The 72,089-nt window shown below is 41.5% G+C and overlaps 5 protein-coding genes across 5 annotated transcripts; 1 reads left to right on the top strand and 4 right to left on the bottom strand.

The window, feature by feature from the left end:
- Window positions 1-10,112: 10,112 nt before the first annotated feature.
- LOC6593738 (mitochondrial import inner membrane translocase subunit TIM50-A) lies at window positions 10,113-11,343 on the bottom strand. The gene has a single exon (XM_002018960.2). It carries the CDS (start codon window positions 11,326-11,328, stop codon window positions 10,279-10,281), a length of 1,050 nt encoding a protein of 349 aa, XP_002018996.1. The 5' UTR covers window positions 11,329-11,343; the 3' UTR covers window positions 10,113-10,278.
- A 25,749-nt stretch (window positions 11,344-37,092) lies between these two features.
- LOC6593739 lies at window positions 37,093-38,102 on the bottom strand. Its single transcript, XM_002018961.2, has one exon. The coding sequence runs from the start codon at window positions 38,019-38,021 to the stop codon at window positions 37,161-37,163; it is 861 nt and encodes a 286-aa protein (XP_002018997.1). The 5' UTR covers window positions 38,022-38,102; the 3' UTR covers window positions 37,093-37,160.
- Window positions 38,103-45,601: 7,499 nt separating this feature from the next.
- On the bottom strand, window positions 45,602-47,497 carry LOC6593741. Its single transcript, XM_002018963.2, has one exon. The coding sequence runs from the start codon at window positions 47,456-47,458 to the stop codon at window positions 45,644-45,646; it is 1,815 nt and encodes a 604-aa protein (XP_002018999.2). The 5' UTR covers window positions 47,459-47,497; the 3' UTR covers window positions 45,602-45,643.
- Window positions 47,498-50,485: 2,988 nt separating this feature from the next.
- On the bottom strand, window positions 50,486-51,331 carry LOC6593742. Its single transcript, XM_002018964.2, has one exon. The coding sequence runs from the start codon at window positions 51,329-51,331 to the stop codon at window positions 50,582-50,584; it is 750 nt and encodes a 249-aa protein (XP_002019000.1). The 3' UTR covers window positions 50,486-50,581.
- Window positions 51,332-53,773: 2,442 nt separating this feature from the next.
- On the top strand, window positions 53,774-56,498 carry LOC6593743. The gene has a single exon (XM_026987868.1). It carries the CDS (start codon window positions 53,787-53,789, stop codon window positions 56,409-56,411), a length of 2,625 nt encoding a protein of 874 aa, XP_026843669.1. The 5' UTR covers window positions 53,774-53,786; the 3' UTR covers window positions 56,412-56,498.
- The last annotated feature ends 15,591 nt before the right edge of the window (window positions 56,499-72,089 follow it).

Here is a 72,089-nt window from a genome sequence, read left to right as displayed (position 1 = left end):
TACTGCTAAGCCACACTGGATAAAAAGGGAGAAAAACATTGCCCATTACTGCTAAGCCACACAGAGAGAGAGAGAGAGAGAGGGAACGAAACACACCCTCTACTGCTAAGCCACACTGGAAGAAAAGGAACGAAATACACCCTCTACTGCTAAGCCACACAGGAAGAGAGAGGTTCCCAACTATTTGCTCTCAACTTTTCGAAATAGTCCACAAAAAATGTATTAAAAGTAAATTTTCCTGTAATTTGTGGACATTTTCTTCAAGATTTTCCAGCTATTGATGGATGATGGCCTGCTGTCATTTTTGACAGATCTCTATGCCCCTTCTGTGCAAGCCCCGCCCCCCCTGGGACCCGCAGCTGTAAAATCAACATTTCAATTAACTGCAAATTTTAGTAAACTTTTTCTTGCAACTAGACGGAAATTTCCATGGAAAAGCGGACGAAGTTCGTCAAAACCGAAAACTCAAAAGTGACGAACTCTGCGGCGACCCCTTCATCTGAGCAACGCCTTGCAAAAAAAGGACAAGAAAAAACGCAAAAAGCAGAGAGAGAAAAAGTCCACAGAAAGCCGAAGGAGGAGGAGGGAGCAGAAGGCCAAGAGCTGGAAGGCAGAAGGCGGGAGTGAGCAGGCCAAGAGCTGGAAGGCACAAGGCGGGAGGAGAAGGCCAAGAGCTGGAAGGCAGAAGGCGGGAGGGAATAGGCCAAGAGCTGGACCGAGTGGAAGGATATGCTGACGAAGTACAGGCACAAGATGGACAAATGGAAAGCATAAGGAAAAAGGGCAATATTGGACAAGTCCTACCCGCCGCACACATGCAACGGCAAAGGCTAACGAGTGGAGGCACAGGAGGACGGTCCTGCTGGCAGGAAGAAGGACTAGACATCCTCTCTGACGAGATGTGACGCGACAGAAGGCAGCAGCAGCAGCCGTTGGTTTGACTTGAGATTGAGTTGATGACGAGAAAGATGACAAGTTGAAAATATTTCTAATGAAGGACCTTTTCCCAAACACAAAGGACATTCAGCCAGCCTCTCTCTACAAACACACACACACACACACACACACACACACACAAGCACAAGGGTTTCGAATGTATATCTGAACAGTTGTATATAGTAGTTCTCTGATGAGCAGCAGGAGGGTCAGAGGACTAGTGCCAGGAATCACAAGAAATAACAATAATAAGAGTTGATGAAACAACGAATGGGAAATGCTCTCTAGACTTCAGGAGGATGGTACGGAAAGATGAACCGATGAACGCTGCTGCATGACCCGCGATTCATGCTTTAAAACAAAATACAGAGTCCGCGTATTCAGACTCGGACTTTCGAAGACACCTTAAAAATATGACAAAATACCAGAAAATACTAAAAATACCAGAAAATACTAAAAAATACCAGAATTACTAGAAAACTATTATTGCATACTTTGTAAAACACTCTAAAAATACGAAAAATACTAAAAAATACTAAAAATAATACCAGAAAATACTTCAAAATACCAGAAATACTAGAACACTATTATGGCCTAGTTGAAAAACTAGAAACGACGTGAAGCAAAGGAATAATAACAGAAAAATGTATTTACTTTCTTCTTTAAAAATTTCGGAATAAAGGGCAGTAAAAATTACCAGAAAATACTTTAAAAAATACTTGCGAAATATGCATAGAACTGATACCAGAAGGCCATCATTTTGCATAACTATACGGCCATACCCTCCTTTAAAATAAGGGCAACAGAAAACTAGAAGCAGGAAAAGTAAAGTAAAAGAAAGCAAAGAAAGGCTGACGGCCGAGCGACTGAGCGACCAGTCTTTCGTCTCTCGACTTGAGGGGAGACCTCACTCTGAGGCATGAGAAATTACAAAGTTACTCGCTCGCTCGCCTCCAGTTGTCAATCCGTTGAAGGATCTTTGTTATCTACTCCACTGCACATGCGGGTGGGGCACGGGGGCACGGGAGGCACGGGGGGCATGCCCACGCCCACGCCCACCCTAAGACCCAAGGCAGGGCGACATTTGGTTTGACGAAGTCGCAAGAGATGTGCAAGATGATGTCGCCGAGTGGATAGATAAAGGATTTTGTGATAAATGAAAAGCAAGTGGCGTATGAAAGCAAAAACGTAAAGAAAAGATGTATATGTGTGTGCCTCGGAGACCTTCTTGCCATCCTGCCATCCTTCGTGTAGTGTCCTTCTGGCCCCGACATCTCGTGCTGACAGCTTCGTCAGCGACAGAGCTCTGGCGCTCACTTAACTTTGATGTGTCTTTCTCTCGCTCTCGGAGAGTATCTTTTGTCCAGGTTGCTCTAGTTCTTGCGGTATATTCCTGCCCTGGAGAGGGGTACGGCGGATTGACCATCTCACATTGGAGCCTGCATATTGATTGTGTTGGTTTAATTAGAGTGCTCGGGAATTAGTCGAGCAATTTGTGGGATGCATCTCAATGGATTTCGTTGACAGTTTAAAGGTTCCATACTCGGTGTTCTATAGATAGGTATAACTGTTGTGCGGCATTTGAATTCGATACCTATCGATTGTCACTCTTCGATAAATTTAGTGACTTATATTTTCATCGATACCTATCGATTAAAGTAGCTTTTTCTGTTATAACCTTTAATTGCGATGGCTATCGGTTGACTTTTATCGATAAATAATAGATTATTCATTCGATTTCGATACTTATCTATTGAAATGAATCGATAAATATGTTTTCTAGCACTTTCTGTCGATTCATTTGCCATTTATTTGGTTTTTATGTTATTTAAGGTTGGAAATGGGTTGAAATTTTCACATTTTCACCTACCTACCCCCAAAACAATTGTTCAATAAATTGAAATAAAAGCTTCTTAACCGCAAAACGAACGACATTTACAGATAAAAATCCCGGGCATCTTCAATTATTATTTTCATTGGTTTTCCCTAGAATTTTTCCATCACGACGGAAGTCTGAAGAGTGTTGTCGAAGCCTTCAAATGTGTCTGCGACACGCGATGAAATGTTCCGGTTGCATCCTCATCCTTCCACCAAAATTTGTCCCATACTTTTCTTTTCCCTCTCTATTGTCTAATGCCATTTTCTTTTGCATTTTGCCTATAGCTTGGAGCATTTTTCACGCCTTCGTTCGAGACATTTTTCGTTGTCGTTGTTTTCATTGTCGTAGTCGTCGTTGTCGTCGTCGGCGGCGGCGGCAGTTTTCTTAATTTCTGATTGAACTTTTCTGTTGACGGAATTGAGACACCATTTACCTCCACTTCCTACCGCATTTTCCTGCCTTCCTTCTGTTCTGTCTGTCTGGCTGGGGGAGCAATTGTTTGAATGAGAATTTGTGGAAAACAGATGTGTTATTCCTCTACTGTTCCCCTCACTGCCAGAACATGGCAATTGTCTGAAAAAACCGAATAAAAAGACAATATGGTCTGACTCTCATTCTTCTGTACTTTGTGTGGAAAAAATTAAAGCTTGTAGAGACTCAATTTTGTCTACAATTTGGCCATTTTATGCAAATAAGTTCAATCACCTTTCGCTCAATCAGACAGAATTCAGATGCGGCTCTTAGATCCGGGGATACGGACTCGGACTGGACCTTATTCCGATATAAGTAAAACAAACAGCAGGACAAAAGTTTGGCGAACTCTCGAAGGTTTTGATACCCTTAAACAGAGTTTTAAAATAATACCATACTATAAAATACTACAAAAATACCAGATAAAATACCTGAAACAACAAAAAAAGTAGTTATGAAATCGAAGTTTTTAAAATCCATGACCAAAGTTTTAGAAGAATACAAAAGCTCCTGAAAATACTAGATAAAATACCAGATAAAAACCTACAAGTAAAATAATAAAAATGCATTCGAAAAAATACTAAAAAATAGAAGAAAATTCTGCTAAAAATATTTAAAAAATACCAGAAAACTATGATTTAAGATTTAAGTATAAATTTTCTGTGAACAGAGCAGAAAATACCATAGACCATAAAAAGACTAGAAAAATTGTGAAAATGCATATCAGAAAATACAACAAAAATACTAAAAATACTAGAAAATACTATAAAAATACTGAAAATATTAGAAAAATACTAAATATACTGGATAAATACTGAAAATACTAGAAAAATACAGAAAATGGCAGAAAATGCTTGGAAAAACATGAGGGAAAAATGCATAATGAACTAGTCAAAAATTCTGTGAAAATAATCCCTTCCATTTATATTCAAGAAACCCCTTTTGCCCAACCGAAAAGTGGGGGACAGCCGCATGTCTCTGCTCTCCATATATTGTATGTATCTGATCAAAACCATTATACCCTCCCGCTAAAGGGTACAAACAACAGAAGGCAGTGTGGCATCTCTCGTCAATTTTTGTTCTCCGCAGCACTTTCAATTTATTTTGCTGCCAACCCAGCAGTCCACCCAACAAGGAACCCAACCAAACAACCAACAACCATTCTCGCATCCTCCCTTCCTCGCAGCCAACCACCTACTTCTCTTATTTACCCTTTTGCCGCTGTCACAATCTGCAAACATCCATCTGGCTGATGGTCAGAGTCGTCCCGTCCGAGTGGGTCGCTGGTCAGTGCTCTGGCAGAGTGCGGAGCGTAACGAGAGTTCGTCTCCGGTTTTTGCCCAGGGACCCTCCTGAAGGATTTTCAATCGAATCTGTCAAATATCAGAGAACCTTCAATCAAAATGAAAAGCTTGGCGTCTCATTTTTCTTTTGATGCTACTCCCCGATGATGATGCTGATGATGATGGGGAAGATACTGTTGTTGGGTTGGCAGATGATGAAATCACCTTTTACCTCCCATCTCTTCGTTCCCCGCGTTGACTCTCCCATCGGATGCGACAGTGGACGTGGCTGACAAGAAGCGTACAAATCGTCACAGACACAGAGGACCCTCCACATACTCTGAGACTCGTGGAAACGCAAGGATAAATCATTGATGGCTAGAGAGAGAAAGTGTTCCAGACCACGATGTCAACCTTCGATATATCATATTTTCAATTTATTTTTGCAATTTATTCTAACTCGGCGGCGGCAAAAAAAGAACAATTTATCGCTGAAAAAACTGGTCAAGGATTGGAGGATGGGTTTCAGAGATATTTTAGTATTCGTATTTAGTATTTTTCTATATCTGAGATTAAGTATTTCTTGGATCTGCTTTTGGAAATAATATATTTATATTTTTCTGTAGAAGAAATTAATAAGAAAATGTTGGAAAAAACTAAAAATATCCATTTTTGGTATGCTTTTATATTTTCTAGTATTTTTCTGGATTTCTTACTAGTATTTTTGGTTTAGCATTTTTGCCATTTCTGGGATATTTTCTTAAATATTTTCTGGTATTTCAATGGTATTTTCAAGTATTCGCAGGTATTTTATAGTATTTTCTCGTATTTGCCACTAAATTCCGTATTTTTCTAGTATTATAGGACCATATCAATTCATTGAAAATTCCTTGTCTTGTTGGTATTTTCTGGTATTTCTTCGAGTTTTTCCTAGTATAAATAAAAATATTTTCTGGTATTTCAAGTACTTTCTGGTATTTCTTGTAGTATTTTCCTGGTATAAATAACATATTTTCTCGTATATCCAAGTAGTTTCTGGATTTTCTATTCTATTCTATTTTCTAGTATTTTTCCTAGTATTTTCGTAGTATGAATAAAGATATTTCTGAACTTAAATTCTTGGTTATTCGTATGTTCTGGAAGTTCCTTCAGTTTCTACAATGTACACTCGAAAAACCTTTCCATTTTCTCATACGATCTCTTTTCTGGCATATTCTCTTAGAACTCAGAAATTTTCGCTGATTTCAAATGAAACTCTCACATCTGCTCCCCATTCTTAGCTGTTTGTCATGGATTTCTGATTGAAAAACAGTCAAGATACAAAATATATCTGAGATAAACCATAAATATCTGGCCACAAATTCAATTTACGATCAACAATCAATTTGTTTCTTTCTGTGGTTTTGCTTCGACGATCGAAACGAAACGAAACGAAACGAAAAGATCGTTCAGGTTGACTTCAGTGGCCCCCATTCGTTAGGATCGATCGGTGGAACTCCTCCAACTCCTCCTCCACTGGCATATTTTTCAATTTGTTTATTTGCCGCAATGCCAGTCCGAAACGAAACCTCAACTTCTTGACATTGCCGGAGGTGAGTTTTGATTTCCAGTTCCCAGAGAGACGTGGATGGGGGTTTTGGTTTTGTTTTTGGTTTTTCTGTCTGCGGAAATTGAAATTTGCTTACAAAGTGAAGGCGGATCGATTGCAGGCAACAGACACACCGACACACACGCGAGAGAGGGCCAGAAGACGCTTGCTTATCTTGGCACACTTGACAGGCACCGATCGTACTCGTACCACCTCTTGCCTCTCAACAGATACGTACCTCTTGCCACACACACAGACGCACACACACTGGTGGTACTGCCTCCTTTGGGCTGCCTTCGATTGGGTGCAATTTTTATTGTTGGCATTATTATCGTCACATGTCGCTCACTAATTGATTTTTCTTGTCGCCTGCCTGCCTGCCTCGTCGTCGCAGTCGTCGCAGTCGTCGATCGTCGCCGCTGGATCGCTGAATGATTGCTGGGGTTGCAACTCGTTGGCTTTTTGCAAATTTTGTGCTCACACATGACACTAACCCACCGACGACAGGCAAACAACATCAGCGGGCACTGCCACAATGTGTCAAGCTGTGGTTGCATTTATAAATTTCATTTCGATCACTCGCGAGGGGGCAACACTCTATCGGCTCCCCCGATCCACCTCTCTCCTGTTTCGCGTTTGTTGCTTGTTTGTATTTGACATTTTGTCACTTAATTTGTTGTTGGAGCTGCCGATGCTGTCGCTGTAGCGTTGCTGCCACAGGTTGTGGCGGCTTAGAGCGAGCGACTGGGGGACCTGAGGACTGTGGACTACGGACTGGGCCTGTTGTGGCCCGATCGTAGATAGGGACCCAGCTTTAATTGGACTTAACGGAAACTGGAGACCCCAACTGGAGTCCCCAAGAGTCCAAGAGGCATGCAACAGCCTTCCAGCTGCTGCTGCTGCTGCTCTTGCTGCTATGGGGAATGTCTCTTTTTCTGTCCGACTGTCCCGCCTGTCTGTTCGGTTTGTGGTGTGTCTCTCTTTGTAGGAATCACAGCGGTAGTGATTGTAGCTTGATTGTAGACCAACTCTGATCCTGAGAACTGATCAGTCTTTGACATGGACATCTCCACAGAAGAACAGATCGTGAGAAAGAAAACTTTTGTGTATGCCAGTGACAGAAATATATTTCAAGTTGTTCTGCAGGTTGTATTTTCGGTCTGAACGCTTATAGGAAAACCTGGAAACCCCTGGGGTCCAGTATTAATCCTTTAATTTCATATTTCTAGTATTTTTCTAGTATTTTAATTGGAAGTTTCCAGTATATCTTTCTGTTTTTATTTTTTGTATTTTGTCTTGTGTATGTCTGACGGCTTTAAATAAAGAGTATTTGTGATATTTTTCTGGTCATATTTTTTAGTAGATTTGGTATATTCTTTCGTAATTGTCTGACATAATTTTGTACATATTTGTTGGTATTTTCTTGGTTTTTTATAATAAATTCAGGTATTTTATAGTATTTTCTGTTGTTTAAAGAATTTTTCTGATATTTTAATAGTATTTATAAGATACAGAATTGTTTTACTTTTCTAGTTAATTACATTTTCTTTTTAATTTTTGTGATATTTTTGGTAGTTTTAACATTGTTCTAGTATATTTGGTATATTCTCTCGTAATTGTTTGAACGAATTTATTATATCTGTATTGCTATTTTACTGTCTTTTATAGTATTTTTTTTATTTATAGTATTTTTCTCAAGTTTTCATGCTAAAAGGACTGCGGTAAATTTTCTAGTAATTGGCTCGTATAGTTTTTTTGTTGTACTATATTTTGTATTTTGTTCTAGTATTTGTTGTATTTCTTTCTATATTTGCTAGTATTTTCCTTTCTTTTATAGTATATTCTGGTATTTTTATAGAACCAAGAGTACCATATAATTTTTTCACACTTTTTTTCTTCCTCTTTTCCAATTTTCCATACTCTCTATCCCACCTCCGCATAGAAGAGGGTTCAAGCACTGTTTTCAAAAGTCAGTGTCCCATCAGTGCAATCCCTTGCCATGATTGATTCTCCGCTTGAAACACTGTAATTCTAAACTCTTTCGTTGCAACATCGTCTTGAGCGAAACACCTGCGTCATTATTTTACGGTATTGTCGCATATAGTCGCGCATATATTTCATTGATAGCCGATGCCCCCCGATGTTGCGCTGTCGCCAGCGACATCGATTCCACTCATATGCCCCCGACATGGCACACACACACACACACACACAAGACAGAGTGCCACGTTGTCGTTCGTTCGTCGCTCGTAGTTGCACATTTCTCAGACGTCACGAAAACTCCTGGCCCAAAGCCCCCCGTCCCCAACCCAAATACTAAACCAAAACTAAAGCAATGCATGGCGATGGCGATGGCCGTTGGCCTGGGCGTCCCATCCGAGATGGGAGACGATGGACCGATGCCTGGGATCCGGGTACGACAGGTCTTTGGTGACTTATGTTTGGCTGCCGCTGCAGCCGGCACATCCATCATCTATCAAAGATGAATTCATCTGCGTCAAGGCGGCCAGGGAGCAGGGCTGGGCATGCCCTGAATGTGCGGCAAACAATATTTATGAATAAATTGCATATACGAACGGGTCGAACACCTTCGATGGCTCTTCCAAATATAGAGTTGTCTAGCTGTTGAAAGGAAAATCCGTGAAATATTCTATAAATCCATAAACTATTGGTATATATAGAGATTGTTGATGGTTTGATTGTGAAATATAGAACAAATTGTGCAGAATTGATCTTTGTATCTATCGAAAATCATCGACAAATGATCGATAGTTCAAGTTATCAATACGTTAGCACTGCTGGCAACCCTGTTTCCCCACTGCCTCCTCCATTGATTTCATGCCCAAGCAACTTGTCAAACCATCACCTGGTCGCGCACTTTGGGAGGAGCAGGATGGAGGCTGATGGAGGAGCACATTCTGCCAGACGGACAGGCCAACGATGGGGAAGATCATTTGCTGCCGGCTGCAGGAAATTTCAGATTTATTATGGCACTTGCCATTATTTATGATTTGTGCAAAATGTAGTCGTATATCAAAGTCAACGACTGTGTGACATTACCCCGAATCGAAGCCTCTAATATCGACAATAATTATAGCAAACCAAAACCAAATATAATACCCATCGTAATGGCATCTTTCGATACGAAAACTTGGCCAAAAATAATTGAAATGCGGCTACCATAATGGGGGGCGACATTCAAGTCGGAGAAAAGACATCAAAGTGCCTTCAATTGCATTGCCATCGAAACGATTCCGAAGCGAGCAAACAATTTACTATTGCATTATACTCTGCACCCAAATCGCACAAACATTCAGCTATACTTATGCTAGATATATACTGTATATGCCCGCTGTAGAGGCAAGTTCTCTCACATAATCATAAAATGACTTGGAATGGAAAGGGGGGCCAAAGGCAGCCCAACAGCAAAACGAGACCCAGAGAAGAAGTTCCAGCGACAGATTTATGCACTTGAGAAAAGCTTTTGGTTCGTTGCATTTGCCTCCTGCCTCCATTTGTGAGGGTGTGTGCGGGGTCCTTCGTGGGGTCCTGTGCCTCGTTCTTGGGGGCCATTCCATTGCTGAAAATGTGACGGCGGCGCAATCGCCTGGATTTAGTTGCAATTATTTTTAATGTTGTTTACTTACTCTCCAATTGATGATGCCAATAACTGTTTCAAAAACTTTTCGTCCCAAATCGAAGCAAGGGAAAAATCTTCTGTATGGGTTACCAGAAATATTGCTGCAAAAATTGGCTAAAAAGCGAAGTATCTCCAGAGAAACGTTTATGGAATGAATACATTATAAAAAGGTCTTTAAATTCCATCTCCTAAAGCTATAATTTTTAATCGATAACATCAATTATCGATAATTTTTTGGCAAAAGCAGTGCGTAGAGAATTTCCACGGTTCTATTTTATAATTAACTACAATTATTGATTTATATCGTTATCGATCGATAATTATCAGTTTTACAATTAGCAAATCAGTCATATATTTATCGATAAGTTCTAGAGAATAGAATCGAAGAATCAGTGTCATCAGGTTTGGAAACATTAATCGTCTAACTTCACATATCGATAACGAACGAAAAAGAAAAACATCCATGAATTTTGAATCGTTTCTAGTTGTCGGTACCTCTATATCGTCCCAGAAGGCGGGTCGTCCAGTGTCGTTGGGTTTGAACCGTCTTGACTGTGGTCTTGTCCTCGCGTTCCAGAAGCCTCCGCTGGTTCTCCCTGAACTGCGCAATGGGATCCTCGAATTTGTTGTAATACTGGAGGATCTCCCGCACATCGTTGATATTTCTGCTGGCCAGGAGCTCCAGGAACGCCGTCAGATCGAAGAGCTGCACATCGTCGTCGTTGCCCAGCCAGCGGGTCATGACAAAGGTGTTGTTCGGATGCTGGGGCGTGGCATTACGATCCCAGTCCACGACCACCACGCGACTCAGATTCCTGTTGAGATTCTGGAGTTTCTTCACGTGCTGCCCCTCCACCAGCTCGGTGTCGCCGCGCACCAGGCGATAGCTGATGTAGCCATAGGGATCGAGGGCGTCCATCAGGGGAAATGCGATCATGCCCTGCTCCGAGGTGTAGACCACGATCTCAAAGTACTTGCTGCACTTGCGCAGAAAGAAGTCGACGCCGGGACGCTTCTTGAAGCGCCAGCCCGTCTGATAGGTCCAGTCCAGATGCACCAGAATGTCGTTGATCTCCAGGACCAGGGTGTACGGTGGCTGGATGTAGGGCGGCGGGAGTGTGTCCGGCAGCAGCTTCACGGGCAGTGGCTCTTCCAGCATTTTCTGATAGTACTGCAGGGAGTGCCACATCCTCTCCAAGAACTCCCGCACCCAAGGCAAGCCACTAAACTGATCTTCGATGGGGACACCATGCTGATCCATTTCTGGCTTTCCCAGTTCGTAGACGGCCCAAAGCACGGCACCGACGAGGCTGCCGACCACCAAACTGTAGACGGAGATTCTCCTAATCCGCCTGAAGGTATATGGATCTTCGTTGGCATTTGAGCTGCTTGTGGACTGGAGTTTCCGGTGGGGTTTTTCCTCTACAGGTGTCTTGGGTACGGGGGTTTTCCCGCTGCAGCCGCGGTATATGTGGGATGTTCTCATCCATAAACGTAAACCTCGCAAACAAAGGCCTCCATAGCCAGCCATGTTTGGAATTTTCAGTTCTAAATGTAATTTTGTACAAAATTTAGGTGTTTATAAATGGCAGATATTTCGAAATGAAAATATCGATCATGCGAGGTGGTTTTGCTGGGGAATCGCACTAGCGATTGTCTAGCGGAATGTCCAATAAGAGATTGCATGTCTTGTGCATGATTTTTCTGAGAGATTGATCGAGAATGGGCTCCAAGCATGGGTCTAGGTCTCTGGCATCAATTTGGTGGCTCATGCAAAGGCAAAGTGCTTCGTTTTTGCATTCCTGGGACCGACTTCTGCGCGTGTATTTTGTTGCTGGATTTTGCGGACGGAAGATTAAGTATTTAGATATTATAGGCATTCTTAAGGACAGAAGAATGTGACTTCTAGTTAGTCTTTTCGACGCCTTGCCAAACACTGTGTATATTGTTGTTGGATTCTGGGGACCGACTCAGCTTCCCAAGAGCATTGAAGGACAGACGAAGCTCTGAAGGTCTGTAGCGAAGGATAGTCCAACCAATGCTCTCAACCTCCTACATGATTTCTTCTACTTTGTAGAACAACAACTCTCCCCATTCTCTTCGTTAGATTTCAAAATTCTTGAAATAGTTTGAAAACCAAGAAATCTTTATGCAAAAATGCCAGAGGAAAGGCTATAAGAATCATTGCTATTCGCATCTATAAAGTACACTATCTTGCCTCATTTATTCCCAAGTTCATTTTCACTTTGGGAACTCCATCGTTTTTCGGGTTTAGCTTGGCCTTCGTTTTGCCTTTGATTCGAAGGCGGATTCCCAAGTCTTCAGGGGACCCACAGCCAGTGCCTCATACCGAGGTCCTTCAGAGAAGCCACTATATATGTGCGGTACGTGTGAATTGCCTGGCCAAATGTTGTCGGTGGCAGCAGCATCCCCATCTCCATTGCCTTTCCCATTCCCATCCGTGTGTGTGCCTCTCAAGATGTGATTCCGATGGCTGGCTGGCTGGCTGGCTGGCTGCATCAGCCGTCAGTTTTCTCCTCCGCTGGCACTTGCCTCTTGTTATGCTCGACGCGCTTCCATCACACGGGGATGCCTCCGCCATTCGTTCGTGTTGCAACATCACGCACACCAATATACAATAATATCCATGCCATGTCTGACTCCACTCGGGCTCTTACGCCTCCTGACGTGTCAGGCATCGCAGGCGTCAAATGAATGTTTCATACCCCAGGAACGTGGACTCGAGGACTCATCTGCCCAGTGACATTTGATTACTTCCATCTATCCTGAAGTCTCTCTTGTCCTTCTGCCCAAATTGGTAATTGACAATCCAAAGAATTGTGATGCGTGCGGGATTATTTATGAAACATCACCCACCCCATTCCATGGCCATTTCTAGCTCTTTAGGAATTAGTGCCCTGAATCCTGGGAACAGAGATCTATCCCTGGTTCCCCGTCATGGATGTGTCACATCCCCAGAACATAAACAAGGCAAAGTTATGCCACAAACGAGTCCTGCTTCGCCACCGAACAGGAGACAAAGTTTGCAGCATTCGGGGAAATGATTTGTGCAGTTCGTGCGCCTGGCATTGCACCTAAATGGCGCAAGTAGACGGAGACCTCTCTCTGATAAACGTTTCGTCCTTTGGCCCCACAGTTGGTCCTAGTTGTTTCGCACCTGTCTGCTCTCCCCCGCCGCCCCCCCCCCCCCCCCCCCCCCCCCCCCCCCGCTCCCAATCTGCCGCATAAATAGCGGCAAAGTCAAGAGCGAGACCGACCCCAACGGGCGGCATCATGGCCGATGAAAAATATGGCAAAGCGTTGGGCGGTAATTTGTGCAAATTATGTGTGTTGCTGCCGCCCCGCCAGAGTTTTCATCGTTCTCTACAGTGTGTGCACGTGCTAATGGCCAGTGGGGGCCATCATCATCCGCCTCGTTGGACGAGTCCTTCAAATCAACTCGAAAATGAAATCTCAGCGGCGCCAGCGGCCGCGCGGAGCCATTAGCATTTTCGGCTTTGGAATATTTACGCCCTGAGTGCGTGATCAGATCGTTTTACGGGGATTTTCGAAGGATATTGACATGATTTCGTCATCATCAAGTGGCAGGGCAGGGCACAGAAGGAGCGGGCATACCGAAGGACCTCGTCTTTGGGGCCAAAATTACTTTTAGCCAAATTTGAATATGATTTCTGAAGGGATTTTGCTTAAGAACTTCAGAACTTTATTAAACGTGCTAATTTATATTTCTTCTAACATTTCAGAGAGGATTTTTAATCTCGTTCCGGTGAGTACTATATTTTTCCGAAGAGATGAATCTTAAAGATGAAAAACTTATTTAAATTTGTGGTAATTTCCAAGTAAAAAAAGCCATATTTTTATTATATATAATATAAAGAAAACTTGTCCTTCTTTTTATAGAAATATTACTCGGTCCCCAGATTTTCTATCGCGTTCCATCTCTTTTCTAAGAGATGAATCTTAAAGATTTAAATTTGTGGTAATTTCCAAGTAAAAAAAAACCATATTTTTAATATATATAATATAAAGAACACTCTCCCTTCCTTTTATATAAATATTAAGCGACCCCCAGATATTTTTTGTGCCCCAAAAAAACGCGTCGCAATTGGTGTCTGATAGGGTGATGGCCCGATGGCGACGCATCGATTGTCGAAATGTCAGATGTAAAATTTTATTACTTCAATAACTTTACCGTTATGAGGACTTAATTTATGAGTCGCAGCAGCAGCAACAATGACATGAGACAGAACAACGATTGTGAGGGGTGAAGGGGAAACAGCAACTGCTGCAATTTTTGCCACCATGTCCAGGACCTCTGTCAGTGTCTCTACTCCGAGTGCCTCAGTGTTTTTGTGTCTGTGCTGTGATAATGTCCTGTTTAAATGCAATAATTTCCACTGCAATTTTCCGCGGGCCACAACAGGACACCCTGCAGGACCTTGCCAGTTTACTACCACGTTTTGCCCCCCAAAAGCCCCCCACCAACCATTCGTCCGCCTGCTGTCTGCTGGTAGCCCGTGTGACGACCAAATGACTGCCAGCTTGCATTTATTTATTGCTGACTGACGTGGCCCCCTGGTGCACGTGTACGGCTCATTGGCAGTGCTGTGGAGGTTTTTGGCCTTTTTTTGAAGGAGGATTTGGCGGGAAAAGTGCCGCGGGAATGCAGAAACTTGTAAAAAAAAGGTGGAAAGGCTAGATCTATCTGTGGATAGGAATTTTCATTGTTTTCCTGCAAACATCGGGGTCACCAAATTTCATTTAAGTTCTTTTTACTCGAAATATCTCTACTATTCTCAAAATATACAGTCCCCGTTAAAATCTAGCTTGATTTCCCTCCCATCCAGTGGCACCTCTAACCGGGTGGCCTCACGATTCACGACTGTGGCACACGCAGGTGGCAACCCCACCGCCGCGACCTGCGACTGGGAGTGGACTCTGCCTGCCGCGTCACTCTGTCTAGTTTGGAGTCATAAAAACGAAAGTTATGACAACGCTCGTTGGATTTATGGGCATTTTGCAAAATTATTGTTATTTATTTTATTGATGTCTCGGCTTTATGCAATTGCAAAAATATTTTGCTGCATACATTTCAACGCCAAAGTGGAGGAATACTTCAAAAAGGGGGAGGGACAAGGAATGGGGGGGGCACTGAAGGACTCCGCGCATCGTCAACTGTGAAATGCACAAATGTCTGGTGGCTTTTCCACATTTTTCGCCCGTCAGCGCAATTTATGTCCCTGACAGCGATAGGCATTTCCTTTGAAGTCTCAAGTGCTCCAACGGTTACGGACCTCACACTCTACGGCGGAGGATTTTCACGAGTGATTGCACCAAAGTGTCAATGTTGTGAGGCGACGCGAGACTCGCAAATTGTGAGTATTTTGACGGAAACGTGTCATAAATATCACTGCATGGGGTCCTAAATCGTAATGTAGCCCCTAAAAAGGGGGGACTCTTGGGTTAGTGACTGGTTTTGGGTTGGAAACAAGACTGGACCTCGTTTCCCTTCAACTTTTTAAATGTAATCTATTTCCATGCAATCGGGGACACAAAAACCCTTATTGATGGATAACAAATTGCTCGAATGGAGAGATAGAGAGAGAGAGAGGGATATTTCTAATTCTGAAACAAGAAGCAATGACACATTTCGACTGTTTGTCGCGTGGTATGCAAAAATCTCAACGAGTTGGCTGGCCAATAACTTTGCCCAGCTAACGCCTGATAAATGATGTGCCTCGGGATGTGTAGAATTTCCTCTCTATTTCGGTCAATCGCAGCTCTGACAGAGGACATGGGCTTGGAGAGGGGGAGGGTGAAATGAATGTGCGGGAAATTCCATCGGTTGACAGTATTGTGTCCTCGGCGACAAGCAAAATATGTGGCCAAGATGTCACAGCAAGCAAACGGACAAAAAAGAAACACAGCTACAGAATCAAGAAAGAAATCCAAGGCAAAGTCCGAGTCGAAGACGAAACGATATGTGGCCCAACCCTTGATTCGTGGGGGACCCCCCATCGCGTTTGCCTCGCTTGATTTTTGCATGTTTTCTGTGGCACTTCTCTCTCTGTGTCGCTTTGACAGCGCGGACTGTCGGTCCGTCCTCACTTTTTGTCTCTTATATTGTTTGGCGTTTTCTTCTCTGCGTTGTTTTTTTCTTTTTCTATCGCTTTTTTCCCATCCATTTGGCTTGCTTTGACAATTCGTGAGGGCATGGGGCAGTCCGCGCCACACATTTGAATTTTATTGGCCTGGCTGTCAAGCGATGAGAGAGAAGGAGTTGAAATTAAGGAGACAAAGATACTGAAAGATTGTTGAGGAATAGCAAAAGCTGTGTCTATAGTCCCTATATATTATAGGAACTTTAACAATCATATCTATAAAATATCGAAAAACTATCATTAAAGTCGATAACATGTCGATAGAATATTAAAGCTTTCATTCATGGTGAAATATTCCTAAATTATTTCTAATAATTGAGAGTAAAAAAATCATTTAAATATCGATAATACTTCAAAAATATTTCGATATATTCAAAGAACTTGCATTCTCGGCCAAACAGAAAGATTCTCTTTCTTTTCTCAAATAGACATATATTTTTTACTGTTTTTTGTCTTAAAACATTTATCGGGGTCACCAAGAGCTGCTCTATTCTCCCTAATTCTATAGTTTTTGGCCAATCAAGTCGGAAAGTCTTATACCTCTACTATTATCCATAAATATATACGATTTGCGGTCCCAAAAATGAATGAAAGCACCCGATCAATTGTGTCGGGGTCACCAATTCGTATTTATCATCACTTTGAGTCGTTCAATCGTTATATTGAAGTTGCTAATTGACTTTTCGATTTACAATTCATTGATCGATCTCTCATAGAGTGTTCCTTTTTTTCTCCTCAAAAAAACTCTCCCACGCTCTGGGGAGTGGAACAGCAGTCACACTCCAGTGGGATATCGCATTGAGAGATCTTCTCGCTTCTCGTCTCCCATTGAGAGGCAAGAGGATTGTTCCAGTGTGCCACCGCCTGGCCTGTCACAATGCCCCCTCCTTTTGCACCTACCACAAGGTTTTCGGCTTTGGTTCCTCCAGCACTTTTTACAAACAAAACTTTTGTCACCCGCATTCGTATTTTGTTTTTTTGTTTTGTTCCGCTGTTCGTTCGGGTGAACATGTTGCAATGTAGGCGTTGCAAAGCCACCGGTTCCTGCCACTGTTACAAGCGGCAGCAAATTCGTAGCTTGTTCCTTTTGTCTGTTGTTTTTGTTAACAAATTTGGTGGCTGTCATGTTTCGGTAAGCGAAAAGACAAGCACCGGAGTGTGTGGGTGATATATCATTTTATTAGAAGTCCAACTGGAGGCAGAAATCAAGGAGAAAAGAATGTAAGTTCTGTTTTCCAAATGATTTTCTAATAAACATCGAACATACCCCCGTTTCGATCCGAAAGAACAACTTTTTAATCAACTTTCACACTGTTCGGCTGTGTTTGTTTGCTGTGTGTGAGTCAATTAACTCGAATGATTGGAATCGTTTTTGGGGCTGGAGAAAATACCACTTAAAAAGCTTCTAATAAGCGGAGCAGCAGACCAGCAGTCCTCGAGGGCAGGACAACCACAGCAGCAGAGACAACAGTAGAGAATGGGGAGGATAACAGAAGCAACCCTAGGGCCAAAGGAAGGACCATGGAAGCATTTTGCATCATAGTCCCATTGTCATTGGTGCCGGGGGGAGACTTCTGGCCGTGAGTTTGGCATGGGCCGTGGCCGTGGCTGTGGCTGTCGCACCCATCAAAGTGTTGTCACTGTCAGTGCGAATGTCACAGACACATCAGGGATTAACGCGATGCGAAGGAGGCGAAGGAGCAGCCCGGAAGCCGGATTTAAGGGTTTATGCGCGGTTGACAAATACTCCGCATCGCATTGCAAGGGAAAGGAACCGAGGAACAGAGGAACAGGAGCTTGGAACGCTTGGACAGTAGTCGTTGGAGACGAGAAGCACCTGCCTACCGCCCACAATATTATAAGCGTTTGCACTGAGAGAAACAACTAGAAGAAATTTGTGCCTTAGAATTTTAGTACTTTTTATTTTTCAGAAAATGATATATGGTCTAGAAACGAGGTGCTTATTATTTATATTTTCGCGTACTAGCATAATTAATGTACTATTCGTACACTGATTACACTGCGATTAAACACACAACAAAATGTATTTTAGGAGACTAAAAATACTTTGTATCAATAAAATACCTTTTTGTCGAGGCACATATCCAAAAAAAAATGGTTTTTCCCAGATTACCAGGAAAAAAACTAAAAAAATCAATAAAAAACGTTTTTGTCGAGGCACATATACAACAAAAAATGGTATTTCCCGAATTAAAAACTAAAAAAATCAATAAAAAAAAACGTTTTTTTCGATGCACGTATCGAAAAAATACTATTTCCTAGATTACCAGGATAAATACAAAAAAAAAATCAGTAAAAACCCGTTTTTGTCGAGGCACATGTTCCCAGAAACCAAATTTTACACAAATTCCCTTAATTTTTGGTGTAATAATCGCTTGCCGCAACAGTCGCAACGTTTTTTTCTATTCACACGCGTTTTATCGCATCTTTTGAGCCGTAATTTCTCTCAGTGCTCTCTTCGGCATGTCCTGTAGGCAAACAAAACGATGTCAACCGCAACAACAACAACAATAATGAGGGCAAACATCAACAACAGACAACTCCGGCGACGTCAAAGGATTGTGAGGAGAGATGGGAGGGCATGGGCTTGGGCTTGGGCATACGATGGGTAGCACGTCTAGTGCCCATTTCGTCATTACTTCAACCACATTTACATGTGTCAGGGCAGGCAGCCGAGGCAGCGAACCTTTGAAGCATCAACCGGGGCCAGGCACCAAACGATGTCAACGCTGGGCCAACGCCAACGCCAACCCCTGTCTGACCAGAGGAGAGAGTGGGAGAGAGGGAGAGAGGGCGAGTCCTTTCCATGTGCCACCACCCATCTTGTCTATCAAAGTCGCTTCGCGTGGAAAGTGCTTTCAACTTACGGGGCAAATGCCGAGAGCCGGGAAGGCATCTTCTCTTTTGATGCCACGCATCATAGTTGCGCCCATAGGGTTATTGCCTCCTGCCACCACTGCCACTGCCGACTGCCGACTGCCTGCCTCCTCATTACGAATGTCCTGTGGCATTGTCAACATGTCCTACGCATTATAAACGAATTACTGTCGTCTCCGTGGCTGGGCCTCCTTTGCTCATGTGGAACTTGGATTTGGATGTGGCAGAGCGGCGGGGCGAGTGGCAGTGTGATGTGGGGTCGTCTGTTTTGAGCCAAGTTTGGTTAATCGCCGGTAAATTTAATTAGACATTGGTGTGGGGCTAAATGACGGTAAATAAATGTCTGACAATATGCAGAAACCGTAACGGAATGAAGGGATGGAGGGATGGAGGGTCACCCCCTATAAGGATGATGGGAACGATGGGTCCCTTCCACTTTTAAGCCATTCCGAAAGGTAAATATGAGGTAATGAGTAGTCATGGGACATTTATGAATACTTTAAGGCAGCGTCTTTAATCAAATATTCAATGCCTGATAAAACACCAAAGAAAACGATTGGTTAATCATTAAAACCCTGTCATGGAATGTTCGGGCAATGTTCAGGCGCTAACCAAGAAAATTAAAAGGAAAACCATTTGTGGAGTTACCTGAGCGATAAATAAATACATTTCAGATAAATAGCCAAACATGAATGCAGTCACAGAGTTGTGCGTTCTACAAGATTGAAGACACCCCGACGCACCCGAAGCCCAAGCCTAACCGAAGAAAACCCGATATCATGTTGCGAATTATGAGTTTTCCCCTCCCCCGCGCCTTCACACATGCGCCTCTCGCATCGCATCGCATCGCTTTTTTATCGCCCATTCGCGCACTTAATAATTGAAAAGGAAGCAGCGATCCGGTTCATGCCGCACCGCATCTACTCCTCCTCCATGAGGCAGGGGGGGCACCTCCAAACGTCGCACAGCACCAACCAAATGTTTGTCGATAAATTTGCGGATGTGCGAGTGTCTTGTGCGTCGCGCTCTTGGCGGATGCCATCACTCGCCCGATTGCCAGGCGCCGTGCCAGTACAGTGGGGCAAAAGCTGGAATTAGGGGAGTATTTATTGAATGCTGGGGTAAATAAATTTCAAACAAATTTGGATTTCAAATATTTCAAGCACTTGTGCCTCCAAAAATGAACGTTCAGGGAGTTCTTTGCGAATTTCTAGAAGGAAAATTAACTAAATTTATTCCCATTAAAGATATATTTCCCATAATATACATATTACTCCACTGTTCATGGTGGCTCCCCTCTACCGGCCGCTTTTGGGGCATCGACATCGTCATCAGAGCTCTCTGTTGCATTCTGCAGCATGCGGTTGCTGCTCGTTTGGGAAATTTGAATTTGATTTTGTAATGGGAGGAGGCGGCAGAACAGAACAGAGCAGAGCAGAGCAGAACAGAGACCAGAAAGGAAGAAAAGAGTAGACTAGATGAGAGAGGGGGAGTCGACAGGGAGGACGAGAGGGGCCGACGAGGAGAGGACGTTGGGCAATCTGCGCGGCGGCGTAAAAGTTATTGACAATGGGATGTATCTGTCGGGTTGGTGTCATTAATGGCGAATGCTTTATGATCGCATTGCCAATGCAATTTTCAACACATTTTCGCGCGAGTTTTTCCGCTGCCCCCCCTGTCCCGCCACACCCGTCTGGCTGCCTGCTGATGATTTTCATGTTTATTGAAGTGTAGATATTTTTATCTATTTTAGAGGCGCAAGTGTTTATTTCGACTGATTACATGGCACCCCTGCATCTGCCTTCGGCCTCGGTCTTTTTTTCACTCAAAGAATGTTTCACTGATACAATTATGGGTCCACAAAATGCATCTCAAGGCGTCAGAGATGTGCGGCGGTTCCTTTGTCCATACCATAAATTCTTCTTTGTAATGGAACATTAGCTAAATTTAAGATGAAAACAGATTTCATTTGATTCGTTTCTGCTTGGATTTCGCCGAGTTCTATTCAAGGTTAAGCGTGGGTGAATGATTCACAAGAATTAGAGGTGGGAATTATATGGGATTATGCGAAGGGGAGATTGTAGAAGTATAATTGGGACTGATTTGATTACCTGCAAAGAATACCAGCAAAAAATATTTAATCAAAAATAAAATATATAAAAAAATGTTCACACATATTTATAAAAAATGCAAATTACAAAAATTAAATAGTATAAAAATACATAAACATTTAAAAAATTATATATTTATAAAAAATAAAAAATTAAAAATAATAATAATAAAAATAAGAAAAAATATGATACTAAAAACTACTAATAAAGAAGAAATAATTATAAAAAATAAAAAAAAAAAATAACAAAACTTAAATTATTATCAGTAACTAAAATACCACTTAAATACCAGAAAAATACTATAAATACACAACCTTTCCTTGGAATTTCTAACCCTATTAACTCTATCCCTCCATTAACTCCAAAAAAACGCATCTTAAAGAAAGGGAAGCTACCAGCGCAAGGTGTTTTACGCTTGAGGCCATGTGCCATATAGCAGGGAAACTTTTAAAGAACTCACATTATGGATAGTAGATACCTCGAACCCAAAAACATTCGCTGATGCTGATGCTTCAGCTTCGGCTCCTGCTGCTCTCTGCTTCCCAGTGTCCACATGACTTTGTTTGAAGTAAGTTTTCCAGGGGCCAGGGCATCAAGTAAACAATTTACGACAACGCTGATGATGACGTTGCCAGAGGGAATGATGCTCCTGCTGCTGTTGCTAGAGCTCCTGCTCCTGCTCCTGCCTCACTCTGATGATGAAGACAACTCCAGCGGACGGACAGAAGGACAGAGAAGCAGCTGTTGTGCGTCCGGAGAGTGTCCATCGCACTTAGCACCCAAAACACTTTCCACGCGCGCTGCACTCTTTCTCTCTCTCTCTCTCTCTCGCTCAACTGCTGGTGGAAACTATGTAGTATTTGGAGAAAATCCTGCGGCGCTTTGTGTAAAAAGTCGGATTCGTTTCAACGCCTCTCTCACTGGATGGCTATCCCGTATCTTCCACTGAAACGTCCCTTGGGGGTCCGGTCCTATCCGTCTCTCTCTCTCTCGCAAAAAGCATAAAAGTCAAATGCACTTGCCGCCTGAGCCGCATGCCTCCGCCAATGATGCAGAGTTGTTGCTGTTTCTGCTTTAGCGGTTGCTGAGGGAATCATTTTTCAACACTTCATGCATTCGCCGACATAATGAAGTGGCCGCCGCCATCCGAGATCTACCAAAACTCCATTCCTCTGGCCATTCCATTCCATTCTCATCTCCATCGCATCGCATCGCATCGCAGCCCAGCATCGCCATGCCATCATCATTGTCATCAAGTGCATTTAGCCACAATATCCCTTTACGCGGATTGGAATAGCCTCGAAGTAAAGGGGTATTATGATTTTGAGTGCGGCTAAGCGACACTGGGAGAGAGCAGAGAAGAGTCAAGCCTGCTTATGAATAACTTTTGAGAAGTGCACAGAAAGGCAATACATAATGAAATAAAAGTTACCAGAAAAAGAGGTATACTAAAAAAATACCGAAAAAAAGTAAAGACACTTAATACCGAATAAAAATACCGTACTATTCTAAAACAGAATAAAATTAAATTAAATAGAAAGTACTACAAAAATAATAATTACTAAATAATATCGAACAAAAATAAAAACACTAAGAAATACCGAATAAAAATACTAAAAAATACCATAATATTCTACAACAAAATATACCAAAAAAAATAAAATACTAAATATACAAAAATACATAAGATTTACACCTTCTGGAAGAATAATAAAATAGAAAATACTAATAAAAATACCACACAAATAAAAATACTAAAAAATACCGAGAGCAATAAAAGCACTCAAAAATACCGAGCAAACATACTTTAATACTCTACAACAAATACCAAAAAAAATACTAAATAAAAATAGGACGCCAGACTCCATCTGGAAGAGTATTAAAAACTTCAGCCACCACAAAGTTCACCTTTCCAACCCGCTTTTTGCCTCGTTTTATTTTTGTCCTCTTTTTTTTTCTTTCGCACTCTTTGCTGACTTTTATTATTTCACTTTGCCTGTTCTTGTTGCAACACTCGGGAACTGTGTCCATCTGTTGGCTTCATTCTTTCGTTCCTTCATTCCTCAGACTTGGCGGCAATAGATCATTGCGGTCGGCTGAACTTCTCAGCCTCCAGCCACCAACGACTGGGGGTCTCAAGTACTCAAGAGTCGAGTCGCCCGCCAGTTCCTTCCGTTCTTCTTCGCCTTTTGCCTCCGAATTTCTTATTCAGTATGACATTCGCTCTTGGGGCGGCGTTTTTTTTTTATCCTGGCACAATTTTCACAATTGTTTTGTATTTATTTAGGTTAATCCTTTGCTTTTTTTTTTTGTCATCCCACTCTTTTCTTTTGCATAAATCCGCTTTTTATTTCAAATATTTGCACGCTCCGGTTTTTTGTGTATTTTTTTTATGGCGAATTCAAAAATTGTTGAGTTTTTTCCGAGCTTTTGTAATGCAATGTACACATCAAAAGTTGAAAGTTGAGGATGAATTACAATTAGTAAACATTTCACAAAGATTTCACACACAGCCATGACACTCATGAAAAGCAGACAAAAGCATTACGCCTTTGTCCGAATTGGAAACGGGTTTAGTTTTGATTGGAATGTGTTTTTAAAATGATAGGGGATTTTAGTATTTGATATATGGTTTAAGGAAAGGATTTGGAGTTTAAAAGTGTAAGAGATAGATCTTTTGGGATAACTTTTAAGCTTTTTCTAGTATGAATATTCAATGAATTGAAGTAGGTTTTCATTGGCTTTGGATTTTGAAATTAACTTCATAGAAAACCTAAGGGAAATGGCAAAAAATGAGGAAGAAATCGAAATTTATATATATTCATACAAATTAATTATCGATTGATAATCGATGATAATAGCTTATAGATATCGACAACTAATTGATAATTCGCACTAAAATGTCGAAATGTCAGTAAAATTCTACATCTATAAATCGAAAAATTTACCATCTGTTGAATGATAAAATTGAATGCAATTTCTGTATCAATAGGTCAAGATTTATCAGCTTTGAAAACTCTACTCTACTCTTGTAGATTATTCTGATATCCGCTTTAAAAATATTCAAGACAAAAGGTCACCGCAAAGTATGTATCGATAAGTCGAATACAACCCTGAAATGCTCACCGTTAAGACAAAACGTAAACTCATTCTGCTGAAAACAACTCTTTTTCATTCATGTCTTGTACATTACCTCTGAAGTGAAGTCATAATATAGTAAGGAACAGGTATTACCCCCTAATTTCAAGTCAATGCCAGAGAAATGTCAAACCCATGGGAAACGGAGTGAAACACACAGTGACAACAACCATAACAACAACAACAACAAATGGGGAAATATCTCAAGGAAAAAATGAAAAGGGGAAAAACAAGAACAACAAGTACAATATATAAAAGAAAAAGCCATGAGAACGAAGGCAGCACTTCTGACAGTGACATGGACATCACTTACAAAATGGAAGTCGTTCACCTCCACCTCCACCTCTCGGATCTCCACCCGTCCCTCCACTCCGTCCACTCCTGCGCTGCATCCTAGGGATACATGTATAAGTGCAACCACATCGAGTGAGACAGAGAGGGAGTGTGTGTGTGTGTGTGTCGTACTCTGCTGGACACTCTATTTGTATTTCCTCTGAAAATTTATTGTAAAACTTAAAAGTTTTGATGGAAAAATGAAATAAATAGTGACATCACTAAAAGTAAAGAAATTATAAAGTGTCACCGGGGATGATAAGTGGGGCTACAGCAACAACAAAAACAACAGCAGCGGCAGCAACAGCAACAGCAACTGAAGCAGAGTGACATGCAACAGCAACAACAACAAGAACCAACATCCAAAGTTGATGCAGGAACCGTGAGGACTTTAATAAGGACACTGGACAAGCGAACGAAGCGGCAGGAGGAGAAGACATCGTCGACATCAGGAGAAGCTGTGGCACATGGACATAGACGTAGCAGAAGTAGACATAGAGGTGGACATAGACGTGAACGTTGGACAGATGGGGCCAATGGACAATGCGGCTGAAATAGGGGCCAAGCGCACATAAAGGAAAGACGGTCATAGCTGTGATCGGGTGTATCGAATGGGAGTGATTAGATAAGGTTTTACAGAGAAAACTCTAAAAAAAAGGGGAAAAATATAAAAAGAAAAGAAGCCTCAAAGTGTTATCGATGTTTATCGACTTGTTTCGATTTCTCAATCGATTATTTCTTTAAGGACTGACAAATAGTTATCGATTGTTTCGAATTCTCAATCGATTATTTCTTTAGGATTGATATCTTTTATAAAACTGATAAAAAATGATAAATATTTATCGATTTCACAATCGATTTCGACGGAATTGGGATGCTCAAAATTGCGCAGAATTTTCTTTCCCATTTCTAAAGATTCAGAGCTTCCAGATCATTCTTCATGGCAACAGGGATGCCACCACTGCCAAATTGTATTATATATTTATGAAAATTTTCCAGAAATTATACATTTATTTTCAAATGGGGCTTTCGTTCCAATTATATACGTATATATTTTTTTTTAGATTTCATGGAGTATTTGCCCTCAAAACAATGCACTCTTCTGGGGTGGCAACACTGGTGAGGCAGCAAATTGACTGCTTCAACGAATCTAAACGTCAAAAAAAAGGGAGAGAGAAAAATAGTTTAGAGAACTATTTAAAGTTTTTGTCCATTTCCAGAAAGGTTTTTGTTTTTATTTTTCTGCCGTTTCTTGTATTCTCGAGCTTAACTCTTGAAACATTTCAACTTTCACATATCCTCAGAGGACATCAAAAAAATAAAATGCAGGACATTCGCTTAAAGTTTTGTCCAGAGTTTTCGTACGTTCTTCTTTCGTTGCTCTTTCTCTATGGTTTTTTTTTTTGTGTTTTATTTGGTTGCAACGTTTACTTTCCATCATTATTTAGCACAAAGGAGAGGCGAGAAACCGCAAGGGACAGGGAGGGCAATGATGAACGGCGACGCGTCTGCTTGACCAAGGGACCAAGGCCCCCAAAAGAAACCCCTGAACTACCACTCTGACAGCAAAGCGTCTAAATTGTACGTATTTAAATGGGTTTCTGTCTCTTTTTTGAACTGAGAGTACAGGCAGTCTATTGAGGTTATAAATAGGGAACATCTATGGGTTTCGATTAATTTACTAAAAATCAACTCACAATTTATTCAATTTCTCTATATTAAAACTTTTTCTGATAAGCTTTCATAAAAGTAATCTTTATTTTATCTAAATTTCCTTGACTTTTCATAAGCTTTCGATAGGAATTCATTAGGAAAAGAGGAAAATAAACCCCCAGAGAGGAGGAGGCCCCACACCGAACGCAGCCTGAAAATTCCAATGGTCTATGCTCTGACATGTCGTGTGATTTCGTTGGGCAAAAGTTTAAAGCAGACAGAGAGGACTTGTCGGACGAGGTCTTCCCCTTCGAAATACTTGTCTAGGATCTAGGAAGCGTTGTCCGTCTGTACGACATTTTTCACTTAAGCTGACATTTATGTAGTCCTCTGTAGTCGGAGAGCAGAGCCCTCACATGTCGGGCCACACCTTCGATTGGCTACGATTTGGGCTTTGGGCGGGGGTTCGTGGGGTTCCCCTCAACTGTCAGTCATGAATGACCGTTTACCGTTATTAAAAAATTACATACTTGAGCGAAAAAGAGAGAAAAAAAATCAAGAAAAAGCTAAAAAATAAATTCAAAAGTTTTCACATGCATGGGAGTCACAGGAGGAGGAGGAGTTTCAGGGGGGGATACCAGTGGGAAGAGGAGTGCCAGGGGGAGAGTAGTTCCACAGGATGGAACGGGACATTGGGGAGTATTGTGACGCTTGACACGTCACAAGTTTATAGTGGCTTTTGACAGCTTTCGGACACACTTCTTCGACTCCCTCTTTGGCTCCCTTTTTTTGACATGGAAAAAAAGTTCTTGACGTTTGACGTTTTATATTTTTCTTCCTGTCCTGATCTTTGGGAGCAGCGCCGCACTAGCACTCTACTCTCGCTCGCAGGTACAGTCTCGTCCCGCCTTGTGCTCGTTCCACTGCCACTTATTCCCCTCTGGAAAGTTTTGCGCCTCAACTCCTTGATGATGATTTTGCGGTCACTCGTGTTTAATCCTTGGAGACATGTGTCGAACACGAATTTCGTTTGCACTGGAATATAAATAATAATTTTCTAGCCATAGGAAGGACCCACACGAGGGCAGCACACGAGGATGTGTGGGGACCTGAGGTCCTGGGCCATATTTGCCACAGACAGCTTGTCGATCTTTATAATGTTGTAATTGAAAACTTTTTCCTCTCCCTACGTCCATCGTCCTTCGGCTCTTGCTTTTTTGTTTCCCCTAGAAAAAACATTTCTTTTAAAAATATTTTATACTTTTGATATGTCATGCTGGCTGAAAGCTGTCGAGTCGACTCGAGAGTCCTGCCGAGTCCTGAGGACAGCAGCAAATTTTGTCCGAAAAATTTGTTGGTGCGGGTGGGGGGGCCTCACGGCTCTGAAGTTCGTTTCGTTGCGGCGTTTGTGGAGGCTTCAGGATTTCCCACACAAATGGGTGAAGCGTTCTTAATTGAAATTAAGACATTTTTTCATTATTTATTTAAGGAAATTTGTAAACGGCTGAATGTAAATCGAGAACGAAGGCTTCGAGCGGTGAAAACAAATAAATAAAGTGGATTTTGATTGTCTACGAGAACTAGTTCTGTTCGGTACAGAAAATGGTAATGGAAAATGAGTTTAGAGGGTTTTGAACTAGTTCATAATATAATGAAGGGACTGCCAGTACTTGGGAGTACAAATTTTTAGTTGCGAAGAGAAGAACACAACAATTTCCGTAAAAAAAAGTGTAGAAAGGGCTCTACTTTGCTTTTTTTCATTGCCAAAGGATCATTTTCCACTATTCCTCTGCGAACTATTTCTTTAAGAGATAACTTTTCTGGGAAATTGATGCCAAAAACATAATTTTCTAACTCTAAATGATATTCTCTACCTCTAAATGCATCTGCAACATACGCTTAGCGCTCCACTTTTAATGTACTCCAGATCTAGTGGCTTTTGAACTAGTTCCACATACATATGTTTGAGAGACAAGACGTGGAACGAGTCGGAGTCAGAGTCGGAGAGACACGGAGACACTTGTACAAATGAACATTTTGCCGAAAAACAGTTTGTCGGTTGAGTGACAGTCGGCAAGACAGCCAACACAATGTTCAGTTTTCGGTTTTTCAAATGTTAAGATGGCAAATGGCAAACCCACACACACACACACTCGACGGGAACTGCATTCGAAACTGCAGTCCAAACCAAACACGTTGATATGTCAAAAAGTATTCTTAGATTTTCGCAAGCAACACAAAAACTGCCAATAAATGCTGTTGGCGGGCGGATGCACATTTTTGGGACAAATGATGGAAGGGAGTGCGAGCAGAGGTTGCCCAGAGACAAGAAACATATAGAAAATACTTGTAGGATATTCATCTGGAAAGGCACTCTTCAAACGGAGTTTGACCCGCAGGAGAAGGAGTAACCCCTGGAGGAGGACTACCCGAGGACGAGCCAGGAAGAGGACGTTGTAAAAGGAAGTTCATTTCATGCACATGCTAGCATCAATGGCCCGAAGTGTGGTATGAAATGAGCAAAAGTCTAGAGTAAAATATTTTATTTCATTTGTGATTCTCAAGTGACCGGAGAACCATAGAGGAGGGACAGATAAAATCCCTTAAAACTCTTGTACTCTTGAAAAATAAAATAAATATTTGACATTTTTCAACATTTGAGGCTGTCACTGGGTCTACCCTCTCTCACTTCCCGGTCAAGTGGTGAAAATGACAGGCCTACAAATACATTTAATTGTGGGTCACCCAGGTTCTTGGGGGCTTGTTATCTTGTGTGGGACCCGCAGTCATTGATTTTCCAAAAGAAAAAAAGCAGACCTCCACTGACTGATGGACTTGACATTATTAAAAAGGAGTAAAGTTTTCCACACACTCCCCGCTGCCGAGAAGTGAAAATAATCACAGACTAAAGGCACCGAAGACAACGACAACGACAACGAATCGAAGTACATTTCTGGGTAGTGGCTGAGATTTTTCGGTGATGCAGAGACTTTAGACGTTAGACAGAGGACGATGGTCATTCGGTTGACTGCAGACTGCAGCAGCAATTAGATGGGAAAGTTTCAATAGACAGCTGGACACTTGAGTGCCATTGCAGGAGGCAGAAGGTTCGATTGATGGAAAGATACTCCGTTAGAAATACAGATTGATGGGTGAGTGGATGAGTGGGTGGATGCTTGGATGGATAGACAGTTGATTGCCAAAGGAATGAAAACAAATGGATAGGATTTTAATATACAGAAAAGGTACCCTACAGAGTGTGTGTTATTTATCTATAATAAAAGTAGTGGACTATAGAAATATCTCTTAGAGCCAAAAGAAAAGACGATTCAAGGCTACGTCTGAATGTACCACCTTCCAGGACGCCGATTGTAATGAATTTGTGGCATGAGGTAGCCAAAAGCAGTTCTAGCCACTTCTCTGCCTTGGATTCCTGAGTCGGTCCCTAAGATTCCAACAACAATATACACCGTCTTTGACAAGGCGTAGAAAATACTTACTTTTCGGTTCGAAGAATCCTAAGAATTAAAAAACAATGCATATTTCTTGGGCATGACACATTAAATTGAAGACTCGAATGGCTCGAAACGGAATCCCCAATAATACAATAAATAATTGTATATCTTGGGCAGAACGAGGCATATTTTCTCAGAGCCTGGGACCGATAATCGGTTCTAAGTAAGCCTAAAACCCTATTAAAAACTAGAACTATATGACTTAAGTTATGGATCGTTACAGGGGCGTGCTCCTTGCGCTAGATCTGTAAAAACAATGAGATCCCTGGCCCATAATCTTGTTTCCAATTGTAAACTCTGTTGGGAAAACAAAGCCCCAACTCTTAATGCGATTAAAATTGCAAATGTGTGCGTGTGTGTGTGGATAAAACCTCTCTATAAGCCACTCCCCACAGACGCCCATAATTTGTGCCTCCACGCGAGAGTTAAAGCCTCATCGAAACATGTAGGACATTTGGTTATTAGTCCGGACGGTCGTTTGGTCGTTAAATGAGCGACAACTTTCGGACTGGCGGCATCATTACCGCGGCATTAATATATCACATGACCAAAAGTCGTTCCCCCCCGACCCGCACCGCCCCGCCCCACACCGCCCCTCTGCAATTGCGGTGAGCGTGTGTGTGGGCTCTGGCTTTGGCTCTGGCTCTGGCTCTCTTTTTTTTTCGCGCTGTCCACCATTATTGGCAAAAATTAATTAAATATTTTCCAAATGAATGATTCAGCAGCGTTACAGCAGCGGCATCGCCCCCCACCCCCCTCCCCAGAGGGCACCGAACCGGATAGATGGGGGGGAGGGGAACCAGGGTACCCACAGAATCATCAGATCATCAGAAGAGTACTGAGGGGGGGTGGGGGAGGCGCCTCTCAAATGCAGAACTGCATTTGAATTATGTCAAATCCATTTTGTTTTAATGAAACGTTGATTGTTTCGCAATTAATTTCTCTATTGTTTGGACAGTAATTATTATTATATTATAATTTTCCATAGGAGAACAAAATCCCCCACAAAAATACGTTGCAGAGGCAGATAAATAAATAGCAGATATTTATGTGTGGCAGATCCAAGCTCCACAAACAGGTAAAATATTACATTTCTTCCATAGATTGACCATTGAGGAGACTGGCCTCTTGGCCAACGCCATCTTTGAATACGAATACAAGGAATATGGGGCCCATAAATCGTTTACATTGGTTCGTCGTTCGTCAGTTAATTTAAAACATGTCAGACAACTCGGACAACTTTGGACAATTGATTGACGTTTTAAAAGTTTAGGAGGAGCAGCAGCCGAAGAGGAGGCGTTCTTGCAAAACAACTACATGCTACAAAAAGCTGCACACACACTGCAGCACAAGTGGAGAGTGGAGAGTGGAGAGAGGAGGCAGCGGGCAGCTACAAGACTCTATCAAACTGGACATTGGCCAACTGTTGGCCCCTCCTGCCCCCTCCTGACCAGAGACCAGACACCAGAGGAATATTCGTATATGTACAGTGACGTTTTGGAATTGCAAAGAGGCCGAACGAACTGCGAGGCCGGGCTGCGGGGCTTGTGGAGGGGGGGGCTTGGGGCCAAAGTAATTTATTTATTTTCCATTTGTCTTGACGATGAGCAAACGAGCCAAGTGATGGCCCCGGCCACGCTTCGATGAATGGCGTTGGCGTTGGCGTTGCCTGAATGTGGATGTGGTTTGGGCTTTTGATGCACTTAGTTAGGCTTTTGGGCAGCTAAATCGAGAGATATCCATGGTTACAAAATGGAAAACAACAAAAGGTCTATTTATAAGAAAAGGAGACTCATAGTCTCTGGGGATGATGCCTGATTTCTGAAAGGAAACATCTTTAGTTTGCTTTAAAGCATCCATCTATCTGGGCATCCCTCTCGACTGTTTCCTGCCATGAAAGGACCTGCCTACTTCATCAAAATCGAACATTATTGAGAGCACAGCAGTCTGTGGCGCCTCCTCGTTGAGGAGGAGGAGGAGGAGGAGGAGAAGTAGGGCAGGATGTGGCGCCCTCAAGCCATCACACACACATCCATCCATCGTTGAGCAGGACGACAGCTGCAGTAGATTGCCTGGGCGAGAAATCGAGAGAGGGTAAGAGGGTGAGCAAGTCCAAGGACATGCCAAGACGTTGGACGATGGATTAGAGGATGCTTCCGTGCCTCGATGCAGAGAACGAGAGAGAAACGCAACGATGCGAGCGTCATCGTCATCAACTTGGACATCGCCCCTCGCGTTATCCTTTCTTTTTTGGATTTGCTGTTTTGTTATTTTTCATGTCAGTCAAAGAATTGGCAACGGACATGGCCGATGAAATATGCTATAGACTATAGATATATCTCGAGAGAGGCGGAGAACGGAGAACGAGGGACAAACTTTGGTCCGAAGCACATTGCATCAATATTGAAACGTCAACATCAAACTCTTGCCCAACGGCCAAATGGCGCACACATAGAGACAAAGGATGTATATCGAAGGACGAGAGACCCGAAAAAAAACCAAAAAACGAAAAAAACCAAAAACCTGATGAAGAGTTCACATTTTTCTTTGTATGATTTGACGAATGAGGCTGTCATCTTGCATTGGAAACTTCTACTTCTCTGTGTATCTCTTGGATGTATCTTCTGTGTCCACGCTTCCATCTGCTTTTCTTTTGAGAAAAAATGTTGACCATTTCGTTTGATGCTGCGTTGAGAGGCATGATGAAAGAGTCTTCAACAAAGAGATGAATCTCTTGAGCTTGTGGCAAGAATAGAGGCCTAGTTTCCTATTTCTTTCGGTATGGGAATGTCTTTAAAAGCTTTAAAACATGAGAATATTTCCCTGTGGAGCATGACAATTTCCTCAAATACAAGTACAGTCACCACGAAAGCCGTACCTTTTGTAGCAACTGTACCGCTGGTGTAACCCTTCCTCCTGCTCTCCTGATGCTGTCGATGGCCGACAAGGGAAACATTTTATAAATGTTTCAACATTCATCAAGATTCCTTCGGAGCGCCACTCACGTACCGCCGCCTGACCCGCGCTGATGGCTACCCATGAATGATGCAATAATTTTCGTAACCTTCAGACACGGAGCCAAGAAGAAAAATCAAGAAAAATTTGCCTCTGGGAATTTAGTTTGTTCAGCAACAAGAAAGGATGCGATGGCGCATACGTTTTGGTTTTTTTTTTTTGCTCGGGTTGCTGATGCTTGGCTCCGTAATGTATGACGGCTGGTCATCCCGCGGACGGGATGGGGCATTGTGGACCGGGTCTAGGCGTCAACCGACCCTCTGTTGTGTTGTCCTTCCACTCGCGGAGCCGTGGAGCCGTGGAGCTTCCTTCTCGTCAACTTTCGAGCGCGCGACCGTCCAGCCCGTCAGTCAGTGGCGCATCTCGGGGCTCTGTTAATGGCTTCGGTCCATTATCTCGTCATGTTTGTTACGAAATTTAATTACTCTTATTTATTTTTCACTGCCCCATCGTCGTCGTCACCGTGGCCCCGTCCGCGCTTATGATTTTCCGGGCTTGATCCAAAAAATGTGAGCGCAAAAATTAAATGTGAACAACAAAAAATAAAAAAAATTAAATTAAAAACACTTTTTGCATAAAGAGAGTGTTCTGTCGTCCTTCACTTCCGCCATTTTCAGTCTAATGTTTCGTCAAAAGAGGAAGGACTCGCAAGGACAACAGTGCACTTGACCGTTAACCTCCTCCCCTCCCCCCACGCAGCGAAAGTGGAGTACTTTTGGGGATGGAGTGTGGCTGTGATTTTGATTTTTTTTCGAAAAATCTAATAATATTTTGCGGCAATTAAGTGTTTTCCATCTTTCCCATCAAAATGCGAGGTTAAGTGGAAGGAAATTAAAGGGAACAATGGGAATGAAACCCAGATAAAGGTTGACTGGAATTTGAGGTGGAATAATGGGAACTCTGGGAACCCTGGTTTCAAGTTTAAGAAAGAAATATGAGACTGGAACATAAAATTAGGGTTAAGTGGAATGAAATAAATCAAAGAAATGAGAAAGAAACACTCAAGTCTTTGGTTTTCATTTTCTTGACATACTTTTCTGCTCAAGACTTTCCTTTCCTAAGTGGAAACTATAGAATATAATTTAATACACAGATCCTTTAATTTTGCTGTTGCCTCCATCTCCATCTCCTTCTTCCTCTCTGCACACCTCCCACCGTTTATGTTGATTGCACAATCCTTTTGAAATTAAATGCCCAAGCCACGATGGAGATGCTGACTAAGGAAACTGCCGCTGCTGCTGCTGTTCCATTGACCAACAGAGTTCCGTAGCCCCGTGTGTCCCGTGTCCTGGACATTTTCCTCCGCCGTCAATCTTCTGCAGTCTCTCTCCCGTGCATGTCCATCATTTGCTTTTGTCTTTCGGTTTTGTTTGCACACGCCATTTCTTGCACAAAATCCTTGCAACCTTCCAGTGCCTCATTCTGCCAGCTGCCACGCCCCCATAGCCACCCCATACAACGCCCACTGTAGTCGTAGCCGTAGTCGTCGTCCCTGCAGCTGTCAGTCAATGTGTCGTGTCACAGTGTCTCTCCATCTGTCTGTCACTTGCATGTCTGTATGTCTATTCTACGTGACATCAGGCGAGCGAGCGAGCGACTCTTCCTCCTTCCGTGAATCCTTCTGTGAATCCTGGGCTCCTTGCTTACGGATCTGCCGTCTTGCTCAAGTTTTACTTAGCCCGAGAGCACGACGGCAGCAAGGAGGTCTCGGGCCCCGGAGAGTGAAGGATGCTCTGCAAGCGATGGATGGATTTTTGGATTCGCAACTTGCACTTGGATTACAAGTCTGATTTTGATGCGTACATGTTTGTCCCGCTCTCGGTGCTGGCACGGGGGCGGACCGGAGTGGAGCCCCAGGAAATACATATTGCACTTGCAACCGGCACAAGGCAGGAACGGAGCCCCTTACCCTCCCCATCTCCGTTATGGGTCAACCTCACACAAACATAGAGCGAGGCAGTGCCAGAACGGGAGAGTGGGTAGAGAGAGCTCAAGTTTTCTTATGCTTTTGTCTTTGTGTCCTTTTATTATTTTATTCCCTGGCCTTGTTATGCTCTCTGAAGGAGAGACTCACGATTTTCACAAGTGGTTTGTAAGGGAGAGAAAATTCGACTACACGCGTTATGCCACAGCGCCCCTCTGCTTGTGTTGATTATCTTCTCTGCAAGCGAATCGGCTATATGCGTCTATGAAATATTCCTTGGCCTATTTTTTTGGTATTTTCTAGTATATTATTTAGTATTTTTCTGTTGTTTTTCTACAATTTTTTGTTTTAAGAAACTTTACTAAGAATTTTTTGTTGTTCCAGTATTTTATTGGCATTTTTAGTATTTTTTGGTATTTTTTTAAGAATCTTTGTTCCAGTATGTTATAATAATTTCTAGTATATTTTGTAAAGAATCTTTGTTCCAGTATTTTACAGTAACTTCTAGTATTTTTTTATTATTTTTTTAAAGAATCTTTTTGTTCCAGTATTTTATAGTAATTTCTAGTATTTTTTGGTATTATTATTTTGAGAATCTTTATGTAGAATCTGTTTGTTCCAGTATTTTATGGAAATATCTAATATGTTTTGGTATTCATCTAGTATTTTTCTGGGTTTTTTGTATAATTTTTGGAAGTATTTTTTGGTAGTGTTTTTGTGGTATTTTTTTTTTGGTTGTGTTTCCTTTCTCTTCCCTACGAATGCTGTTTCTTGAAGTGCATCTAAATCTTCGGCTTCGCAAAACCTATCCTTCCATTCTTGTTTTAATTCACAGCGTCTGCTCTTGCCGCGTCATCCTCTGGGCTGGCATTCTTCTTGCCCGAGACTTTGTCTTCGTCTACGTCCTGGTTTTGGTTCTGGTCCTGGTCCTGCTCCTGCTAGTAGTCGTCTCCGTCTCCGGCGGCAACATTGTCTCAGAATGTCGCATCCTTGGATGCTAGGATGCTGCTCACTCACTCACTCACTCACTCCCTCACAGACGACACTCACACATGTGTGTGTGTGTGCGAGAGATGAGATGTGATGTGAGTTCGGAAGCCTGGAAAACTCTGGGAAGCTCTTGCACTCTTGTTGTTGGGTTGTAAGTGACATTTGCAATTTTCAAAACTATTGAATGAGTGACAAGTTCTGCAGACACGATTGAAACTGACAGTTAACTCGAGACACTGGCAAAACGAGTGACTCGGCATTGAATAAAATTGGAATTTACATACAAAATATAGCTCGTAAAGGAAAGCAGACCGAAAAGATCGCTGAATATTCAGCACTTCTAAGCAAATTAGAGAGAGTGTATAGTTCTAATGAATAATACCAATAAAATAACATATTTAACACGAAACGACACTACAGATGATGACTCACTCGACCATTAACAATTTCATTTCATTTGTCGCATCGAATGAGAGAGAACACCGACACCGACCCGCTCTGTCTGTCTGTCTGTCTGTCCGTCAATGTCAACATCAATGTCACACCCCGTCGCTGGACACAGGACCAGACATTTGTGACAAATAATTCAAACCGCATTTTATAATGAATTTCCACAGCCAGAGAGATCCAAAGCCAGAGCCAGAGCCAATGCCAGAGAGAAGGGTGTGGCATTGCAGTTGGAGGACTGCTGCTGCACCTGATATCAGCAGCCCCCATATTTGGATGACATTTGCAGCGAGATTTATGCGAAATAAATTCCAGCAAAAACTGATAATCACATTGATGAGCCTTGCTTTATTTTTGGATTCGGTTTCGGGTCTTAAGTGCCAGCGACAGCGACAGCGTCACTCACACACTCATCATTCGGCCATAAAGTGATGGTTTTATGGTCCAGACAGCACCACACATTGCGTCCGGCTCTCGGTGGTGACTGTTAAAGGTTGAGCGATCATAAATATTGCCTTCATGGATTCGCGAATCTCTGGAGATGGAGAGGGTGTATGGATTGATGGACTTTGAGTTTGTTTTATGAAGATTTGATGATCAGAGAATGGATTTGAAAGATCATGGAATTGATATTAATAACTTCTAGATTGTACCCAAAGCACTGCACAAAAGGAGTCTTCTCGAAGGATCGATAAACTCTTTAAGGAAGTACAGTACCGACCAAAAGGTGTTGTCTGAAGACAAGTACTTTAAAGGACTATTTATTCCTTAAAAAAGTACAGCACCTCCCAAAAGGCGTGCCCTGTACTATTCTCAATCTTTAGAGACATCAATAAATGATGACCCTTCACAAGGAAAAATACAGTACTGCCCAAAAGTAGTTATCATCAAAGTTATCTTCCTTTATAGCTTGCTGCAGCATTAGTCATGGAATGCCATTGTTTTTTTTGCGTGCAACAGGTTTTTGTATAACCCGGGATTCGGATACATTAAGACGACCCAAAAAACAAACCGAAACGCAAAGAAATATGATTATTACTGATGACAGGTGCCGATCATATTCGATTAACATGAGAATAAAACCGAAAATAACTTGAAAATTTTTATTGGAATTTATATTTTGGGCAACAAAAATCGATTAAGAATGAGGAAGCCTTTTAGCTGTCCAAAAAGGAGATGGGTGATGGCTCCACCACTTCGACATTGGCCTCCGGTTTCGGGGCTATATGATGGACCAAGGGGAAGACAATAGTCTTGAACTGTTCGTAGATCTTCAGGGCTTCAAAGTGGAAACCATTATCGATTAGCGCATAATTCTCTTCGGCCTGGAAGTACTTGTCGATCGGCGACAAGTCCACATTTGTGGAGTTGAAATAGAAATGGGGAGAATTGATGGCAGCCACAATATCGAAGGCGCGATCCATACCCTCGTTCCAGATGGAAACAGAGCCGAACGGTATCGGGTCCCTGGTGCATATATCGATGATGTTCTCGGTCTTTTTAAAGGTATGCAGCATGATGACACCATCGGAATACACGCCCAACTCATTGGCATTACAGTCGGTAAGCAAAACGGGGGTATTACCCGATGGATCGATCACATCTATTTTGGGAACGAACTCCATCTGCATCTCATTGACCACCTTCAGGGAATTCACATAACTAGGACTCACGGTAACGGGTGGCTCTTTGTTCAAGGGCTGCAGCTCCGGCCGAAGGTGCTCCAAGATATCCGCACGAATGTGCTGCTCCACAAAGACCGTGGACACGGCATTCGGTTTGAATGGATTCCTGATCGATTCGATGAGGAAATGCATGGCACTGTTCCAGTCCCCGTCCTCAAAGATGATCATCAAGTGGGGAGAGTGCCCCAGCTTTTCTTTGCTCTTCTTTTGCATCTCCTGCTTTTCGGTTATTGTCGAGCGTGTGGTCCACTTGGCGATCTCCCCGAGGGAGTCCACCTCCTCAGCGTGCTCTCCATCTTCGGCACTTGTATCGCACTTCAGATTGAAGACCATATCGTAGGTAATTTTTATTAGTTCATCAGGCTCTGAGGGCTCTGACGGGAGGGATGTTTCCTTAAAGGAATCGATTGATTGGGCAAAGTAATTTATTTTATCCGACATGATTTTGGAATACAAAAAGCAAAGGAATATTTGAATGAATGAATAAAATGTAAAACAAATAATTCAAAGCATACAAAAGCAAAAAACATTTCACCCCTTCGAGACTGGGGACCGAAAATGGAACAAATTCAAAAACAAAATATGTGGAAGGGTTTTTTTTTGTTGCTTCTTCGATTTGTTGTTGAACGAACCATAATTATAGGGGCTCTATCTAATGCAATTAAATATAACTAATCGCAGCCTTTGGGCTTTGGAAATACCTTTCAATAGAGCTTTTCTTTTTCGGTGGGCTCTTTGGGGTTTCGGTTTCGGTTTAGGCTGCTGGATATTATTTGTTAATCGCTAAATTTATGATCAAATGTGACAGTAAAATTAAAATATCACAAACAGATACAAAAATTGACCAAAAATACACAAAACATACAAAGCCCAGGGAGGATGCTGGGCAGGTGGTGGGGGTGGGGGGGCGTTTATGGAAGCTGCATTTGTGGATTTGTACGAAAAATTAGCATTAAAATATTATAAATATTTTGGCAAAATATTACCCCCATACACGAGGACAAAGAGCATGCGATTATGAAACAACAAACAGCGCATGTAAATTACAACGACAATTAAAAACATTTAAAACCACAAAAGATATATCCTTTTTTAGGGGAAATCTCCCCCGCCCCCCTCCACCCCCCCCAGAAACGAGTTTGAGGGACATGCATGGACCATGGGACATCAAGTGCAGCAGCAGCGGCAGCGGCAGCAAACAATACGAATACGAATACGAAATTCTGCTAACGATTCTGCCATTTACATATATCAAGAGTAATTATAATAAAATGCCGAAAATAAAATTAAAATTAATATAGAAAGCCGATTATAAAATCCTGTTTATACAAACACAAATCCGCCCCGCCGCCACCCCCACCCGTATTTCGTGTGTTGCAACAACGACTGTCAAAATCTAGCAAATCCCATAAATCAACAATGAAAATTGTGCACAAAAAAGGAGACACAGAAATGGCAAAAACAAATACAAAAAAAAAGAACACAGGAGACCAGGCCTGAAATTTGTATGAATAATTGAAGACAAATACAATTTGTGTAATGTTTAAAAACGAATATCTGCACAGTCGATACAAATGAAGGAACAAATCAGCGATGTTTGGGGAAAAACCAATGATTTTTGGCTTCAGGACTTCTGGAGACTCATTCGTTTAGTGGAAAGAACGGCCTGGGAGTCTACGCGTCATGCAGCAGTGCCCTTCGGTTGTTAGCCACAACCCTTAGCACTTAGTAAGTGACGATTTTTGTTTCCAAATTGCTTTGCAATTTTTATGTCTTTAAAATATTTTTAATTCAAGGATTTCAGAGATATTCCAAGAATGTATTTCAGGACGTCTATGAAAATAGTCATGGTAGCATTTGCGGTGAGTCTTTCATTGAAGAAAACAATCCCCAAAACAAACCCTAAGAGGAGCTCCACTTTTCAGTTGCTTTTGGCCGTGACATTTCGCATAACTCTGCCTTGGATCCTTCGACTGGATGGGATAATCTATCTGCAGAACTATACCGCAACAGCCATCGAATTTTATCTGGCCATAACGAGTCTGATTGGGATTATCATTATACTATTTTTAGTGAGCTTTCTACTGCTAGATTTAACGTCTGATTGGATTGCTTTGTGGGTAGGTTGAGTAGGATTTAAGACCTGAATTCCATTTTTAACTGAGAGTAGTACATACCGCTGTCAATGTGGGCCATGTATTGGACCTATTGCACATTTTTAGGTGACCTCAAAAAACTCCGGCTTAAGGCAGACATGGAGGATCTAGCGGAGAAATGGGTGAAATATATCAATACCAATGACACCTACTGGACGGAACTTGAATTGAAGGTAGTAGTACCTATATTACTTGTGAGATCTGGTAATGAGTGCTCTCTTCCACTGTAGCTGCACTGTTGTGGCTTTGATGGTCCCCGCTGGTACATGCATTACCTGCGTAGGATCCCCCAATCCTGCTATAAACCCCATCTTATAACTCAGGGTTGTCAAAGTGTACTCCATGGCACATTTGATTCGATTCACACCATCGCCTTTATGCTGTACATAACTGCAATCTTTCTGGAGTACTTCATTCTGGTCTTTTATGTGGGTTTTCTGTTTAAAGAGAGATTTTCGACTGTGCTTCAAAAGAAACCAATGAAATTTTTAAGGAAATTAAAAATATAAGAATATTTATAAATGATATGGAAATATACTTGGGATTGGGAAAGGGCGATTTCCTTCCCACCTTTCCTCCATCCCTCATCATATTTTTCAATATTTATGGAATTTATGTTTTTAGAACTCCAATACTTTTTATCTATCCCTCGGAGTGTTCGGCAGGAACATAAAACATTCAGATGACAAATAAAATAAATTGAAATTAGCTTCCTCTTTTGTTGTTGAATAAAATTAATATAAATTTTCGCACATTTTTAATTAATAAATGTCAAATATCGTCGCCCCATCGCGCCTTTATTTATTTATTTGTCTGATTTGTAAAAATTTTCCTATTCATTTTTTCCGTGTCTCTGCTGTGGCATTTCATTGGAAAATTGATTTTGTTTTCCCTGCGTTGTAATGGGGCGACACATGATAACAAAAATTTTGCTGTGTGAAAAATTGTTTCGAAAGAAGAGCAGAAGCGGAAACATACTTTTGGGCCGTACTCTTTGCAGCGGAAACGGAAGTCAATATTAGTAGGCAGAAAATGTGCATTGGATATTCCGCAAAATTTCCACAAAAACGTACGCGAACAATTTTTGACAATTGCATTCGCAATTATTAATGGTCGATCCCCCCGAACGGATTCTTGTTTTGGTTGTTTTTAGCTATTTTATTTATACAGATGATATCAGGAAATCAATTTTGGCTAGAATTTATGACCCAAAGGCAATGCCATTGCCGGTCGGTGTGCGGTTTTTGAAGGTAGATAAATGGAAATTGCTTTCTGATTAGGTGCTATAACAATTGCTGAAAATAAAATTGCAGTCACGGGGGTGGTTTGTAGAGTATTTTTTTGGTTTAGAAAATGAAATTTTGAGGGATCTAGAATATTAGGATTTAACGATTTCGAATTTTGAAGAACCAATCTCATCGATTTTCCCAGGAAATCTACAAAGGGGAAAACTTTTTGAGATCCTGCTGGTATTTTTCTAGTATTTTCTGGTATATTTTCTATATATATGTATATTTATCTGGTATTTTTTTTAAATTTCTTTCTGGCAATCCTTTTCGTATTTTCTCACATTTTCTGATTTTTTATTGAGTCTTTTATAGTCGATTTCTAATATTTTTTGGTAGTTTTAGAGTATTTTTTTTATTTTTTTTTTATAATTTTCTGGCATTGTTTAAGGGTTTGTTCTATAATTTTTTTTTTTCTGGTAATCATCTAGTATTTTTTCAATTTTTGTATAATGATTTGCCAGCATTTTTCAGTATCTTATCTTGCCCTAGATTTCAGTACATATAATGGAGACACTAAAATGGCTAACCAGACTCCTTTCAAAGCTCAACAGATCTCAAAATATCCACAAAGGGTTTCCATGCCACTTTTCGCACCTCCTGCAGCAGCACTCCCCGTTTACATGGCCATATTTCCTCCTTTTCTAATCCTTTATCGAACCCTTTTTACTGCATTGACAAATTCCTGTAGCCCCTCTCGCTATCACTTTTATGGGGGATACAACGTCAAAAAGTCAGTCATTAAACACGTGAACGATCCGGGCCAAAAGCGACGGCTTTAACGACTCCAAGACGATGTGGCAGTCGCTTTGATTGATTGCCCGATGGCACCGCGATTTGAGGACTGTTAACTCGTATCACACTTTAAATTTAAAAATACTTGTACACCGCATCGTGGGCGATAAGTAAGAGGGCCATAAATACATCACGCGAAAAGAATTTCTTATAAGTTGTAGAATATTTTGTTGATGTGTGTGGCTGGCAAGTGTCAAACATTGGACGACAGGCAGGCATCAAACGCGTGGAGAGACTTATCATTTGCTCATAAAAATGTCAAAACTATCCACACACTGACATTGACTGATGACAGTGCGCCCTGCCTTGCCACACCACACATTCCATTCCATGCCATGCCATCCACTTGGGTGGAAGGTTCCTTTCCTTCCTTGTGTGGCAGGATGCCAATGTTAAATGCTTTCTGTCGGTCCTCTCCTTTCCACAATGTCACATATTCCAGAAGCAGCAGCAGCAGCATTGCCATCATTCAACACGCATCCTCATGTTGAGTGATTCCCATTTCATCCTTTTTTTGCAGGACTCTTTCTGCATTCATCCAACCAACCAACCAACCAACCAACCAAGCATCTATCCATCAATTGAGTGATTCTGAGAGAGAGAGAGAGAGTTGAAGCTCTCTTGAAGCCCCATCATCAACCATAACCAGAGGAGGAGGAGGAGTCGGGCAGGGGTCTCCATGTCTCCATCTGTGTGTCATGATTCATGGCTTCGATTGAATTTTGATTGACAATATCGCAAGCATTTAAAGTGTCTGTTTCCGCTTTTCTCCGTGTTCTATGAATATTTTTTCTCCACCCTGCAAGGAGCCCATGGAGCGAGAAGCGAGGAGTGAAACTTTGACGAGGAAGCCTTTGGTTGAAGTGATTTTAAAAATCATTTGTCATTTGACAGATGAGCATTTGATTGACTTGAATGACTGTGGATATATCACACAAGTTGTGTATCTTAGTCGGGGCCAGGGATAACGATGTGGATAACAGATCAATTAAGTGAATGATTGGATGGGAAAACTGGGCTAAAATAGATAGTTCTTTAATTTACTAACCAATAATGGACTTTCCCAAGTAATCTTTAATTTAGTAAAGAAATACAACCCTTTTGATATGTGTGTCATCCACTCCCCCGCCCCGCCCCGCCCCCCACTCTCTGCGAACGTACACATCAATTAGCGATAAGATCCACCACCTCCAATTCTGCTCTAGCTGTGGGGACCCCCGATTTTTGACTTATTTATGAGGCGTTACCAATTCCAATATGAAATCAGAGCAATTTGAGTGATTACCTGTTTGACAATTTTGGAGATTTATGAATCGATAAATAATGCCTGATAAGAATAAAAGAAATATTAGTTTAGATAGAGATGAATGTGGAATTCCCATTCGTCAGAGCTTCTCTAATGGAGAAATTCCATCCCGGTTTGTCTCAAAAACTCTTTGCTGTTTTCCACTACGATTTTTTTCCATCTGCTTTTTTTTGGTTGGTTTAAATCAACATGTTGAATTCTCATTTGAGCAAAAATTCACTTGTCAATTGCCACCACAGGCGTGGTGTTCATGGCTTAATTTTTTTTTGCAACAGTCACGCACTTTTTCGGGTGGGCATGCATCACGAGGCGGGCATTTCAATTTATTCCTGTCAACGGGGACGGCGACGGCGACGGCGATATTCGGTGAGAAAATGCTGTCCATTTTAGGACATTTTTGCATTAATTGAAAGCGAGTTTTCCACCCAGCAAACCAAATGGTTTTTAATTATTTTTTTTTTTAATTTATAATTTTTTGAAACAAGGATCAGGCAGGAGCCCCCACCAGTCCCCATGGGTTCCGCTGGATTGTCCGCAGTTAAATAAATTGCAAATTATTACGTATTTTGGTGTCGGTTGTTGTTCCTTTGTGGCATTTATTTTAATTTTAATTCAATTGCATGTCGCTCATCTGCGACTCTCTCTCTCTCTCTCTCTCTCTCTGGCCCTGTGGCGCCTCACCTTTCTCTGTCCTGTGGCGCTACCATTCGACCGTTGGACTCTTCAAATAAACTGACATTTTGACGCAAATTATCCGCTGCGGGCGATGGCCACGGCCAGGAGCCCAAAAGCATCCCTAGACTGACTTTGAGGCTTAATCATTTGATAAATGAAAAAGGATTTTCCACTCTTCTGTATTTAATTTTCATTCAGCAATGCAAAGGCATCTGGAAATTATGGAAGTCCTACGAAATTTAAAGCAACATTGGAACGTAAATCGTATAAAAAAACAAACACAAAATTATAAACCAAACAAAAGAAGAGACGAAACACCAAATGAAATATCATAAATTCCATTGAACGAACGCCATTTGATGAGAATAAATATCAAAGCTCATAAACTCCAAAGCTAAAGCCAACAACAATCGGGGACTGGGGGAAATCGGGGCATTACGGCCGACAACAGATTCAGATCTAAAAAAAAAAAGGCCAAACCACCAGCGGACCAGCGAGACCGGAGGAGGTGGAGAGCATCATAAACCATTTGACATTTTATCAGTTCGTCAAAATTCGTGAAATGAAACTGAAACTAAATCAGAGAATGGGAGGGGGAAGGGAACGGGAACGGCACAGTGTGGTGTAGATAGAGATGGGAGTCAATGAAACGTCTCACTAGTTTTAAATATATACATATTAATAAATGAATAACGGGGTTTCCTTCCTTCCTGGTTGTATAAATATACCATAGGCGAACAGATATACCTACATAAATTCGAATGAAGCGAATATAGGGTATTCTCCAATTTAGAAATACATACACCCATACATTTTTTAGTATTAAATATGTATAAGTAATCTATTATGTAGTAACTCTGGTATTTTAAATATTAAATATTTAAGGCGTATCAATAATTTGGAGATTCTTGTTTTTTTCAATTAAGCAGCGATTCTGTTCACTTTTACTATGCAACTCCACAAAATTTGGACAAATTGATCTATAATGCAGTGTTTTTATTAGTTTTTAAGAGTATATATTGTTGATTTGTACAGCATTACAGTTCTTTTCAATAAAAACATCGGACTAAATGGATTAATATTTTAATCGATTTAAAAAAAAAACTTTTGAAGTTTCTTTAAAATTACCAACATATTTTCATTATTTATAAATAAATGTTTTAAATTAAAAATTAATATTAATTAATAGATTAAATAAATTAATAATAATTAATAAATCAATAAATTAAGTTTTCATATTTAATTTTAAAATTTAATATTCTTATAAATCAATTAACTATTTTCATATTTAAATTAAATATTTTCATATTTATATTAAATATTTTCATGTTAAGAATTATTATATGTTATTATTATATAATTAATTAATATATATATAATTATAGAAGGGTAGATTAAGTAGGCCGAGTCGGAGTTGACAGTTTGTTCAAAACCGGACCTAAATTCTCTCGGAAATAAAGCCTACTCCGTCTCCGTTCCCCAATCCGGAATCCGGACCCTCTACCACAAAGAGCACTGCCAATGTAACTCTTCGTGTCACGCTTCCATCTCTAATCTGAAACATGTTTTGGATGGCTCTGGTGACTCGTTCTGTTCAGGTGATAATTTTGTTGCCTACGGAAACACCAAGAAATTTTGAAATGTTTTATTGTAATTGCTGCCATGGAAGATCCCCAAGTATTCACAGATAAAGCCTTTCAGAGTTCGACCAATGGTTTTAATTGATGGAAAAGTTCTTTAGTTTGGACAATAGCAATACATTTTGATGCTCGTCTCGTTGACACAGAAGGACTGACTGCGATACTCATTCACTCGCGTGATGGGACCCGTCAGATGGAAGGTGTCCGTGAGCCGTGCCGTGCCCTCGAAGAGTCCATCCCCTGGGATGGTGCTCACCCGCAGCCGCAGCTCGTAGACGAAGGAACTCTCGCCGAGATCCACGAAATACGCAAGCATCACCTTGTAGAGCCGCAATTGTTGGCATTTCTCGTGGGGGCCGATAATTTGATTGATGGAAGCGATGAGGAAACGAGCAGTACGCAGCACAATGCCATCGTCGGTGGGGATTTCCGTGAGATCGGTGCAGGGGCAGTAGTGCGATGGTATGCCAGCCGATTCGCAGTTCCGTTTCAGGGGCAGCGGCAGAAAGAGACTCACGCCACGCGGCACCTTCTTGGGGGGATAGCCACGCAGTACATCCGTTCGATTCTCCACATGCTGGTTCTTCAGAAGATTCAGATCCATCACATCCTTGAGGGTAGCATGCAGATCGAAGGCTGTGACCAGGTTGTGGGCATTCTGCTTGAAGTTGTCCATGGCAAAGGGATATTTGGCCTTTAACCAGTCGGGATATATGGCCACAAGAAAGGGCTGCGACTCCTCCCGCATGCCACTGTACGTCAGGCGATATTTTCCGGAACGCAGTCCATAGTCCGACATGAGGAGCACCAGAGTGTTGTCTAGGATGTCCATCTCCAGGAGACGCCTCAAACGCTTCACGTAGTCCACATCCAAGCGCCGGGCATAGTGATAGTAGTCCTTGACGCCTTGCGAGTGCCAAAAGAACGAGAAAAACGGGGCAGTTTGCATGTAAAACGATAGTTTATCGATGAAATCGTTCAAGACATCGAAAAACTGCCGCCCTCCCGAGCAGTGGATGAGCTCGCTCGCATCGATGCTGTAGCGCGTGTGCTTGTCCATTTCGAGCATCACGGGATGCAGATAAAAGTCCGTCGGTTGTTTGCGGAAACCCGCTCTTTCATCCGTGAAAATGCCCTTGGCGGTGTCCTCTCCATAGATCGTGGAATAGCCAGCATCCTTGAACTTCTCCCAAAGAAGGCCGCACTTATCGTACGTTGATTTATTCGCCGAAAGACATCGTTGTTCCAGCTCATCGCTGCGCAGGCCACTCAATAGGGGAACCACATTTTCATAGGCGTCCAGACCCACGCGACTGTACCCCAGGAAGAACGTGTGTGGCACATAGTCCAGGAAGCTCGTCAAATGTGGGAAATTCCGTTCGAAATGCATCTGAGACAACGAATCGATGCCCAAAATCATGACAGACAAACTTTCACGTTTCTTTTCGTATGGCCGGGGTGTCTTTTCCTCTTCGAACGGCGGTGGAATAAAGAATATAACATCATTGTACTTGACGACATTCTCGTTATTCCGGCATTGAATGCGATACATTTGATGGCCGCACTCCACTTGAATGGGCTCGTTTTCATTGCGACTCAGATTGAACTGCCTCTCCTGAAGGTATTTATTCGAGCGATCATCCTGGCGTTCCATTCGCCAGCATTTGCACTGCAAATCCTCCTCTATATTGCTGGCCTTCAGGTAGTTATTGTCATCCTCATACAGTGGAGAGATCAACTGCGGTCTGCTGCAGCCCATCACGTGAATGGGCTCCACAAATGGCACGGGCTTCTTTGGATGCGCCAGGACACGGACTCGACAGCCAGGCGTATTGATTAGAAAGCGATTGAATATGACTTCTGGTTCCTTGCCGAAAATATTCGCGAGATATTCCAGATTGAACAAGCACATAAAACAGACGGCTAAGAACACCCAAACGAGGCGACGAGGAAACATTTTTTGTTGTCTGATTACTTTTTCACTTTTGACTGAGAACTGGATTTGTTTTTGGGTAGAAAATTGAAAGAAACATTTAAGATAATTCCAAAATCAAGGCCTACTACAACACTTGGAGAAATTTGGAACATTTTTAAAGAGAAAACTAGAAAATAATGGCCTACTAAACTACTAAGTTTTTATGGGAAAATTGTGAAAAAACTAATAAATTTCCGGTCTTCTATAGTCATAGATTTTTGGGAAATTTTTGATGCTGAAGAAATCTTTTTCTTAAAGAAAAAACCTGCAAATATATGACGACTATCCTCAAAGCTTCCCAGGAAATTTGTGACGCTTCAGAGGCGGTACCTGTGCATCGAAAAAAACGTTTCTTTTAGTGTAAGTCGTTGGAATTCAATAAAATTTGGGCATTGCAATGCATTCTATTATTTCCTATCAATTATTGCAATAATTTCGAATGCATTCTGCCATTGAATTAATAATTGGCAGAACAAAAGCTGCCCAAAAAAATTACATTTATCCCGAAAACCAATTAAAAATCCCCCAAAAATGATTAGAAAATAACAATAAATAAATTAAGTCAAACAATTGTTGATCCCACATTACGATAAAGGGGGAGGGAAAAAAGCAAGCAAATAAATTAGCGGAAAAAATTCTCCGTTTTTTTTTATTCTAAATAAATAACGAGCGGGAGAATAACGGTAACGTTAGCACATGGGATTTTTAGGCGCCATGTAAATGCGTGGCCTGTTTGTCCATTTAAATTATAAAATCTAATCACCTTTGTTTAAAATTTAATGAATGCAATAATTTTAGAGGATTTGCAGTCGGAAACCATCAACGATGCGGTATAGGGGAGGGTAGTAGGGGGGTGGAAGGGGTTTGAATGTGTGTTGGATAATTGGCGACAGCCGCCTAAAAGGGCATAAAAATTAAACAAAAACAAAACAAATAAAAACGGATTAAGCGCAGAGAGAAAAAAAACCAAAAAAAGATTATGAAAAAGCATAACAAAAGAATTTTTGAGTTTTATTTGTATTTATCGCTCGCGTATATGCAAATAAGCAACCAACAAATATTTGAATGGTTTCTCCCCCATTCCCCTCACCAAGCAAAATATTCGCATAAAAATCGAGCAATTTATTTAACAAATTATCCATTTTAGCGGCGCTATTTCGCTTTGTTTTGTCAAATGAGGTTAATTTGTGTTTAACCTGACATGTGTGCAGGTCCTTTCCCCCACTCTGTGGGCCCACTCGTCCTCCTTCCGCCCTTTTTGCGGTCTGCAGTGTGGGTAAACGCAGTTTGTGCTTTCGGTGCCCATTGCCAGTGTGGCCAAACGGCAGTTAGATGGCCGTCAACATGCCGCCATTTTACACAAATTGGTTGGCACAATGGAGTCTATAATGGAAAGGAGAGAGGGGCTTAGAGATCAATAAAATAGAAGGGTATCTGCGGATTGTTAAAATGGGCATTCCTGTCTTGCGAAAATATAGTGTTTGGTAATGTTTTGTAAAGATAAAACACTTTTATGTGTCCTAAAATGTATATAAAAGGGATTTACTATAAATACTTTTAAAAACACAACTTTATTACGGCTTTTATAAAGCATTCTTTTGAGAATCTAATCTTATTTAAAATTCAATATATTGATGGGAAATAGTGTAAATTTTTTGTGGAATATTTTATATATATTATCTTTTTTAAACTTCCAGAGTACCTTAGAGAATAATCTCTAAATCTTCGATTAATAATGGTAGGGCGATAATTTATATTATAATTATAATATATATATACCTATAGATTTCTATAAACGACACACATATTATTGTATCTTTGAATCTAAGCTTTGTTTGATTTTTAGAATAATTTCCTAAATTTAACCTCCACTAAACAGACATAGTTTAAGTTGAAATTGTAATATTTTCAATCATATCTTTCATAAACCTTCCCAAACACTTTCCTTTGATTATTCAGAGTTTGTGCCTCGAAAAAAAACGTGTTTTTATACCCGCTACTCAAAGAGTCTAGGGATATACTATAAGTAAATCTCTATATTTGTATATTATTTAGAGAGAGATAATAAAAATACCAAAAAAAGAGAGAGCATAGGCGGCATATCGGCGCCGATGGAGCCTACAACCAAATGGCAGGACCTATATATACATATACATTGATTTCTACAGGTATATATACATTTATATACATTTATCCAATCCAAAATAATTGCAATGGACATGCCAATGGGCGCCCCAGAGAGTGTATGCCTGCCGCATGAGGACGGAGGTCGGAGGTCGTGAGGCCGTGAGGCCTGAGGCCTGAGGTTGAGAAGGCGCAGGTTTTGTTGTCTGGTGTGACGGTGCGTTGACGTTGTCATCAAAATAAAAATTAATTATGCATTCTATGCATTCGCGTGCATTTGAATTGCTTTTGTTGTGTGGGTTTTGTTTGCTGTGTTACTGTCATTTCCCGCACTTTTTCGAGTGCGTTTTTGTGCGTGCGGCACGGGATTAATGTGGCATTAAAGCACAGTGCAGCGTGTCCACCCCGCCCCGTATGCAGTACTTTTTAGCAATCCCCGATTGTGGGAATAACTGTGGGGCAAATAAATTACATATATAATAATTAAGCAACAGCCCCCCCCCCCCCCCCCCCATACTATGGCGGCGGGAGGGCAGTGCAATTTTTGGGGGCACACACACACTGTGGTGGCGCCACACTAAAATGCATTTGTGCATAGGAATTAATTACGCATAATGACAATTTGATAAAATTGAAAAATTACATTTTATTTCAATTGATTTATTGTAATTAAAAATTCTATAAATGTGGCGCCCTGTTTTCTGCCCTGTTCTGTTCTGTTCTGTACAGAATACAATTTTATCAGTTATTTCCATTTGGCAGCATTGTTATTGGATGATTTGTAACCCCCATTGATTAGTCATTGGACAAAAGTATTCGCATAATTAGTCAAACGATATATTCATGGATATATTTATCCAATTTATTCGTTACAGAGAATCAACGACAAAGCAGGCAAATTTTAAACATCAGAAATCAACGAAAAAGTAATCAAATTTAATAGAAGAAAAACATGTGGGATATCTTCTCTTTAAGCCATTGAAAGAAGCCGTACTTTTTGGGTAGAACCACGTCCACAGGAGGCTCAACCTTGACCTCCTCCGGCTCCAACGACAGCTCCAGCTTCTGCTCCTCCTTCTGGTCCGTCTCTTCCTTCTTATTTGGGGTCTCCTTTTTCTGAATGGTAGCCTCCATATCGATGAAAAACGAAGCCGGCAGGTCCGTTCGAGTCACAGTATCGGCCATAGGTGGGCCAGCATCAGTGGCGACAGTCACCTCGTCCATCTGTTCTATGGCCCCAAGAAAGGCCTTCAAGGCCATGGGATTCTCGGGCTTTACGCTGACGCGGATCTCCCCGCCATAGCCAATCTTCTGGCCATCGTAGCTCAAGGCAATCTGACAGTCCACGGTGGTGTGGTACTTCAGATACATGACGTTCGTCTGGGTGAAACCTTTCAGATGGATCTTGCCGATGTCGTTGAAGAACCGATAGACCAGATAAGCCCGTTCAAAAGGGTAACCGCTGATGGCAATCCAGAATTTGTTGAGCTGCTCGCCGGAGTCATCTTTCTGGTCGGTGTCCTCCGTCTCTTGAACAGCAGCCTCCTCCTTTTGGGGTGCACCTTCTGGCTCCTTGAGGACCTCGCCCAAGACTGTCTCCAGCTGCTGGACCCTCTCCTTGTTGACTGGTGTCAAAAATTCATCAGTAGAAGGACTTTTCTTAGGTTCCTCCGAAATGGGATTCATTTTTTAAGTTTTTTTTTATTTTCGTTTCTTTGATTAGTAGAAATTTTAGTTGCTTATGCGCTGGCAGTACAATATCGTATGGGGTTTTAGTGGGTTTTAGTTGGGAAATGAAATTTAGGTTTAAAGAAAAGGTATACTGATGGGGGGAAAATATTTAGAACAGACTTTCAAAAATAAAACAAAATTTCTCACCCAATTAGGAATTCTCTCACATCATGTAAAATAATTATTACTTATGATTTTCCATTTACTTTGATAAATTCACACCAGAAAACAACCTGACAAAGAACGTATAAACGATCCCTGTAAATACCAGAAAAAAACAGAAATTTTCCATTTCCCATAGATAGATCACAGATCATTGGTTTTTATCAGGTCACGATATGATATAGATCTTTGATCTGGTAAGATTTCCACAATTCGCGGATGATTAACACCCGATGGATATCCCGTTTTTAAGTAAAGGATGGAAGATCACAATCCATCAGTTCGCACCTGAGTTTAATAGGGGGGTTCAAAGGGCAGCCGCCGGCACTACCGGCACTACTGGCACTACAACAAACAAATAAACAAATTAGAAACTCATTCGATTGTTAAAATTATGATGAGAACCAGCAAAGAGTACAGGTTCGTCTCCGTTTGAAGTCTCGCCACGGAAGCAGCCGCCTTTAATCTTCGATCGGCTTTATGGCCCCCACAATCGTTGCAACTGAAAGACACTTCCGTGTCGGCCTCCTTTGTGGCACGTTGTGGGTGGCAACACGCCCGGCAGCGGCGCCTCCAAGTCAAGTATTACTTGTATTTATATCATGGCTAATTTTTAATATTTTATTGAGACTTCTGGGCCTTTGAACTTCCCTACGATTGGTGTATCTTTTCTTTTGGGGGTTTCTGGAACCTCTAAAATTTATGTACAATCCCAAATACCTTTCCACAGACGCTGAAGCGATGCTCATAAATTGTTTAAAATTATGCGTAAATAAAGCAAAACCTCGTGTGTGTGTGTGTGTGTTCACCGCCGTTTGATGTTGTTGTTGCAACGCTTTAGTGGTTCTTTTATTTGAGTGGAGGTGGGGTGTGTGCTGTGTGTGGAGCGTGTGGTGGGGTCTTCTTTGGTTTAACCTAAATCATATATTGATATTTAGTATTTCCTCGGGAATCGAAGAGTTTTCGTACACAAATTTTAGGAAGAAATTCATCGTTTAACAGAAAATGGAAATATCTTTGCCTTTGCATCGGAAATTAATGGTACCCGGTACATGGGAATTTGGAATATTTTCCTTTTATTTTCACTCCCATAAAATTATAAAATTCTACATTTTATTTGGAATAATTAAATCTTCCATTGGAGACTCTTTTTGTTCACGCGGGGAAGAGTTGTTCCTGGTGCAGAGCGGGGGGGGGAGTGGAGTGAAGGTTGGAGGTCGTACGTCGACGTCGGCGTCGGCGTTGGCGTCTCTCTGCCGCTAATTTGCCGGTAAAAGTTGCATGCATCGCGTGCTCCATTCTGCATTCGTGTGTGAGTGTGTGTGTGTGTGTGCTGCTTTGTTTGTGTTGGAGCGCGCGCGAGAGAGCGAGAGCGAACGTGAGAGAAAGAGCATCACCAGAGAGAGAGCGAGAGCAGGCTGCTCGCTCTCGCTGTACTTCCCCTTTTGCAGAAACATCTGTTCCATTGCCAGTTTGTTCCACATATTGCCCCGTTATTTCCCCTTATACAGCGTCGCACTCTGATGCTCTCTCTGTGTGCGCTCGCTCTCTCTCTCTCTGTGGTGCGCTCTCTCTCGCCTCGCCTCGCTTCGCTTCGTTTTAGTTTTGTTTCTTTCCCTTTCGCACCAACATTGATAGTGCTGTCTCCCTTATGCACCCAATCGTTGTTTCTTTTTGTTTTTTTTACTTGTTTTATTTTACTTTTGCTTTGCTTTTGTGTTTGAGTGTGTGTGTGTGTGTTAATTGTTGTTGCAGCTTAAAGAGGGGCGGCAGAGGGTGAGCGTCCCATTGTCATATTTTATTCGGGTTTTATTTTTTACCCTTTACCTATTTTTGTCTTTTTTTTTTGGCATAATATCATTGATGGAGTGTCAGGTGGATTGTAGGTCTGTTATAAGGTCTATAGATCAAAGATATCATGGATCTCTGTTGAAGAATAGATCTTCCTCATCGGACAATTGCAATATATGTATGTATATATTAATTTTTATAAAAAACTATCAGAAAAATGTCAAAAGTTTGACAAAACAACAGAAAATATGGAAATTAAATTAAATATTAATTAAAATAAATTAAAACAATCATGATGTGAGGGAACCAACCGCCGAGACCTTGGAGATTCCTGTCCGTTAACATTCCCGGAAATCCTCACACGATTTAAAAACCATAATTCTGTATTTTATAATCATTTGGAATGACAGGTTCGGTAAAAATACGTTTCGACTCTTTTTACTAACAGAATTACAAAATGGTTTCCACGAATAAGATAATTGGCGCCCCGGAAATGTACGATTTGGGCCCTTGCCTCGACCGATACGAGCCCACGCCGGCCGCCTGTCGGTGTCACTATCGTCCAGCCGTGGGGCAAGTGCCTTCACCGAACATCCGAGCGCCGATCAAGAATTCACGAAGGAAAATGATTAAGAAAATGAATGGAGAACTGAATGAGAATTGTCTCACGGATAAGCAGCGTTGGTTTCTGATCAATCAAAGTATTATCTTTGCTCTGGGCAAGATCCTCGGACGCCCGGCGGACGTGGTCTCTGAGTTTCTGTACTCCCTGACGCTGCAGAACTTTAGCAAGGTCCTCAATCCGGTGGGGCATCCCTGGAGTACGTGTCACGTGCCGCTGTCGAACTATGACACGTGCGATTACTACATGGGGATATTTGATAGCCAGGGGAACCTTCGGAACCCCTACCATCCCGAGTCCCTCAAGAAACTCATCCAAGTAATGCAATCCGTATTGAGAGAACGACCAGATGCGGATAATGGGGCACACGACGCGCTCTTTGGAGATGTAATCATGAGACGAAGACGTGGGAAAAACAGGGCAAAACGCGCCGGCATCGGTCCGGAGAGTGCTGCCCAGGACAGGGGCCAACGGAGGATCCAGGAATCGAATGAAAGAGCCCAGGAGTTGGCCCGAAATCTCAACAGAATTGGCACACATTGCGATTGGCATGAACACCGGGAGCGCAAACCCCCAGAGTATGGAATTCCCTGTTTTGGAACACCCTTTGGCCCCCCAAATGCCTTTGGACCGGGCGCTGGGATCCTAACGCCCGACAGGGGCGACCCTTTTGGACTAAAGGGCTCGCCGTGGGGCAGAGGAGGACTCAACGGAGGAGCCTTTGGGGCCGGAAGAAGGCTGTCCGAATCTTTTAGTATCTCCTTCGATGAAACTCTTTTCAAGGGACCCGACGGCCAGGTATTACAAGCCGATCAGGATGGTAGCGGAAGAGGATTTAGTAGGGACAGAAGACCAGGATCCTCTCCTCGCGGCAAAGAGCTTTCCTCTCTGATCGATGGCGTGAATAAAAAGACAAAGCTCACCAAGGACCTTGGCACTCTGATAGATGCAGTGACAGGTCTCGACGTGGAACCGAAACAACAGAAAGATATTACCAAAAGCAAGCACCTGCAGCGTCGCTTATCGGATGAGTACAACGAGATTACGAATCCATCAAACAAGGACCTCGAACAGGACCTCGAGAAGGGAAAGGGAAAAGCTAAGGAAAGCAAGAAAGAGGGCAAAGATAAAGCCAATGGCCAGCAGAAGAATGGAAAAGGAAAACAGAAGGAAAGCTTCTCCAAAGAGGGAAAAGATGCAGCCGATGGCTACTCGAAGGATGGAAAAGGGGCAGCCGATGGTTACTCGAAGGATGGAAAAGGGGCAGCCGATGGTTACTCGAAGGATGGAAAAGGGGCAGCCGATGGTTACTCGAAGGATGGAAAAGGTAAAACCGATGGCTACTCCAAGGATGGAAAAGGTAAAACCGATGGCTACTCCAAGGATGGAAAAGTTAAAACCGATGGCTACTCCAAGGATGGAAAAGGTAAAACCGATGCTTACCAGAAAGATGGAAAAGAAGCAACCGGTGCCCACCAGAAAGATGGAAAAGGTAAAACCGATGCTTACCAGAAAGATGGAAAAGGAGCAACCGGTGCCCACCAGAAAGATGGAAAAGGTCCAGCCGATGCTAGCCAGAAAGAAGGAAAAGGAGCAACCGGTGCCTACCAGAAAGATGGTAAAGGTGCAGCCGATGCTAGCCAGAAAGAAGGAAAAGATGAGTATAACGATATTACGAATCCATCGAACAAGGACAAGGATAACCTTCCAAAAGGGGAGAAAGTGGAAAAAGGTCAAGCAAAAGGACGGCAGAAATACGGCAGTCAGGATAAGAGTAAATCGGCTAAAGATAAAGCCATTGCCAAAGGAGAATTCGGTAATCCGGCGTACCCCGAACAAACGGACAAAAACGTAGATAAAGTGCAAACGAAAGCCCACTTTTCATCTGAAATTAGAGCATCTGAGAGCAAATCCATTGGCCATCAGAGAAAATCACAGGACTACAAACGGAAAACCCCATGGCCCGACCGCGATAATTTGGACGAATACTCTTCGTCTGACTTTAAGGAAAAGGTTAAAGCGAAAAAACCAAAGACCGATGAAGGAGGTGCCTCAAAGTCCAGTAAAGCTGCCACAAAGGCCAAAGAGGCGGCCGCAAAGATGCCACAAATTATCAAGAAAAAACCAGGAAAATCCGGCAAAAGATATTACTACGGAGAACCAATACCCGTCCTAGTGCACGAACCCTTTGACAAAAGCAAATCCTGGACATGGCTGAGGCGCCACCCGAAGCCGAAAAGAATCGGTCCCGGTGGCAATGTCGCCACATCCGGCAACATCCATCGCTACCGCCGCAGTTCCGTGGAGAAGCAGATGGCCGCCGCCAAGGCCCGGGTCTCCGTGCACTCGACGTATTCCACTTACAGCGACACGTCGTACGGTACCCTGCCAATGTTCGGGACGAGTGTCTCCAATAGGAGCTCGAATGCAAAACCGAAACTTAAAGGACATTCGAAATGAAAGAAGTCCGCATTCAAGTCCGTATTAGATTTGCAGAGAATATTGATATTTTTGACACGATTGTTGACCATTTTGTACATCTGTCAGTGAAACATATAAAAATTATTAAATTAATATTAAATTTTGAAAAAATTTTGTGAGTTTTAAAGCCAGGATTTTATTACTAATTATTATTATAATTATTATTTTACGGTCTAACTGATTTCAAAAATCATTGGGATGGAATAATTATTATAGATAGAATGCCGAAAAAATATTTCCCTGAGAGACTGCCATTTTCTTTTAGTTTATCAAACGATTGATTATAATCAATAATTATATTAACTTTAATTATTTTTCTTTAAATTATCGCTTTCCTATAATATACATAAGTATATGGCATTGAAAGGAAATTCTTGAAAAAAATTAAATTTATTAAAAAAACTTAGTTCAATTAATTTTTAATTTAAATTTAATTAATTTATTTATTTTAATTTTTAATTTTAATTAATTTTAATTAATTAAAAATTGTACTGATAAAATATCTCTTACATTTTTTTTTTAAGTTTATATTTAAATTCTAAGATTTTTTTACATACTATTTGCGTATTTTTTTGCATTTATTACATATTGTGGTGTCTATATTTTGTATAATCTAAAGGATACTCTAATTTACGTAAGAAAATTATGTATCTGTGAGATACGTATACGTATCTTTAGCGTTTTTTGGTATTTGAGAGGTCTTGGATTTTGGTTTTTGATCTGTTTCCTATATTTTAGTATCCCATATATACTTTCAGATCTTAAAATATTTATACACATAAATCTATGCGATTGCATTTCCAAAATTTCTACAGCCATCGCCCTATTTTGTAACTCTAAAACCTTTTCCAAGCGATATTTTTGAGTGCAACAAATGCATCCACAACGTTTTCTGTGGTTCTATCTCTCGTGTTTCCATTAAACCAATTAATCAAATCTCATAATTCACGAAATGGAAAAGCCCGGCCATAAATATGTATTTCCATAAACAACAGATCACACAATTTTTAAAAGAATATTCCAAAAAGTGAGAAAAAAACCCTAAGGGCTTACATTCGGAACACACAAAATGGAGCAAAAAAAAAGGCACACTATAAACTTTTGTTGGGCTTTAAATTTGTAATAAAAATGCATTTACACCTAAAAAAAAAAGCGGAAAAAGCTCATGGAAAAGCGGATAAAAATATAGAATAGAACTGGGGAAAAACAAAAGGCAATCCAACACTAATAATTCGCTTTTATTGAGTGTTTCTGGTGCAATAAAAAACATTTTTCGGTTGAGGATTTCCCTGCCTTTTGGTTGCTGCTGCCGCTGCCGCTGCGGGTCGTAAAAGATTTTTTCGTAAAGATTTTATTGACCAGCAATGCAGGCAGCCCCCCTCCAAAAGATCATGCAACGAACGGGTTGCACCGCAACGAAGAGGGAGGCCTCCTATTAAAGAAACTTAACGAGCCAACAAATTACTACACGTCATAAAAATCAAATCACAAAAATATACACAAAACACGCGGTGCTCGGGGCTCGGGGCTCTGTGGTTTGTGCTAAAAATATAAACACCGATGACTCGATGACTCCCCCAAAAAAAAAAGGGAGGCGACACGGCATGTCATTATCAAAATGATTTAAAAGCACAGTTGCGGTGGCATTTAAGGGGATTTCCCAGGGACGGCAGGCACCGAAAAGGGGTATTGGAGGTCACAGAGCAGGAGGAAAAAATAGTATAAAATATATGCCACACTGGGAGAGAGCCAGGAAGGGTAAGCCCCGCTGGGAGAGAGCGAAGCTAAGCCACGCTGGGAGAGAGCGAGCAGGGTAAGAAAGAGTGGTACAGAGATCTTTGGATATTTAAATATTTTAATTATAAAATAAATACATAAAAATCCCTAGATATCCCTAGATCCTTAGATCTTTGTATCTATCTATCTGTATCCATTCTATCTATGTATCTTTTGAGGCTAAGCTCTAGAAATGCGACAACCAATAAACAGGATCATAAAACACCAGGAAACCAGCCACTACCGACTCCTTTATCGTTGAAAAGTCACCAGGGACTGCACCATCCTTTCAGAAATGTCTAGCTATTCCTAGCATGCTTTCTCCTGTCAAAAGTGAACTCTGTGCCACACCCACATCCTTTCAGCGAGTCGCTCCATCCAGCGCCAGCGTCAAATGTGAACGAGTATGTCGCCTGTCAGCCACTGACATCATAATAGTGTCATTGTCATCAGCCAGAAAGGACTGTGCAACCAATGCAACATACAGCAGTACTCAACTGCCGCCAAAAGGAAGAAAAACGCAGCCGAAAAACAGAGGCTCATAAATCAAAAAGAGCGAGAACCAAACAAAAACAATTAGAAAATGTTTGGGCAAAAACTAAACGCAGATCCAGAGATTCAGCAGGAGGATATATGCCCCATATGCCAGGCATAAATAAACGATGATGCATGCAACCAACGAGAGAGAGAAAGGACACGCAAGGACAACGACAACGACAACGACAACATTTCATCAACGCCAAACGAGCGAAACGTTTATCAACTGCTCAAAAGGCCATTAAACGTGTGTGTGTTGCAACATCAACGCCCCCCAGGGCAGTAGGGGCTACCACCAGGACGCAGGACACCACAGAGCAGCAGAAGCAGGACGAGAACGAGGACGAGGACTATCTGGCAGGACATTCATCAAACGATAAATTGAGTGAATGACTTCATGATGGCGCTGCAAAAGGGGCGCACTTCCCGTCACTTCCGCTCAGACAGACACATGGAGATGTTGCACGCCACGCCCACTCGCACAGTGCCACCCATTTCGGTGAGTGACTGTCGGACTTAAATTGCCATCACATCCTCGAACGTCCGGCGTCCGGCGTCCAGGCGCTTGGCAATTGTTTCTCTCCCACGATTGGAGCTCCTTCGTGTGCCTCCCTTTTGGCCGGCTCTTTTTGGCTGATTTTCGCCTGCACTTTTGCACATCCTTTTGTCTTCAGTCCTTGTGCAGCAGCCACGTCCTGGCCAGCCTTGTGGCAACATTCGTCCATCTATCCGTTCGGCCGTTCGTCTGCTCGTCCGTTCATCCTTGGGCCACATTCATCATTGGCCGCTTGACGTGACGTTAGTGTTTTAATGGACTCCCCACTTGTCTGCTTTGATCACTGGTAGAGGACCCACACATCCTTCAGCCGGTGCTGCTGCTGCATTGTTTGTCTACGTGTACAGAGTGTGGGGGGTTTTTTATGGCTCACCGAGAGTCATTTGCATCTTTATTTGGTGTCCAAGGCGCCAGGGCAAAAACGATTGTGGGAAAGTGCATTGAAGTGGAGGAAAACGGAAATATTGGCAACAAACTTGCAGTGGAATCCTTTCATTTAATGAGCTTATATTCCATCAACACATCATTCGCGACTTCCGTGACATTAAACCAGGCGAGACGAGTCGCCGCATTCGATTTTAATCGCTGCTAATATAAACTAATTGGCATACTTAGCCGTCCCTCTCCCCCCGCACTATTGGAGGCTATAAGGCCGTAAGCAGGCTGTATGCATGGCATCTTCCCATCAACGACAACACACGGCCTGAAAATTATCTAATGAATTTTCACTTAATCCAAATCAAAATGTGCCGCACATCTCTTGCATCTCTTGGATCTCTGGCATCCGTTTGCATCTGTTGGTAGGCATCTTTTGCTGCTGCTGTTGTTGTGTCGTTGGCTGTCATAATCCGATCAGCCAGGCGGCACAGGCGAACATGGCCCCGTCCCAGAGGGGTCCCCAGAAGAGGCTGGCAGCCACATGGAGCAACAACATCAGACGATGACTCTCTGTGGCTGTTGGCACCCAAAAGATATGATCTGTGGCGATCTCCTCCGAGATGCTGGGATGCTCTCTCCTTCTCGTGTCTTCTGTCTTCTTGTTGATATTCATTTAATTTCTTGCTTATAATTCGCATGACAGATATTCAGGCATAATTAGAGATTAATTGTTCTATTCATAATTGGTCTTGAGTTGAGATTTCTGCGGACACGACGAAAATTACAGTCAAGGTGTGGGGTGACTGGGGTGAACCCAACTGTCAGAGGGCCCTCGCCGAATGACAGCAACAGTTGCCTATTACGAATCATATTTAATATGATACGAGTTGTTGGAATTAGTGGCAGAAATAGTCAGGAGAAGCTACAGAGGAGCTAGAATGAAGTGGGCCTCATTGAAAACTTTGAGGAAGTTCCATCTTTCAGGGAAAGATGCAAAATTATGGCATATAAAGTTGGATGAATGAAGCAGAAGATACAGGAAATATTTGCATTTGTGCCTCCACAAAAACGTTCGGGTTTTCGTTGAAATTTTTAAAGGAACTTCCAAACTTGTATCTGGAGATCATTTCTGAAGAAGTATCTACAAGGAACAACGCTTATTCTACCTCGACAGAAACGTTCGCGGTTTTCACTTAAATGTTTAAAGGAACTTCTAAACTTGTATCTAGAGATCCCGAATTCCGCTTTATTTTAACAGTATGAGCATTTCTGAAGGAGTATCTATAGGAAAGAACGCTTATTGTGCCTCGAAAAAAACGTTATTTCTTCAATTTCCACTGGAACTCCAAAAGTTTCTTCTAGGAAGACTTTCTACGAACATTTCCAGCAGTTCTAAGCATTTTTTATTGGAAAAGTTGTCTTCAAAGCATATTTTGCGACTCGACTCGTTTTATATATTATTTCTAATTTCTAATGGAACATATAGACTTTCTTCTAGAGATGATCCCAAAAATTGCTTTCTTCAATCTGCAAGCCTTTTATCTATAAAAAGATATTTTTAAAGCATTTTTGTGCCTCGAAAGAAACGTTTTTTTCTTCAATTACGAATGGAATTGTTACACTTTTGGCTGAGATTTTTCTTCAAAAATATAAAGCCCGAACTCGAAAAGTTTCTTCTAAAGAACACCCCAAAACTACTTCTTTAAACATTTCAAGCATTTTTAAAGATCTTTTCTCAAAGAAATAAGCTGCAAAGTGTTTCTGTGCCTCGACAAAAAAGGTTTCGAATGTATGAGCTTCAATTTTGAATAAAACCTAAAACTTTCAAGCACTTTCTAGTATATTTTTGCCAAGAAATAATCTCGCAAACCGATGTATCTGTTACTCAACAATTGCATTTCCAAAACAATTTGTAGACAAAAAAATTGACAAGACAAGACATGGACATGGACATATCCATAGGATATCCTTGGCCAATTCCTCGTTGTGTTCTTGCGTTGTGTAATTTGTGTTATTTGCCCATAAAGTTGATGGTTCCATCGTTTGTTTGACATTCCGCAGGACCGAACAGGACAGGACATGCCCAAAACGAAGGGGGGGCAGGGGGAGAGAAAGGACTCTCGCAGCAGTAGCATATTTTATTTCTCCTAATGACACAGTGCCCGCACAAGGACCCCGAAGGACCCAAAAGCCAGACGAAGGAGAAGCGCACATAAAATGTGAAATTTATGCTCGGGCTTTCCTTTGTTTTTACTCAAATCGTACATAGATTATACAGGAATTATGACGAGCGCGTGTCTATCCATCGAGCAGCAGGACAATGGACGCTACGGCGAGAACTTTGAGGACGGTCCTGGGTCCTGGGTCCTGCGTCCTGCGCGCAAATAGTTTTCATAAATTAATTTTATTTCGCTTGTGGAGCCATCATCAGAGGGAATGTCCTCGCAGGACATTGCCGGACTCCTCTGTTTTTCCAGACACTTCAATATTTCTTATTCCTAATTGTGCGACAGTTTTCTCTCGTTTCTCGTTTCTAGTTTCTCGTTTAGCTTTTCGTCTTTTTTTTTTTGCTTGCCCCCCAAAAAGTTGACGTAAATTAGAGCACTTTGCGTCGATTTGCAACGATTTTCGGGAGACAGGAACGGGGAACGGGAAAGTTATGTTCTGTATCGCAAAACCATAAATATTTATATTTATGGCAAACAGGGAATGGTTATAAATTGGCACAGAATGGACGGAATGTGTCTAGAAGTTTTTGGGGATCGGTGTATTGGGGGATTCGGGGATTGGATTGGGGATTCGGACAGCGTCGTGTATCTCTGGATTTTGTCATTTTTTTGTGGATACGTCAGCGAATTTTGAAGAAATGTGTGGCAGACTGTGCATATAGATGATGCTCTGTGGGGGAGCTACAGTGGAAGGTCTATTGGTGGTAAGATTTTTGAATGGGAAACTACGGCTAGGTAGGGACATCCCTTGGTGGGAAAAATACTTACTTCAATAGGGGTATTCGTGAAATTATTTATTAAAAAATCTTAAAGCACGAAACTCCTTAACCAATTTATAGCTAGCTTTAGTGGATCTAATTTGTGATACTAAAGTTTTAACTTAACGAGGGCTGCTGCTGCATGACGCGCAGACCTTTTGTTTGAATATTTCAGGAGGAGAATTATATTTAAACTAAAGTAAATGAGCTAAAAATAAATACAAGTTAATCAAATATTTGTCTATATTTTAATCTTAGATTTATCTGGTATCAGATTCGTAACACCTATTGAATAACGTTTCTTCTCTACTACTGATGATTTTTCATATAATTTATAGTCTATTTGTCATTAGAAGCCTTACAAATATAATTTCTAGCAATATAAATTCTCAAAAATTTATGAAACATAAGCCTGTCTAGAATTTCTGTATTAAATATTATAAAATGTGACCATATTTGACTAGAGAGCGTGAATTAAATACAGTATCCATCGCAAAGTCTACTATAATTAAATCTTAAATAAATCGTATAACAGTTTTTTACTATTATTACTATATATTACTATATTAAAATTTATTTCAGTTTTTCTACAGTGCTCCCACAAATTTTGAAACAACAAAGTGTGCTATTCCGAAACAATTCTCAAGAAGATACAATAATTGAAGTAAGTGAAACAAAAACCTATTCTATCAACGTCTTACACAATTTGAAAATACAAAATTTTTATTCTTTCCAACACTAAAAAACTTCCACTAAGATTAGATCTCCTATAACACCCTACTATTTTAATTATTTATATATCAAAATAATAATAATTAAAGTTTTCAGAAAAATGCTAGATTAAATGCTATTATTTTGTTCTCTGATTTGTGTTTTAAAATGTATCTTTAGCATCAGCATAAATACCTTTAGAGTGGAATAGTTACCCTTAAAATTAGGTGACAATTTTAATACCCATTTTGGGGGCTGTGTTCTCTCAAAATCTCGTATCGTAAAAATGAATTTCTAGTGCCTGGATATACCCAAAGCGATACTCGTAAATGTGGGAGCTGTTGGAGTGGATCCGAAGAGCAGACCACCGGGCAAAAACCATCATTTCAAAATAACGTATCGTAAATTTTCAAGTTAACATCAAAATTGTGAAAATTATGTACAATTTCCCAGTAACAGAAAGCGGCAGCCACAGTAGCAGCAGCAACGAGGGGCAGAGAGAGAGAGAGAGAGAGAGAACATTCATAACCAAATTTATTGCAAATAAGAAAAATGTCCGCCATACGATAGACGGACAGAGAAAGAGGGAGACAGAGAAGGGAAAGAGAGAGGCAGAGGCAGAGAGACAGAGCCAGAAGATAGACAGGAATGTAAACGAATGGAATGGGGGCGAGAGGACATGGACATGGACGACACGACGACTGGGAGCTGTGGACATCGTAGTCCTCACAAGTGGCCAAGGATTGGAGTCCTCTTGCGTTGTAGTTTTCCCCTCCCGCCCCTCCCGCTCTGCGGTCAGCAGAAAATGTAGAAAAATAGATGAAAAGCAAAGCATAAAAAACATAAATTCCATAAAAAAAAGAAGAAGGAGGGAAGCGCCACAGAAAAAACAACAGAAACAAAAAAAATGATGAAAGACAAACATGCGCCACAAGGATAATGGACAGAAGGCAGAGGCAGAGGCAGCCAGCAACCAGCAACCAGAGGAAACAGACAGAGACAGAGAGATAGAAAGAGAGAGATAGAGAGAGTGGGATAGAGAGAGTGGGATAGGGGGGGCAGAAAGTATCGGGGACACTTTTGTGGGTGTTTGTGTGATGTGCGCACAGGACCAAAAACTTTCAAGGGGTCGGCCATCGGGTGGTTTCCATCAAAACAAACAACGGGGCCAAACACTTGACGAGCGAGCACCGAAGCCACCGCCACCTCCCGCCCAAAAGGATGTACAGAGTCCTTTCCTGGGGTTGACCCGAAGTCCTGCCAAAGTGTGCTGGAATGTCCAACCCCTTTCCCTGGGGTGGAAACGGTTTTTTTGGAAAGCTACTTCTAGTTGATTCTGGGCAAAGGAATCTTGGAATTTCTAGAGAAAATATATTTGAGATTGCGTTAGGTTAGGTAGGGAATATCAAATGGTAAGGGGTTGAGTACGGTATACATATGTTTATCAACTAAAGCCAGACCTGCAACAGACCTATTTTTATAATAAAAGTTTAAGATATTACACAACGATAGAATGGAAGACAGTCTGAGAGCAAAAGAACAATTATAATTTTCTAAGTGCATAGATACTTTTTAGTGTGTGTTTATGTTTAGAGATACTTTTTGATCCTTTCTACATTCAAAAATGCTTTAAAGACGGGCAATAATCCTCTCTTAGAGACTGAATAAATTAAGTTCTATGCAAAAGTTAAGGTTTCCAACTCCAGAAACCCCTCAGCTATACAAAGAACCCTCTAAATGATTTAAAGGTAAGTTCCACGCTACTATAATCTATTATATTCCATACAAAGATCTTTATTGAATATCTTTCTTCACCAAAAACCACATTTCTTAACTTTAAGATGTACCAAAACGTATCTTACTCCCAAAAACCCAGCCAGCAATCATATCTTTAATAATTCCCCCTTTTTTTCCACACCCAAAGTGAGCCAACACTTCATTTATAAGAATACATTTCCATTCAAAAATAAACCCAGATGAAATGTCAAATTAAAAACTCAAATCCTGGTCCTTCCCCCTCCCCTTAAGTAGCCTTGAACCGTAAAAAAGGGATGATGGAAAGGGCTGCATAGGGTGGCTAAACAATGAAGTGTCGACCGTAATTACACGTGCCACGCCCACCACTCTCAGACACACACACACACATGACAAGGCACCTAAATGAAAAGCCCTCGAAGTGACAAACAACGGAATTGCTATTTTAGAAACAAACCCACAAAAAAAAAGAGAGTTGAAATTTTTTTTGCAGATTTTTCAGCCATGTCAAAAAATTGTCAGCGCTGTGAAACCCCCCCACAAATGCCTCCCAGAGTGCTCCCCCTCCAATGCCACATGTCAGGGGGAAAATGTGAGTTACATTCTGCAGCAAAAATTTGACACTTGATATTTTGAAAATTGCCAAAATGGAAATGGCCTTTTGAATTTTGAGTAGAGCACATTGCCATCAAAATATGTATAATGCGAATGGCACACAACCATTTTCCGATTTATTTCTAATTAGAGACAACTTTTTGTTTTGGACATTGTCAGCGTTTGTTTTTGTGGGGGTTGCGGGTTGTTTAATGAGTTTCAACATTTGCTCGCAGCTGAAATTATTTGACAGTTGTCATTTTGACAGTTTCTAAGCCAGAAATTAGAAAGGGAAAAGCGGTTTAAATTGGCCAGAAATTAACGAAAGGGGAATGCTCTAATATTTAAAGGGGGGGCGAAAAGGGAAAATTGATTCGATAAATTATGGATAATTTAAATTTAGAGTAAGGCGAAGGAAATTAGTGGATTGATCATACTTATAAAGACCTAAAAATTTAGGAAAAGAGGAGTAAACGAGTCGAAATCGATAATTTCGATAATTATCGATTAATTAATCATTTCTTAGGGCTACCTGTTGGCATCCATAGTTATCGATAAAAGATAATAAGTAATAATTAATTGATAAATATTTAATCGGCCATTGATTATTATTGTTGACAAATAATTATTATCGTTGATCGTTAACAATTAATTATCGATAACACTAGATAATAAACGATGAAATTGTATAATTATATTTAGGAGCATATAATGATCGATAATTATCGCTAAAACGATAACTCTCAAGTAAAATGCTTCACCCTAGAGTAATAATCGGCCTTCCCTTTCTTTCGTTCTGTCTTTGTCGCTCTTTGGTCCATCCGTCCGATCGGTTCTTGAGATATCTTTTTTTTCTGTATAACAAAAGCGCCGAAAAAGCCATTAAACATGTTGTACCCCCATTAAGATCCATTCATTTAGCCAAATTAATTAACTTGTTGTTCGTAGCGACACCAACAATTACGGGGCTCGCGAGAGTGAAAAGAACGCTTCCATCATCATAAAATATTTGCTCGATGATGCGTGAAAATTAATAAAAATTATAAAAAAGAAAATATTGTACATTTTAAAAAGCATTTCTTGGTGTTGGATGTGGCTTTTCTCTGGCTCTTTTTTTTGGACCTGCCATTAAATCATAATAAAAAACGATAATTGCGATTTTCACCCGAGAAACCATAAATTAAGTGCCACGCATGCGACAAGAGAGAGTGTAAGTCGTGATTCAAATTGACGTGTCAACAATTAACATAACTCTCTCCAGAAGAAGAAAATGCAGCACCCACGCCTTTGGAATTTCCGCATTTTCGGGGTTCGCGGCTCTTGAGTTCGCGATTCGTCAATATCTCTGTCGGCGCCTTCGTTAAAATTCGATGCCACAGTCAGTGGCATTAACCAGCAGCTGCAGCAGCCTCGTCATCCTCCTCGTCCAATGGTTCTGGATTCTTGCTGGTTCGAAGACTCTTCGGTTGACAAACCATCCGTCAAATGCGTGGGCTGTGCGCCTTCACTCTTTGGCATTTCTCTTGTGAAATGAGTAAAAATATTTGAAAGATAAATAAACCAATAAATCATTATGTTTAAATTGGCATAATATTTATTTTAGTGGTAGTTCTCGCCAGAAAATTCAAATGGAATGGTAACATGTGTTATGTGGGAAATTCTAGGGGCCAAAATCGTGGCATGTTCAAGTGTCAAAATGTTGAAAGTTTACACGGGATTTAGTTGGGATAGACAGCTGACTAGCGCGGGATTCTCTAAGAAAATACTAGGAAATTAAGTGGGGGATTTTGTATATAAATAAAGCCTTTTCTTTAAATAAACTAATAAATAAAGTGGCTAATTTTTTAAGAAATATTTTTAGAGGATTTATCATGAATATGTGTCTATAATTTTTCCCTATTCCCACTTTATGCCCTAGAATTTTCCTTGATTTTCTTTCAATTTTCCCCCCCATTTTATTGCCCATGAATGGGGGGGTTTTGCCTGCCATTCAAAAAGTGGGAAAATTTTGTATGCCAAATTTAATGTTATACTTCAATAAAAACTTCTTGAAGCCAGACGGCTGGCTGGCTGTGCAACATGTTGCAACGTCCGCATTCCTGCATCGAACATTAATTTACAAAATATTAACAACATGAAACAGAAAACAAGACCGATGCAGAGATGCAACAACAGCGCCAACTTTTTATTAATTGCAACCAAGCGACACACACAAAAATATTCACAGCAAATAAACTGTGTTGCCCCGAACGGAGGAGAGAGAGCGAGAGAGAGAGAGCATGGTGGGGGCATGCAACACATGCTAATTTTGTGCCTCAGTCAATGACAAGTTCTTGTCAACCTACAGAATGGGGGAGCAGCGAGCGCCACTGTCGCCGAGTGGGCCAATAAATAACGTAAGTGAAAAACAAATGGAAAATATTAAAAACTGACGGATGCCTGCGTTCGCGAGCAGCAGGAGGAGAGGAAATGTTGCACAGAGGTTGCCCCGAGCTGGGGGCATGGCACTGGGCAAGGGCGAGGCATAAAACAAAAGCGAAAGAAGCGGCCAGGAGGAGGCCAGCGAGGGCCCCCAGAAGACAAATGCGAACAAGCTGTGCGCATCGTTGGAGGCGAACAGTGGGGCGAAAGCCAATGAAAAGTGGTTTATAAAGGCCAAGGAAATATGCAAATAATGCAACACTTTTCTGGGCAAAAACTCCAGGCCTTGTCCCACTGTTGACACTTGGGGCGCAAAGCGTTTTTCCTTTTGCTTTCTTTGCAATTAATTTTGCATGCAATTGAGAAAAATAGCATGGAATGGCTTTATTAGTGCACTATCGAATGAACATCGAGGGCAGGCAATGGCCAGAGAAAGAGCCACAGCCAGAGCAAAGGAGAGACCTACAGATAGAGCCAAAGTCGATGTTTGATTGCCGCATATTTGAATGTTGATGAGCATGCAGCCCCTCCCGTCCCCCCGCCCCCAAACCGGGGTCCATTGATGGCCCGTGAAAGGCATTTTACATAATAAAACGAACAGATAAACAGATCGCTGGGGCCCCGTCCCCACTTCCCGATGGCTCATCTGTTGGGGAAAATTTGAATAAATATCCAAATTGCTGTAAATCACAATCAAGACCCAATCGAATCGTTCGATGGAGAGACGACAGACACCCACTATTTATAAAATATCCATCTCTTTTTTTGGGGACCCGGACGATGTGTCGCCGCCGCAGTGCCGCTGTGCCGCTGCGCCGCTGCGCCGCTGTGCCGCTCTGTCGTTTCGTCATTGAATTTTCTGTGGCGGCTGCTGCTTTCTTTGGGGCCGAAATAAAACGAAAACTTAACATATTTATTGCCGCGTTTCTGTCATAAATTTGTTTTATAGAAGAGGCAGAAGAGCATTATCAAATTGACCGAAAAACATTTCATTATGGGTATCGAAGGCAGCAAAGATACAAACTACCAGCCCGAAAGTATCTATAAACAAAAAACTACTAAAGCAATTAGTTTGAGTATCTGTAGATGTGGGCTGTGGGCTGTGGCGCGAGATACATCTTCAGAGATGGATTGTCTGAGAGATGCAAAAGATACGAGCATTCATTCTGGCGAATCATTGTCGTCATCTTCTGATTGCCGCTTGGGGACTGCCACTCTGGGGCATGGGTTGCTGCCATCCCATAAATAATCCCACAAAAATAAATGCGACGACACAATTTTTTGGTTTTCTTTTTTTCTCGGGTTGGTTTGAATTTAAAACAACTCATAAATCGAATGGAAAAATCGTATAACACGGCATTCGCCAGCTAAGAATTCATCAAAAAATGTTGAAAAATTGTGAAACTTTCGCGCTGCGATCATGTGGAAATGGGATTATGTTGTGCTAGAAATATATACATATATTAATAATTCCATGATTTATGGTGAAGGAGAAATGTATATTTAAATAGAAACCCCATCAAAATGAGTGGCATTTAGGGGTCTGAATGATGGGATAGATTTTTGCTGTTGAAACAAAGAAAGGTGTTAGAAAATACATTTAATTTCTCTAAAATATAGGTGTAGATCAGAGAAGAGGTAAAGGATAGTAATGACTTTAGTTCTTATCTAAAAAGTTCCTCGCAAGTACCAGAATATCTCTGATCTGTACCTTAAAAACTTTTTAGAAGAGGTACATATGAAGGAGCGCTACTTCCGTTCTTCTTTTTGAGAAATTGTTCATAAAATGTATAATTTTTCGAGCAGAACATCTCTAGGGATTGCACTGATCTTTCAACTTTCTATCATCTCCCCAAGACTTTCTCGTTCGTAAACGTTTTTTGGCAGAAATTTGTGTGATTCAGCGACTACCGAATGCCCGATCGAATCGTTTCCAAAACAAACTACTGTTCAAAATCCTCACATATCATATCGAATTTCATACAAAATTTAATTTTGTTCGGGAGCTTCTGTGTCTGCCTCGAGAGGCTTTTTGTGAATTCAGTGAAGCAAATTAAGTCCCGAAGCGACCATGTGGTGGTGCGGTGGTGTGGGAAACCAAATTTGAAATGCCGCCACAGAGAGCGAATAATACAACAAGAAAAACAATAAAATTAGTAGTAAGAGTGAAAGGCAAATCAGATGATGAAGAAGTGTTCCTTAATACCCATGAATCTTCATCTCCGGTTGGGGTTTTCGAGGCCCAAGCGTCTCCCGAGTCTTGACTCTTGTCTTCCAGACGAACTGACATTCAAATTAAATTGGATTAGCCGAGCGTTCCCTTGTCAAAAGAGCAAAGCAAAAAAATCCCCAAAAAAAAAAAAGAAAAGAGCCTCTAAGAAGAAACTGCAGAAGAGCAGCAGAGAACTCCAAAAAGTGAAGAGAATTCTGCAGACCGAAGACTCTGACAGTGACATATTTTGTGACAGCTGATGGAATATGCTTTGGAGTTGGGTTCCGTCTCGCTCTCTCGTGGAGATTCCCTCTGAATGAATGACTGATCCATCATGATGTGGCTCTGTGGCTGTGGCTCTGCAGCTTTTGCCAGTGTCAACTTTTTTATACTGGAAGCTGATGTGTCGGCACCATTTGATCGCATCGGAGCTAATCCTTTTCGCAATGACTTGACAGCAGATGCTCTGCCGAAGCCGAAGCCGAGGCCGAGGCCAAGGCCTCCTCATTCTCTTGCTTTGGTTCTTAAATTTCGCGGTGCCATCAATCAAGAACTGGATGCTGGATGGATGCCGGATCGTCGCGCTAATTAGTCACTCAGGCATTCAGTCCGTCAGTCTCCGTCATTCATTCAGATATCAAATTATACCACAAAAAGCTCTGTGGCCTGTACTTAGTCGCACTCTAGTGATCAATCAATGATGATTAATGCAAATGCAAGGTCAGCACAATCTCCCTCTCCCTCTCCCTCTCTCTCTCTACTGCTCTCTCGATCGATGTCCGGTTGCAATCGCCACACACATCAATCATTCATTAGCCGCTCAAGTTGTCAGGTTTTGTCGCTGATTATAAAATCGTGAGAAGAGATCTCTCCTGCTCGCTGCTAGTTGCCTGTCGCTTCGATTGCACTTTTGATCCGCGTACAGTCGCTGCAATCATTTTATGCACACCACAGCACCAGATCGAAAGATCGAAAGAGCGAAAGATCGAAAGATCGTTTCCTCATTGCAATTAGGCCTGCTCGTGGACCTGACTCTAAGATAGGCTTAGCTAATTAATTTGATAATTGAATGGACATTCTAGCGGCATCCGATATGATATGATGGACAGATAGTCAGTGCCAGTCGCAGTCCACTCTCTAACTGAAGACTGAAGACTGAAGACCGTATAGAGTTACACGAGATCAAAGTCAATGAGAATTTCCATTTGAGAAGAGTGAAGGCTGTGAAGGCTGTGAAGGATGAAGCCACATCTTTGATTTCTTCGCAATGGTCTCAACAGCACCGAAGTAGAAAGAACACTGGTTTTCCCCCTCCTTTAAGATCTCTTCGCAAAAGTGTAACACATTTTCCCCCCTCTAGGGCTGACTGCCTGCCACTCTGCCATGTTTCGCATATCCCAAAAAGTCAGAGATTTATCTTTTGTCCTGCCATTGTATGGGATCCACTACTGGAGATCTCATAGCCCCTGTGTATTGTTCCATCATTTTGGGTAAACCCTTTCGCTTGTGTCCATCCATAATATTGATGCTCTCTCTCTCTCCACTGATGATGCTCCACCCGTGGCATTGTTGCGGCTGTTGTTGACATTTTTGGCGAGCCACCATTCCACTTTTGAATGTTGCTGTTGCCCCGCTCTGGGGCCTTGACTTGGGGAGTAGGTGCCTTTATTTATGTTTATGGCTTATGAGACACGACGACACTGCATTGCATTAGCTAAGGTTCCACCCGAA

The sequence above is a fragment of the Drosophila persimilis genome, unplaced genomic scaffold, assembly GCF_003286085.1.
Source record: "Drosophila persimilis strain 14011-0111.01,24,50 unplaced genomic scaffold, DperRS2 tig00000124-arrow-pilon, whole genome shotgun sequence".
NCBI classification, from domain to species: domain Eukaryota; kingdom Metazoa; phylum Arthropoda; class Insecta; order Diptera; family Drosophilidae; genus Drosophila; species Drosophila persimilis.
The sequence above is the reverse complement of the archived record's forward strand: the minus strand, read 5'-3'. Positions and strand labels throughout refer to the sequence as shown.

What these genes read in the sequence shown, in the direction of transcription:
- LOC6593738 (XM_002018960.2), bottom strand. Translation starts at nt 11,328, where the DNA reads ATGGCTGGCTATGGAGGCCTTTGTTTGCGAGGTTTACGTTTATGGATG.
- LOC6593739 (XM_002018961.2), bottom strand. Translation starts at nt 38,021, where the DNA reads ATGGTCTTCAATCTGAAGTGCGATACAAGTGCCGAAGATGGAGAGCAC.
- LOC6593743 (XM_026987868.1), top strand. Translation starts at nt 53,787, where the DNA reads ATGGTTTCCACGAATAAGATAATTGGCGCCCCGGAAATGTACGATTTG.
- LOC6593742 (XM_002018964.2), bottom strand. Translation starts at nt 51,331, where the DNA reads ATGAATCCCATTTCGGAGGAACCTAAGAAAAGTCCTTCTACTGATGAA.
- LOC6593741 (XM_002018963.2), bottom strand. Translation starts at nt 47,458, where the DNA reads ATGTGCTTGTTCAATCTGGAATATCTCGCGAATATTTTCGGCAAGGAA.